Source organism: Ptychodera flava, chromosome 22 (genome assembly GCF_041260155.1).
Source record: "Ptychodera flava strain L36383 chromosome 22, AS_Pfla_20210202, whole genome shotgun sequence".
NCBI classification, from domain to species: Eukaryota; Metazoa; Hemichordata; class Enteropneusta; family Ptychoderidae; genus Ptychodera; species Ptychodera flava.
The window spans coordinates 5225903-5289187 of NC_091949.1; the positions used below are offsets into that span (position 1 = coordinate 5225903).

At 36.6% G+C, this 63285-nt stretch overlaps 1 protein-coding gene across 1 annotated transcript; it reads left to right on the forward strand.

Moving 5' to 3' along the window:
• The first annotated feature begins 19699 nt into the window (after window positions 1-19699).
• Window positions 19700-39747, forward strand: LOC139122518 (substance-P receptor-like). Its single transcript, XM_070687980.1, has 4 exons — window positions 19700-20295; window positions 33185-33598; window positions 35194-35415; window positions 38760-39747. Exons 1-4 carry the CDS (start codon window positions 19873-19875, stop codon window positions 38925-38927), a joined length of 1227 nt encoding a protein of 408 aa, XP_070544081.1. The 5' UTR covers window positions 19700-19872; the 3' UTR covers window positions 38928-39747.
• The last annotated feature ends 23538 nt before the right edge of the window (window positions 39748-63285 follow it).

The following is a 63285-nucleotide window of genomic DNA, read 5'->3' on the forward strand; positions in this document are numbered from 1 at the left end:
AAACCAACCGGCACGAAAAGCATCAGAGCGAACTATCACGACATCCCAAATTGCAGAATGGAAGACGATTCCACAGCTTCTTCAGAAACTCTGAACACTTAAAGTTGGATATCCTATTAAGCATGTCGCCAACTGTCTCGTATCACATCACTGTAGATTGTTCAACCAACATGACTGTTCAAACACCACAGTCGATAGGGGAATAATCGTACCCACCATTCATTTCCCCTGTGTTTCGCCAAAGAATTAAACATGTATTTTTAGAATTCTTTCTACTTCTCTGATTGCAAGGAGATAGATCTATTATGGAGGGGAATAAGCTTAGTCGGCTTTTCAGATGAAAGTGAATCCTCAGGTTTGTGCTCTATAATGGTAACCGCTGCATTTACGTATTGTAATCATACTTTATGTGTGTGTGTCTGGGAACATAAAATCTCTCTCTCTCTCTCTCTCTCTCTCTCTCTCTCTCTCTCTCTCTCTCTCTCTCTCTCTCTCTCTCCACGTCACAATTAAATTCCATAAACGAATAGCTGATAATTTAGAACGAAAAAAATCCATTACATTACATGCAGAAAAGAGTAAATTCATTGGAAAATATTCTTGCATAGTATGCTAATGTCCCTTCACTACTCCCACTTATTCTATATGCATCGTTTGCGCAAACTTCCATAAGCTGTATCTTTTGGCTATTGTTTCAGAACTTTTGCTTTGTGGTTTCCCTACACTTTCTGCATTGAATCCCTATACTGTAATTTAATGCCAAGTATTTAGCATACCAACACAACTTATATGAGTATAATCTCCATTGTTATTGTTGAAATTGTATTCAAGCCCGGACTAGAATTCATTTGTAAACAATAAACAATGATCACTACACACATACAAGCTGTGTTGACAAAAAGGAATACTCGAAATTTCAGCATGATAAACAGATTAGGGTCAGACACGGTAGTTGATATACAGAAGCAGAATACCAGTCTGATAAACTTGCCACAAGTTACAGCTTATGCCCCTTTAAATGCGTTGGCGCCGAGCATTCCATGTTTGTCAATTCCTGCTGTTGCTTTTTAACATTATTTTCTTGATGTCTACTGATGGAGAGAAGCAACGACAGACTTCCTTTTCTTTTTTATCAGTACACAGGCCAAGCTTCGACACCATAGAACACATAGTACCCCTATATCTTATGGATGGTGTGAACAAACCAATGTAACATGATAAATTTCCCAGTGCGCAAGTAGAGTGAAGAAAGGTCACATGTGATGTCAATGAGATTGTTTTCGTTTTGTCAGACTTCCATCTCATGGTTAGAAGACACAGGAACGAGTCTTACTACCCCTACTATTTCATGATTGGTATGAATAAGCCGGGTTCATATGATATGTCTCTCACAGTGCGAAGCAGCGTGAAGCATGCTCACACATGGCATAAATAAGATTATTTATATCATTTTGTCGGACTCCCGTCCCGTGGCATGGCACGGAGGAGTGAATCATCATTGAAAGGGCAGGAGTTTTGTCCCTCCTGTATTATGTCGATGTTCAGATGTATATAAAGAGTCGGATACATTAAAACCTGCAAATATAGTAGTCGACAGTGCATATATGCAAGACTACTTTCGGAAACATACGAAAAACTGAACGTCACGGTAACAAAGCAAAACTAATATTGTGTAACCATGCAATGATGATATACCAATCACCCATCACATAATTCATCAAGTTGATATGTTTGAGTATGCTGCATGATATTAGGGCGCACCTCCGACTTTTAAAAGTATATTGATTTATTTCGTGACGTACAAAACGAGAGAGAGAGAGAGAGAGAGAGAGAGAGAGAGAGAGAGAGAGAGAGAGAGAGAGGCGAGTAGCTATAGGATTGTGAGAACACCGATTAGAGATCGATTTGTTTTTACGCTATGCGTTACCGCGCAATGGAAATGATGTTGTCATGTTATAATGAATGCTCTAATGGTCCTCCGATACGACAAATGCGTGTGGTTATGAATGCAAAAGGTATGACGTGTAATTCACAAGTGAGGTAATACCTTCGGCAGGCGATTACATTACCAAGTGAAATGTTTGAATGAATCTCTCTGATCATCGGTAACGTTAGCGAGAAGTTCATGGAGGAAAGTTATATTCTGTCCTATTCGACAATGTCAGACCCATGAAGAACATTGAAGATGAAGATTCAATAGTAACACTAGCCTTTCCTTTGGGTGTCAAAAGTTTTTTCAAAATGTAATATATCGGTGACTTTGAACGAAACCAATATTTGGTGCATGAATGGCACAAATAATAGAAATGTTTTTGATACCACTGGTAGTCGTTTACAGTTGCAGTAAACGGTAATTCTACAAATAATGAAACTTTGTGAGAAAGATAACCCCATGTGTCAATAACCTGAGTCGGAATGTCTCATACTGATCATGAGTGGGGAACTTATTTGTTACATGTGCCGAAAGTTTAATTTCCTCAGTTCAAGCGTGGCATTAGATCTTGAGGCATTGGAGCGTCCAATTTCATTATTTTTCTCGTCTACACAAGTCTGCTCCCAATGCAAGTATGATTTTAGCATGGTCGCAGACGCAGATGATCCGTGTAATTCTACTGTTTATTGAACGTAGTTGACGCCTGTAAAATGTCTGTGTGTGAAACCCATTTCAACTGTTCTTCGGAGGGTGATTTTAAATGGCAGATTGGCAGTACCTTGGTTAGGATTGAGATGATTAAATGTACATGTAAGTCATTATCCCGTGCACCACTGATTTGTGTTCCTATAATATTGTTGCCTGAACCAACGTAAGGCTGATCACAGAACTGACGCATGGGATAGCTCATGCATAAGTAAGCAAACAAAATGCATATTTGTGTAACAAATTCTTATTTTACTATTCCGTTCTGGTCAAAGTTAATTTCTGTGAATGTGACTTCGAGTGATATAAAATCGGAATTACATCGTGGGCAGACGATTGCTTGGCAAAGTCACAGGGACTTCTCTAATTGAATTTCTATGATTAACACCTAAGGTATCTTCTGGACATAATGTATATTTACATAAAGGTAACAGTATTCGTATTTTGGAAGAATATCTGTAAATAAGCTACAATGTTTACACCTGCAATGTACAATATTTATATTGAGTCTGACGAAATAAAATTTATATATATATGATTTAATGTTGGCGGCAGGTCTACATAGTATAATCGATGTTTTGCCGTGAACAATGAAGGTGGACCGCAATAAGCTGTGGTGATAACAGTATTTATTTTAATAACACGTATTTTCCACAACATATGGTATGATTACAATTGAATGCAAACAACAAAATTTTTTACTTAACATGGTTTAAAATGCAATCAAAGAAAAGCTGGTGGTCCATTTCTATCCGTATTGAAGTACGATTTCTGCAAGTATTAAAGAAACATTAATCACACATAAACCTATGGGCTGAGATGGATTTATATCAAACTCATCCCAGAAATGACTTATGCAGCTCATGTGAGATATACGTTCTCCGAATCGTTATAGACATATAATCTCGAAGGATTTGTTCAGTTGGATTCTGTTATTTCCCGACGAAGTGTAATCAAGTCTGTTCTCCAGACAAGGATAAATTGATATGACTGTTGCAGAACACATATCACTTATCTCAGCGCTACCTGTTGGTGACGCAAGGGGAAACACTGCTTGTTTAAAAACCCTCGTCGACAGTTCTACCGTGATGATTGTAAATGTCAGTTTACGTCAATGCCCTCATAGTTGTTAAAGAGTCGGTAAAATGTCAGTCATTATTCCAAGCAACATCTATTTTTGTTTTTCATTGTAGGCAGACTTCCTGCTTGTATCGACTCTTTCTGCTTTATTTGACTCTCAAATTATTGCAACACTTTTCTAGTCTACCGCTTGTGTCGGTTCCTTTTGAAGCTCTCGGAGTAAATAAATCACAGTTTCAACGCTCCGATTTATTTTTTGTGAAAATTAAATTTCAGGGGTGACGGTGACCTTAAATTTCAGGTAAGCTGATGTAATTCGTTTTTCTGGTATCACTATTCGCTAGCCATATTGATTGAAGGAAAAGGCTGAAAGCTTCTTTAAGAAAAGTTTAATCAAACTTTGAGTATTTTTGTTTCGAGGCGTGGACTACCCTAACAATATAGAGTTTTGTTGCATCTCTGCATAGTTGCGTGCTCATATAATTTTTTTATTATTATAGACTTTATTTCGGACTCATTGTCCATATAACAACAAAAGAAAATCTGGTGACAAATATACACAGCTTGGTTAAGTTATACAAAAAGAAGCTTGTTCCATAACTTTATCATTTCGGAGTTTAAATATAATGAGTCATACACACATCGTACAATATCATTACTGCTTCTCAGAAGTCTTTGCTTTAGACCATAAATTTGCCTTCTTAGCAAGACATCAAAGTTATTGATTCTGTTAGATACAAACATAGAGCTTGCACTACTACATTTATCATAACCCAATAAAAGACGAGCAGCATTATTGTAAGCAACTTTCAATTCCTCATAATATTAACAGAATATTTCATCCAAATTGGACCGCCATACAATTGATAACAATATGTTTTGAAAAGAACAATCTTGACTTCAAAGGTACATCGAGAAAATTTTCTCATAAGCATATTAGCTGATATATAAAAGCATCTCATCTGTCGCTCGATATCGTCATCATCACGAAAGTGATCGTTGAGAACAAAACCCAAATGTGTCTTCTTTGTGACAAATACTAATTTAACTCTATTGAGTTACACAGAAGGAATGTGACGAATCATAGATGAATCGCATCTCACACACATACATTTGGTCTTTTTGTTATTAAACAAAATATCATGAGTATCACCATAGTCACTACAAATATTGACCAACTTCTGAGTTCCCTTGACAGAAGGACTAATCAGACAAATATATCATCAGCATACATTAAATGATTGACGGAAAGTCCTCCAATGTTACAACCTGTTTTGGAATTAGACAGCATAAAGCTCAAATGATCAATATAGATATTAAAAAGCTTTGGTGACAAGATCCCACCTTGCTTTACACCATTGGAGACAGTAAAACCACTGGAGGTACATGCACCCCAGCGAATAAAAGTCTCTTGAGTTCGATACCATCTCAGGAGAAATCTGACAAAATACACTGGTACTTTGCGATCAATCAACTTTTTGAAGAGAACCCAGTGGTTGACTCTGTCAAATGCCTTGGAGGCGTCCATGAAAGTGACAATGACATTACTACCATGCTTTCTATAGTAATTGATTACTTCTTTAAGTACAAAGACACACATATCGGTCGAGTGACCAGATTTGAAACCAAACTGGTAATGTGACGTTTCAAGATAACATTCAATATTTCTAAGTAAAATTAATTCCATAAGCTTAGAAGCAACTGTCGAAACTGCAATCGGACGATAGTTACTTTTGTCATTGATATTGTTGTTTTTGTCCTTTAAGATGGGAACTAAAACAGTATCGGATAGGCGACTAGGGCAAACATTATGCACAAACATCGCCGCAAAACACATACTGAGTAAAATGGAAACTTTACTGCTAGCATACATAAAATGCTCAGCTGAGAGGTAGTCAGGGCCAACAGATTTACCAGCCTGTAGTTTCCCTATGGCATCACTAATGTCACTGGGGTAAACAATGAAATCATTTTCGAGAGTACATTTTCAACAACATCTAACACAAACTTCTGGTCATGTGTCGTATTTACTGAGTTGTAAACGCCATAGTAATGGTTACGCCACATATCAGCAATATTAGCTTTGCCAGTACAGCCACCCACATTGTTTGGCCTGGACGAACACTTTTTACTATTAATGGAGTGCCAAAAGTTTTTGTGACTTCCACCAAAAATATTTTTGGCCATAGCATCTGCTTTCATTTGCTCTTCATTAGCTCGACACGCCCGTAACGCATACTTAAAGCGAGCATGAGTACAACGTTTAAAATCATACAGTGGACCATGCTTGGGTTTACCAGACTCACGCCATAATTTAAATGCGTCACGGGCAATTTCATGAATCTCTTTTAGATGGTCATTCCAACCAACAACTGCATATCCTTTACTATTTTCTGTACTTGAGCTTATTCGAGTGCCAGCAAAATGTAAACTATTAATGATATTGTCATAAAAATCAGAAAATTCTTGTCTTTACAGTGAATATCTTTACAGCATAGTGAATCAGTAGGAATATTAATAGCAGCAAGAAGTCTGTCTGAGACAGCAGTGTACAAGTCACGTTGTTTGATGCTGACCTTAGACCAGTTTTAAATTCAACCCTGGTTTGCAATAGGGAATATCTGAGCTACTAGAGTCACACGATGGCAAGATAGCAACATTGCATGTAATACTAAGTGGAAAATGATCTGATAACATCATGTCATACAAGATTTCCATAGACTTTATACATTGGTGACTGCTATAGGTAGATATACAATGATCTAACCATGACGTGGAGCCACGCATATCACTAACATATGTAAAGGAATTATCAGGCAAAAAGAGCTTGTCGGAAATACAGTAATTATAGTCTTTACAGAAATTATGTAATGACGAACCAAATAAGGAATTGTAATCTGAATTAAAATCACCAATGACCATACTACAGTAGCAATCTCTCGCTTGAACAATCGAGTGGATTTTTGATAAGCAATCAGTAAATTCATCGTAGTTTTCTCTACTACAAGTTGGTAGATATACACAAAGAATTAACATTTTACTCTTACTATAACCGATTTCAATTCCAATGATTCTACTGTCGTGAAAAGATCTTACTTTGACAGTGTGACCAATGGACTTCCGCCATAGAATAGCAACACCCCCATATGGTCGACCAATCAAAAGTTTTTCACTAGTATCTATAGGTGACTCACCGTAAAAATCAAAATCTTTGTGAATGGTAGATAAATAAGACATATTATCGCTGGTTAACCAATGCTCTTGTAACAAGCAAATATCATGAGATTCACACAGATCTCTAACAGTTTTTAGCGAGTTCTTGACTGATCGACAGTTATATGAAACAATACGAAGACCGTCCATTTAGGATTTGCGAGGTTGGTAAAACTTACGTATTAACACGCCTTCTGGCCAAACATCGGGAGACATCAATGACCCAAAAGTAGCTGAGTCAACAGAGACGCAAAAAGAAGCGTATGAGTTGTATTTTGTCGGAAGTCTCTCACAATCAGCAACATCGACATGCATGGTATCTTTAATATATCTGATGAGATTTTCAGCATTAGTGTCCGGTCTCAGTCTACTCACGAATACACGTTTCTTTTGTGGTGTAGCTGGTATATGGCCACTGTGTTTTCTCTTTCCAAGCATATACTTGCGACGGCTTGTTACCTGGGTCGTTGGTGGTGCTGGCTCTATTAAGTTTCTCCTTGTTGATAAAGAAGGTGAACTGGCAATTTTGCACAACGACTCTGAGTTGATAGTCTGACCGCTGACAACAACATCTGCATAACTGCCATATAATTCACCATATAATTCACGAGAGAGAGAGAGAGTCCATTGTTTATACGTCCCTTCCTTCTTCAAAAATCCTACAAAAGTAAAGCACTGCATTGTTGACCCGGAGTTTCACTAACATTCTGCAATATTTCAGCCAGACGTCCATCCAAAGTAACCGCTAACATCCATTTAGTTTCATAAAACTACCTTAGTCCTTAAGTTGGTCTGAATTACATATCATGACACTTTTCTTAATAATCTATATTTATATGGCATACTTTATGTTAAAGGGCTTTAAAAGACACACATGAACATCGTGTGTGGCGTTAATTACTGCACATGTTTGCATTTTACAGATAACCAACATAAAACGATGTTTTACATTAATCACCTGATACAGGTTTGTGACACGGAACCTGACGACCAGCTTTATTCAATAAAGATCAACAGAAACTGCGTTCTCATCGTTCTTTTTGAGTAGTACACGTTCGAAATAATGTTCTCAGTTTCATGAAAACCGTCGTTAGATGGAATAATTGTTGTCAAAAGGAGTGAAGGCAACGCTTCCGCTGCAAGATGCCTCAAAACCTAAGACTGTGTTTTTACCTGAGGTTGAGATAGAATGTAGATTAATCAATATGATGGCAGATACAATGTGAAATGCCAATGTCAACACATATATATGTTGTGTTCATCGGCGCTAAAAATCCAGATAACAATTTCAGTGACAATGATGTTATAAACCGCATAAGTAAAGTTACTTTGAACAAGAAAACCGTACAGTAGCCAATTCCAACATGAAAATTCGAACACTGTAAAAAATACTACATATCCGACAGTTTCTCAAAAATCTCCAAACGGGATCTATGATATCCACGAATGGACAGCTATCTCCAAGCCATCTGTGCGATTTACAATATGTGCCTATACGACACACTGTAAAGTTAAGTGTTAAAGGATAGAACACCAATTAAACGCCTTTTTGTAACACTTTTTGAACGCGTCCAGACGTTCAGAAATTTACCACTACGTGTTCAACCAATGTTCAATTTTTTAACACACGTGTGCAGATTTTGAACACTTCGTGTTCATCAGACATTATATTGAACACCATGTGTTCCATATCTGAACATACGTTGCACATGAAATGCGTTCAAAAAATTGAACGCATTTACGCGTTCAAAGGGCTGTAACACTTTTTGAACGCATGGACGCCGTTCAACGATAAGTGTGTTAAAGGTTAGAACACATGATATGCACTTGTTGAACACCTTTAATTTTGCGCGTTCATGGGGTGTTCAAGCCTGGAAATAACAAAACAGACCACTTATATTCAGTAAATTATTTTATTTAAAAATACACAAAAATTCCTTTAGTAAAATACAATTTTTAGTGTCAATTGGGCACATAAACACCGTTGGTGTTTTCCTCTGAAAAAACTTTACAAAGTGGCCATATGGCCACTTTGTAAAGTTTGTCAGAGGAAAACACCAACGCTAATAAACACCTTCCTATCAAACATAAACAAAATAAAATCCCCATAAACACTGTAGATAGTTTTCAAACAATATGAACAAAGAAGTGACAAAACAGGTTTTACTTATTGTGGATTACGTTACATGTTCATACTTGCAAAAACGTACGAAAACATCTGTTTGAAAAAGCTAAAAATTTCGCTTACTTGAATATTTTGATAATTCCTTATGTCTTAAAAATGTCTGAAATGTCTTTAATGTCTCAAAAATACAATTTTGTGTATTTCATCATAACTTGTAGATATATGATTAGGAAAATCCCAGGAAACCTGTACTCCAAATATTAAATGAATCGTACTGGCCGTTTTGAAGAAAACGCTTGGGATGTAAACATTTGAGGATGATGCCACACATTCACCTATGATATAAGGTCTACGTCCTTAACAGCAAAGCTAAAATCAGTAACAAACCGAGAACAAAAGACGTCTTGATCTAAAATATAAAATAATCAAAGATTTGGTAGCAGGCTATGATCAACTAAATGTTACTGGCATAAGCCTTCAAAGACGTGACGTCTCCTTCATCAGATGCAAGGGTGCAATGAAGATTTGAAGCAGAAAGCGACAGAAAATTCAGAGTGAAAATTTCAGAAAATTCCGAAATTTAGAGTGTACATTTTTCACTGTGAATTTTCTGTGGCTTTCTGCTTTAATTCTTCATTCCACCATTGCATCTGATAATGGCGACTACAAGTATTTGAAAGCTTATTCTCCAGTAACATTTAGTTAATCATAGCGTTCTAGACATAGCTCAGATAAATTCAGAACAAAAATACAGAAACTTATCAATTCAGTTACTAACCCTCGAAAGTTCAAATCTACATCAGAGATGAACTGAGGTTCTCAAGCTTGTTTCCAGACAGCTATCTATAATATTCTTCAATTTCTGTACCAATAGCTTCTGTAATAACTCTTCGATTTCACGTTCATCCAACTTTTTACATCCTGAAAATAATGCAACAATAGATAATATGGCGACATGAGACTTCAAATGAAAGACAATTTGGCCTTATCAGGTCAAGGAAAAGGGGTGACTTTGTATACAGTGCCTCTTTTCGTCAATGTTACAAAATATTGGCTTCTTCGTTTCATCAACTGATGAAAGTAAAAGCAAAGCCAACTCTCATATGCTAAAACAATATTCTTCGATGTTTAACTAAAGTTTTAAATTTACATGCGATTGTGGTTACTAAAAGACATGTGTTAGCTGTGATTACGCAGCGGTAATGTGGCATATCGATCGCGCTCGGGTCAAGGGTCATCGCTCCAGTGATGACCCTTGACCCGAGTGCGATCGATACCCCATGGCCCAAAACACTGCTGCGTATTCACAGCTAGTGTATGGTCCACCAGCCACTGAAAGAAATAAAGGTTTTTTCACGTAGTTAAGCTTTTTCAAAGCACAATACAATTAATTTCGAAGGATAATAATACAGATGCTTCAAAATCCAATACCTTTTAATATTTTGGAGAGAAAACTTACCCTTTCTGGTCTTGCTTTCGCACTATCACGACTTCAGCGTGCGCTTACAAGAAAAATGTCGCAACTTCCGTTTTGATGCATCATGGGATAAGAAAAGGCACCAAACTTGAACACCAAGTGTAAGAAGTAGAACGCCTCTTGCACGCCGATGTTAAAATTAAAACGTTCATGGTGGTTTTTTGATTTTGTTTTCAAAATTTCAAAATTTCAACCCGTAATAAACGTGTAAAATTATTTTTTATACTTCCTTTTTTAGAAAAAACATGCTTTCAGCAATTGTAGACCGGAAATATTTTCCACTTATTGTGAAATTCGTTACACCGAAATCTGTTTACGTATTCCGGACAGCGAGGCAGTAGTAAAGTTAATATGGCCATTGTAAAGTAAAAAACACAAAAGATTGTTAATTGTTTCACAGTATTGTAACATTTCTGTCATGCTGAGTTTTTGAACACTTGAAGGAGATAGTTGTTAACACTACGTGTTTAGGTTTAGAACATCATTGTTAATAATATGAACACTAGTGTTAACGATATGAACACTAACCGTTCAAATTTGAACACCGACATGTACATTTTGAACGCGTAAAGACGCGTCTAGCGTCCGCTATTTTTACAGTGCAGAAACACCAGCTGTTTAATGATCGTCATGGTTTTAAAGTGTGAAACTGAGAGTCACAACGGAATATATATATATATATATATATATATATATATATATATATATATATATATATATATATATATATATATATATATATATATATATATGATAAGGATCTTAATGCAAAGCTACATTAAATCACAAGCACATGAAAGAGGCCTAGGTAGACCCAATGGTAAAATTCTAACGACTTGTGTTGAACTTAGTATTTAGTCCTTATGACGCCGCTAACTGATGTAAATGCGCGTAATCTAAAGATTCGTGCATTCCACAGCAGTGGGCGCAGCACGTTAAAGCGCAAGATTAATCGTTTTGGAACCTAGAGCTCTAATCAAGGGTCTATAGTTCTAGTGAATGCTATGCTATGCTATGCTATCAAAAAGATAGCTAAAGGTAGCTTTTAGGATTGTTTGCTCAAAACTTTCTATTTAGTGTTGAAGTAGAGCGGCTGCCGATGGCGCTCCTTTGATGTGGATAACACATGTACACGTATGTTGGCTATCGGTTCAGTTGCATTGCCTATTGGGGGAAGATCATCCAGCTGCGTTAAGATCGCTAAACGTTGTGAAGTAAATTGTTAAATGGACTAACTTTGCTCTGGTTTCATTAGGATGATCTTTGATGTACTCGTTAAATGCCACGAAGACGATGGTACATCGATCGACATGCTGTGCCGACGTCGTGCTCAATGCAACTGCCTTTGCTGTCATCAGAGATTGCTCCGACAGAACTCTATCCAATGTGTTATAAGTAGGCAAGCAAGTGTTTAACATATATCTATATATATATATATATATCTGTATATATCTATATCTATATCTATATCTATCTATCTATCTATCTATCTATCTATCTATCTATCTATCTATCTATCTATCTATCTATCTATCTATCTGTCTGTCTATCTATCTATCTATCTATCTATCCACCCGTGCATGCATCAATCCATATTATATATATATATATATATATATATATATATATATATAATATATATATATATATATATATATATATATATATATATATATATATATATATATATATATATATATATATATATAGAAGAAACTTGGGTTGAAACACACTACCACACCTGGTTGTTAGGTTCCAAACGTATTTATTAATACGTTTGGAACCTAACAACCAGGTGTGGTAGTGTGTTTCAACCCAAGTTTCTTCTATCTTCACCCCTTTCCACGCTCCACTGGGGATCACCTGAATTCCTACAGTTTCTTTTATATATATATATATATATATATATATATATATATATATATATATATATATATAATATGGATTGATGCATGCATGGGTGGATGGATGGATCTATCTACCTATTTATCTACCTTCCATCGAGAAAAGAGCTGTGCAACAAATATAGCTGTGTTTTTGATAAACATTAGACATTAACATTTATATTGAAATGAATAAAAGCTCTGGTATTTTGTCAGCTAGTTGGGAAGATGTTTCGCTTTCTTCTTAGATATCCATCGAGTCATTACGAGTATTTATTATATGAATAAGTTAGTCCAAAAAACATTATTGCAACTAATATTTTTTAATTTGGTATTACTTTATAGCTCCGTTATTTGTATCTTTTCATGTCAATACAGCTTGTAAGCTTGTATTGTCCGGTATTACAGCTGCTGACCTAACTCAAGTTCGGACTAGAATTCTTTGACAAATAATAACATCGCATTTCGAACACAATGCTTAGTGTAAACAAGATTGGTTCTGTGACGTACTGTCACTTGAGTGTACTGATTTCCTGGAGGAAAACGGCTTACACAGTATGGAAAGCTATAGCTAGTCTGCTCCCCCACAAAATATAAAACTAGAAGGGCATTCTGCGTTGGATGTTTGGAAAAATGGAAACCCCATAGAAAGTTTGGCCGAGGTAGAAAAATGAAACGATTGGTTCAGCTGTAAAAGAATTATTAAAGTCAAAATGATTTTATTTAAAGAACAGTCAATTAGGAGAGCATGTAAATCGAAAAACGTCAACGAGGGGTGGGGTCACATTATCATCGAGTTGTACATTTTAGCGATTTTTTATGCAATTTGTATGTTGATTCTGACTGAACATTTTGCAGAACAAGATTTCTGTCAACCTTCAACAATATGATTGATATGTTTATCGGGCTTTTGATATTATTAATGTTGTATGTGATGTTACTGTGCTATTTCCATAGCTAAGCCCTTTGAATTACAGAGAACTTAATAGCCTTTTATGTGTTATGCTGGTACTTTAGCACTTTGGAAAACGAACACAATTACATAGCTAGTCCGCAGAGTACGTATGTAATTTATCCGGTTTCTAAAATGTCACGATATAGCTTATGCAATGACATCGAATTGACATTTATGTGTATTCTGAAGGAGACAGAATTTTCTTTGGCCGAATAACACCGCATTACATATCAAGCCATCTAGGTCCCTGTCACTACATCACAGGCACTTAGATAGTTTACGTTCAAAGGTTTTAAGCTTATTGATTGTAAACTCACCTCGTTTGAGATGCGGCGCGACTATACATTTTGCAGTCGCCCGTCTTACTTCACAAGTGATAGTTTCATCGAGATCAGTCGATGTCTGTAATATATTGGACAACTTGTTAAATTTCATAGAGTGTACCTTTAAAATATGACAATGAGCCTTGTCATATTGCATGACGTACTAATACTTATCGACTCTATTTTTACACTGATAACTTGCTTCAGCTTGTTAAAGCTCAGAACCGCATTTGACATTTACGCAGATATAAGGTGTACTGCCAACATCCCTGAACACCGTGCACCGTAGGTTTGTCTTGTAATGCTCTTTATTTCAATGGTCGTCGTTCGGCTATGTGAGTGTCTCCCGTCGGTTAATGTTATTTTCGCAACTGTAGTAAAGCATTTCGCCGACGAGAATATTCCAAATACGTTATGAATGAATAGTTCACTTTGTATTTTTTCTCTTTTAAATATTCCCATTTGCATCATCTGTCTGAGGATTGCAGGATGCATGAATCTTAAGCAACATATGTTATTACTTTGCACTGTAAGTAATTTTGTATCATAGTTTATAATGCATTGCTTTTAGCATCGAGCACTGTGAATTCCCACAAGGACATCTGTATTCTTATATATATATATATATATATATATATATATATATATATATATATATATATATATATATATATATATATATATATATATGTATGTGGTGTATGTATGTATGTATGTATGTATGTATGTATGTATGTATGTATGTATGTATGTATGTATGTATGTATGTGTGTGTCTGTTTGTGTCTGTGTGTGTCTGTGTGTGTGTTTCTTGTTATGTAAGTAATGTTGTGTAAGTAATGTACATTTCATTGCCTCAAAGAAATGAGAGAGAAAATAACCTAAAATAAATTCTAAATGCAATTGATGATTTCGCGCAGTGGGTAATTGTGGACAGATAAAAAATTACTTGCAGAAGACAGGAGACTTCTCAATTGTATTTGACTACGTTTGTAGGATGCAATGATTGCCATTCACTTTTCAATGGCCTATGAACAATTCTTAAAAATAATTACACTCAAATGTATTCGGGTTCAATGGTTTCAGGTGAAGGACGGCGCACACTTCTTCTGAAAGCTATCTCTTTGCGATCATGTACTTTTTCTGCGAACGCTTATCAAATTTACATTTGACAGTATCTGTCAGAGTGAGTCTGTTCAATAATAGCATACGGGAGCATGTTCCTTAGGCTCCGGTCAGTGAAGTAATGTCATGCTGACGTGCATCCTCGGAAAATTGTCTAGTCATTACAATACTGTTATGTTGCCTAATTATCCTTGAAATATCCTTGAAACCTATTGTAACCTTATGAACCACAAAAGGTGAACCCTAACTCAGAGCATGGACGTTTTTCAAAGTTGCAGTGGAAGATGATGCATACACTAATCATGATTTGTGATAATATTGACTCTCGTGTTGCAATTACAGCATTTCATGAATCCGTCGTCCTCGGCCTACAACGTATCTTGTTGTTCGTTTCATACACGCATTATGTCAGCAACGGGGAAGAAATTCTTCGGAGATAATTACGGACGGTGAAAATTCTCATGGTTTTTTATTATTCGTGTTACATAAAAACACTATTATCAATATCGTATAGCCAACTTCTAGTGGAAATGTAAAATTCTTTACGTGATAAAAATCAAGAACACTGTAAACAAGTGGATGTGGTTCTTTCATCGCAATAATGCAAGTATCCAAAAATAGCTCAAACAAACACGATAAACGAGAGGTAGTGTATGGATTATAAAGTAGTTTTCATGCTCAGGCGTAGCTGTTTAATTTCTATCGACTTATTTACCCTACGGATACGAGAGTAGATAACATTTTGATATAATACAACTGGTGCCCTCAAATCCCCTCATGTTGCGTATTTGAATCTTAGGCTCTGTTGAATTTTGACCAGTTATTCAAAGTGGCTTTAGAATAGTCTAGTGGGAAACTTTACGTGCGGTTGTGCGAGGCCTGGTTAATATTTGTCGCCTCGCCAACTTTTGCTGCAACGCAGAGTACATTAAATGGTTGTAAAATTATAGGAACATTTATGTTTGAAATGTTCAGTTTAAGAGATTTCAAGTATATTGTTTGAATGAGTGTATGCTATAAAAGTGGCAGGTAATAAATGGTAGTAAAGAAGTGCAATAAAAACGTTTTATGTGGCGAAAGGGACTCACAAAGCTCAAGCAACTGTTTGACTTATCAACACAATTGGACAAATTTTAAGATAATTACTTGAGTAGAGAAGTATTATATTTATGTACACTTATTGCTCAATCCATGTTGTTATCGTCACTTGTGTGCAAATGTAGTAGACTGTATGATTAAATAACAAAGAAAATTAAGTATAGCTATAAATTTCTCTTAACTCTCATCGCTTTGCGAATATCCCACTACAGTACAAATCGTGTTATGGCATGATTAAAAATTTTATATATGAACCGAGCCAATCTGCATATAAGTTTTGTAGCATTAAATATTTCTTTTAATACTAATTTTTGCGAAGATTTTGAAATTTGAAAACATATTCATTCATAAACTCTGTCACATAAAAGCAAAAACGTGTTTTATTAGAGAGGTTAAGTTTTCTTTTTTGTTTTGATTCGTTTTGCATTAATAACCATAAACTTGTTACCGCGGTTGAGAGCGCCGGGCCCTAACCAAGTGACCTAATGGCTTTTAAACACTGTTTTGCTCAATACAAGTGATAAAAGTATCAGCAAATTAAAATAATACCAAGCATAGCCCAGTCAATCTTTATCGATGTCTCACAGCCCGTGATTCCTTCTGTGAATTTCATTACAGCAGATATAACCTGTTGTTTTTTGTTACAAATTACTGACAAATTCACAAATGTTTATTTGACGTTGTGTGGGCATTTTACACCAGATAAATACAATGCGCGTTTGTCTCAGTCTAAAGCTAACATTAAATTTGCTTGTCAATTTCATGAACTCAAAGGAATATCATTTTGCAAAGCAGTAAGCGAATTACAGACAACTCTTGTCAGTCACAATTGACCGTAGCAGCAGTCAACCCGAGTAGATTACACATAATAATGCAACCAGGTATATACAATGGCAATGCTTTGGCTTGTCGACCATTCGCATAACATGGCATCTCATGCGTCTGTTCAAAAGTCAATGCGATGTAAACGGCGGAAGTGTGGGCGTATAATATTAGGTCATACTCACACGCGACCAAAATCTTAACTATGATAGTAAGCTTAGTTTGTGTGATTTTTTTATGTGTTCCAAAAAGCCCAAATGTGTATTTAAAGCAAAATGCACCTGCGAATTTTCTCGGGGACATTAGTAAACCCAAGGGCGAAAAAGGTTGTTTGTAACCCTCAGCTCAATTACAGAAATTCAGATGAAAACGAGTCCCTCTAAATGAATGTACATGAATCTGAGTTTCAAAGTATATTTGGCTTGAGGGTCTGGATACTGAAAATGGCTTTGACAAAACTGTAATCGGTTCATGCACATGTATAAGTAAACGCGTAGAGTACTCACGATAATACAGCTTTTACGCGTTTGGATCAATTTGTGTCCCGTAGCGAATAACGTGCTTATGTAGGTGTTTACCATTCAAAGAAAAGGTTACATCAGATCAAGAATTCGCTGTCGAAATTTCTCCCCGAAGAGTGGCTGACGCCTCATAGGCGAAAACTTGAAAAATGTAGTCATACTTTGTCCAGAGACACTGTAGACAATTTTCTTCAACAATCAAGAACAAAAAGCGAGAGTCACGCATAGTTATTACCAATGCAAAATATCTCCGAGTTAAACATACCAATGAGGTAAAAAAGGCAGCTCCTCCCCTTATGAACCATGTAGGAAAACGTGTTCACTTCCTTGGGAAACGGACAAGCTGAACACTTAAATTTTTCTCATCTACTTTCAAAAAGCATTCCTGATATTGCAAAGTTTAGCGCCTACGAAAACAGATCACGGATGTACATTCTGTCATAAGTGTTAAATTGTGAAAATGTAACATTACAGCACTACTAAACTCTCCGATACCTGTAATATATACATGTATAGTTGTGAAGATAACCGTGTGTTCATTTAGCATCACTATTTCATTTGGCAAGGAAGAGTATCATGTGATGTTAAAACTCAATACAACATACTCATGTTCCTCGGGGACACCGAAGCGGTAATGGCGGCACCTTTTTGTGCATTTAATCTACAAAATATCATCAACTTCATCCTTAACGTCCATCAAATGAAACCTCTTAAGCAATATACGCTACGACTTGAAGTTGAGTAGTGACTTCGCCATGTGAAGCATCCATTAGGGAAACAAATGTTGGACAACAATCACCCCTGCCAACCATAATTTTTGAGTAAAAGCGTCTAAAAACATTTTACCTTCACTTCAAAATTTGTTAGTGGATCTAGACAGTTAGTTTTTGCATATTTGTTGCTTTCGATGCACATGATATCAGATAAGTGTGATTTCTGTATGTCGCATTTTTGAAGTTGCGTCAACCATTGCATATACTTCCAAATTTCTCGATATATACTTAGATAAGTGCAATTACTGGCATAAAACAATGACTTATTTCCCGATCAGCGTAATAATGTACCGTAAGGAGAAGCGATGCCCCAGTGCAGGTTGGGTAATTTTTGAGTCATGTCTTTTGTTTCAGAAACTGTTTCTGATTATCTCTCAACATGATTGGTTCGGACTCTCAAATTTTTACAATTCTGTTTTTATCAGCCACTTATAGCGGCTCATTTTAAAGCTATTGGAATAAGACAAAATTTTACCGTCTTAGTTATTTTCGAAAATGATAAATTTCTATTTTCCTCATGGAGTAAACACAGGGATAACTGCCATTTTTAATTTCAAATATCGGTAAATATTAGATAGAATTTTGCACTGTATAACCCCTTATTTTTTTCCATATATTTTGTAAGAGAATGCTTGAAAGTTTCAGTTAGGAAATTTTGTTATCGAGGTTCATAAATAAATTTAACTAACATGGGACAAGTTCTTACACGCCGTACGCTGAAGAAAAGTATGTGTAAAGTTACTACTGTTGATGATATTAAGTTTTCACAAAGTGATAGCAATCCAAACATTTTCATCGTCTTGTGATGTCACGATTATGGCTTATGCCAATTGCCTTTCAAACCTAAAAAACGTAAGCACATGAATTTTCACCATCTTCTTGCGATTTCTCTTGTACTTGATCAGTCTGGCGAACATCTCTGTAAAGCAAATTACTGATTTAGGTCAAGTTGATGCTGTCGTATTTACTTTTTAGATATTAACTATATCTCATAAAGACAGACGTGTTTGCTTTCGGCAGGTCCACGGTTAATGGATACTGCATGCCGGCCGTATTTGCTGCACGTACTGCTTATTGCTGGCGGGTCCGTGCAGGATACTTAACAGACCTAAAGCCAAAAATATAAAAGGTTTTGTTTCTCAACCTCGCAAGCGTCGATCCATACTAGCAGCATCAGCCTCTTCAATCATATCAGCTTGAAAAAAATTCTGGCATAGAAAATGAGAGTGCACTACGCATAATAGAAAATTTAAGATCCCACACATGCACTGTACAATTACGAAAAGTGAACTTATTCAATAATCTTACTGCAATTTTCAATTATTGATATGCTTGACACAAGCATACACTCTTTCGCTTCAGAGTCTATGATGCAATGATGTCAAAGGGAGTCTGATCTTGTCCGAAAAACAAAGGAAGAGAATTGAAAAGTAGCGTCGCCGCATCATTTTTGCAAGAAACTTAGCATGATTAACGGATCTATGATTTGTTATAGCCTTACCATTTTCAAAATTAATAATATTCACACAAACATCTTTATTTCAGCTTTGATATGTTTTTGCATGGAATTCCTACTAATTTTTCAGATCGTGTATCAGAAAACACAATAAATATTGCTAAAACTGTTTAACACCGACATACAAGTCCACGCTATTTACGTCATTGTCACGTGACTCATGTCAACCTTTACATGGCTTGTTTGCTCCACTGAACGTTCACGATACTCGGGACCACCTGTAAAACAGTTTGCCAGGCGCCGTTACCCTGAACGGCTGAGTGAACACCATACAGCGGCTGAGAGCACCGTGAGCGAACGGCGCACGTCAAAGTGTATCCCGCCATGGAAAATTTCGTGCTGGGCGACGACATCAGGGCCTGGATCGAGAGTGTCACCAACAACGACAGTAACTTGACGGCTTCTCTCATTCAGGAGATATACGATTACTACGACAGCGACCCGGTGACGGAACGCCCGCTGCCGGATGCCTCAATATCGATGGATCTACCGACAAAGTATCAAATAATCTTTATCATCGCGTTCACATTGAACATGATACTATCCATCCTGGGCAACTTGGTCGTCATTTTCGTTTTGTCGTGCGGGCGGCGTCCCCACACCAACCTCACCGCCTCTTTGGTCAACTTGGCGATAAGTGATCTGGCAATGGCCATATTCTGTATGCCTTTCACCTTCCCGACGCTAATGTTTGGTCGCTGGGTGTTCGGATCTGAGATGTGTTATATCGTAATCTTCATGCAGCATGTAAGTTGAATTCATCTTATTCCATTTTTATTCCATGATCTTTGCTTTGATTACGTTCAACAGTGTGGTCGTATCCAATTACAGTGAACAGAATGGCTACTGTATGAGTTTTCATTGGAAATTCAATTCGATGTGATCATAAATTTTGAGTGCGTTATTGATAAACACACCCGTATACCATACCTGCATCCTGAATGCACTTCTGTCAGGTTAACACAGAACGTCTACACTGCAACACAGTCCGTGAAACCAGCGGCCCGCCCAGTATATTTGTGGCCCAGAATTCGCGTTAAAATTGTACCTGAATCTACACTTTGTAATTATCGTTCTTCCAGAATATAACAATATACGACGCAGACGCTTATTTTCTGATATTAATTTACAGTGCCCATTAGATTTGCAAACAAACCGATAATCCGTGTGAACCCTTTGAAGAAAATGTATAAAGAAAGAAAGGGGAGAAAAGAAAACGCCAGTGACGACGGAGATTTCAAGAAGGTACAAGCGTGCACGAAATCGATGAAATTATTTTTTTAAGAGTCTAAAATTAATCTGCTGTTGACAATAGTGTAGGCGCAGTAATATTACTCTACTCAATAGTTGTTACATTATTTTTCTGCACCGCTTGGATTAATTTGCAAAAGGTAAATATTCTGAAGTGATACAAATTGGGAAATCGACTGTTCTTAATCACAGGTACCCTGTACGAATATCTTTCTTGCTTCTATCCGAAGTTGATTCATTTATAACAGTAACTGCGTCAGCCTGGTGGCCTTAGAGTGTCAAGGATTCACGAGTTAAATTATGGGAGTGGGAATTAACTCCAAACTAATCAAAATGAAACGTTTGGTTTACACGCGTCTGTGAATATTTTTATCTGTAAGTGACTGACTGACTGACAATGTGAACCTGATTTTTGAGAGGGCTAATGCGAGCTAGGAGCAGAGCAATAACACATCTCATTACATGAATGCGATTTTCCCTGAGGACACTGAGGTTGATATTTTAAGGAACAATAGTTTTAACTTTTGATTTTTTTTTCATAATTTTGCTTTACTGCTGTACCAACTGCGGGAATACTAAACTTTAGCCGAGCAAAGACGTCGCTTTGCGTACAATCTACGATTTACTGTCAACAATTTTTTTATGAATTCTCGCCCACATTCTGTTGTGAACGAAAATAGTAGAAACCACACTCATAATGCTATATTGACAAGTTTATCACTGACCATTACTTAATGATTTGAGAGTAAAACAAACAACGCTATTTTTATCACGCCAAAAAATCTCACCAAATACTGCTAACGTTGAGTCTAATATGACTTCTATTAGCGTGCTCTGCTTACAAAAGTATCACGCGGCAGGCGGACATTTTACAAAATCCTCGATGACAACAGCGACCAGTATGGATGATTTCATGCTGTAAAGAAGAGGAAAAGCCATTTGAAAATATGTTTTCTCGGCATGGAAAGTTTTAATGATACTTTACTCAAAATAAACCACAGATCGGAGAATGACGATGTATGGAATTTCAAAATTGCTGAGGAACGCTTAACATACACTTAATTTATATAGCAACTTCGGCTATGCATGGTAGTAGGCGAATCTTAATAGAAACTGATAAGTCATCTCTGTTAACCTCCAGGCCTCTAAATTTTTGTACAAAGACTAGTAAGCATGAAATTACTGCCTCCGGGGTTAGGAAATGAGGTGCTTTTTGTTTGAAAAGGTTGGCAAGAAAAAATAAATTGTTATCTCCTTGAATATGTAAAGCCTTACCTATAGCTACATTAGTATTGCAGTGGTATCACTCTGCCCTTATTGATTTTTTGTAAGTCCGCCTGCATAAAGAGACAAAGCATGTGATACAACGGACGTCATCAAGTAAACGGTATCTAGAGTATTCTAGTGTAATTATTTATCAACATCACCTTAATCATGAGTCTGGGTAATTAAAGAAATCCTGCCTTTATCTCCCCGACAGCTGGGTCTCAAATAACTCTAAACGTCACGGCTGCGCACACAATTGAAAATTAAAGTATATAGCCATTTCCCAAGAATGATTCATATTACGCAAATACGACATATCTCGAATAACAAACATAACCAATTGATCAACTAAAAGAATTTGAATTGGATATTATCTTCCCGTACTGTTAGACGCCCGATATAGGGTTATGCTCCATTATCCAGCTTTAAAATTTTGCAACGACGCACAGCGTAGATATAATAGTGCATTATAGATAGCCATAAGTAGCATTCCTTACATGGTATTTATTTCGTCCTATGCTACTAGTGAAATGAACAGAACTCCGTATATTATGAACTAAAAAGATGTGTCAACATATTCTGTAGCACCTGTTTCATAGTTTCATACGACGAAACAAACTTGCAGAGACAACTTTAATTATTCAGCGAAGTTAAGAAAGGCTTCTCGCGTTTGATGCGTTTTGATCGTGAGCTCAGGTGTTCCTGTATGAGTCTTCCAATGCAACCGAGAGTTCGGAAACCATACGATAACCGAATGATAGTATGCTCCTTCTGCGGTAAACTTTTGACCTCGTTTACAACTCATGCACGAGAATGTTGTATAGGATATCTTAAAAGCCGGCATTTTTCGCATTTTAAATATTTAACTCGCTGATACGTGTCGAAGACATGGCCAATTATTTGTTCTGGGAGTACTGAGTCCCGTTCTAATGATTGGTTAATACGGTCGCTAATATGCAAATACATTCATCTGTCCTTGAAAGAAAACCCTTCAATCACAAGACATTTATAACTACGAAAAAAACCTCATACACCAGAATCTGAGGAGTTTTGGTCATCACTAGCACTTTGACGAATCTGTGTACCAGATTCTAAATAAATCAGCCTTAAATAAGCCTTAATGAATAGACAGACAACGACAGGACGGACAATAAGAAAGACGTCGACACAAGCATGGGTACAGCAATTACTTCTTTGTATGAACGCAAATAACAAAAATCTGCATACACTTTTCCTACAGTAACATAAACGGTATTTGCATTGACGTACACTATTATTCGCTCTCTGATCATCGAAGTCATGGTACTACTGTCGCATCCGCCCAAAAAATATCGAAACAGACAAACAAAACCCACAAAAATAAATAAAAAATATTGTCAAGTCAAAGGGTGTTTTCCTAATTCAAATATTTCGAAGCAACAGGTGAGCTCGGAGATAAATTTGCTACGAAAAATGAACAGATCGTATCTCCATCTCCCTGCCCTATAAAGGAGTACATAAACGTTTCGAAGCCGGGCCCTATGGGGCATCTCTATATCTTCGTAATATATCATATGTTGACGTATCATATGCTATCCGGGTATGGACAACTTGATAATCTGTATAGTGGATTAGCCACTGATTATGCCTCAGAGAACTACCCCTAAAGATGTTTGGTTATTGTTCAGCACACGAGGTGAGAATACTGGAGAATATATTATTCACATAATACAGATACACTTTTACCTTATTCTACCATCTTGCATAGGTTACATTTGAACGGCCCCTCTTAACTGTTTCGGTGTCGATCCACAAGTATCGTTTCTTCATGCATAATTAATTACTTCATTACTCTAAGAGATTTAACGTTCTTATGACAATGATCCGGGGATGCTGAGATGATATAAGATAGTAATCCGCTTTTATTACAGCTTAATTGATAAATGACATACAAGTTTTCGTTGATATATATATACACTATTCGTTATATGAATTTTCTGTCGTTGTGTCTCATATACACACTCGCTACATACGCAAGGGGAACCTAAGCCGTAAATATGACTCATGTCAACTTAAATTCAATATTCCGAATTCTGTATACAGTCCTTTTCGAGACAATCTGCACATCGTCTGAATCCTGGCAACTTTATTGCAAAATGAAATGCCAGTGATTTGTATAAAGTATCGGACAGAGGAAATAAAGCATAGCCGCTTGCGAGAATGAGTTTTCATGGAGTAAAATGTGCGGAGAGTTGGATATCGAATTCATGAAAGTACTGACAGAGGTCACTTTTACATTACAATAATACACATTGTCTTTTACATACAGACACCATGAGAAATTAATCAAATGGAATCATGAATGATATAAATTGTTCAAATGAAGTAAAACCATGAAAAAGGCATTTTCTGTATCTTCATTGTTTATGTATACAATTCAAACACTATACAGTCAAAATGTGTTAATTGTCTTCACTAAATTGACACCTTTATTTGTCGATGATGAGGATGAATATTAATAATTAAATAAAACTTAGCAATGACTTCACAAAAGCCTTTTAATAAATTTGGCACTATATCCTTTATACACAATTTGGTTATCATGTCCATGCATTTGTCCTCATTTGTCTGGAAAACATTGGCAGTCTGAGTGGAGCAAAACGTTATTAAATGTTGCAGTGCTAATTGCTTTTTTCCGCTTTGTTATTTATCAATTCGGGACATCAAATTTCAAAAAAAACAAAGTGCTTTCCCCAGACAGCTTCTGTAGACGTGAGGTCATGGAAATAATTATCAGCTATCATTGTAATTGTCAAATATTTCCACAGTTGAGCGAAAAGGTTGATTAAAGTATTTCTTAGCTTGATATTGGGTGTACCTTGTGACACATGACCACCGAATAATGCAGAGACCATTGAATAATAAGAAATGGCCGCCAAGCGTGAAGTTTGTTGATTGGAATATCGTTAGTCATTTTTAGGGTTTTCCAGTCACGTAATTAAACTGTTCCGGCCATTCGTCTGTTACTTAAATACGACAGGCAGCTTGATTTTAAGAGGAAATGGTCATTCACAGGATGGAGCACTCCAATATATTCGATTTACATGCACTGAGTGACCCCTCTGAACTCTCGTAGTTGTTAAACGAATGTTGACATGTCAAATTTCATTTATATATGCGATGTCTCGTTAAGGTAGTATTCACCTCGAAAGTGAAAAACTTAGACTTTTGTACACACTTTCCTTAATGAAACTTTCAGCCATTCTCTTACTAAATAAAGAATAAAAATCAGGGGGTACGATGAAATTTTGCTACAAATAACCTAAAATTTACCGATATTTAAAATTCAAAATAGCCGCTATCCATGTGTTAACTCTATGGAGAAAAAATAAAATTTTCGATTTTCGGAAAACTAAGGCGGTGAAAAGTTTCTTACACCGAGAGCTTTATGAATGAACCCTCACAAATAGTATATCACAAAAGACTTGTAAAAGTTTAAGAGTCCGAATATCTGTCCTCAAGGTGTGATCTTCAAGGCTAATGAAGTTTAATGGCACAGAAGGTAGACAGGGAGGTAGTCGGTTTGCCGACACGTTTTTGTTTGTGAACACATAGAGTTTCACGAAGTAAAAATATCGTCCATAACTCTTTGTCAGATTACTTCACAACATCTTAACGTCACCTGTTCAAGCCAACGACGGTGTCAGAAATTTCGATGATAAAAATTTAAAAGCGCAATAACGGAAACCCTTGCATTTTTTAAAGATTTTTCAAACAATGTCATGGTCTCCTCCCAATAGTAGGCCCTTATGGGCGATACCATCTATCCAGTTTATTACTAGTAATACAGTTTCTATACCAAGAGACTGCATTGTTAATGTTGACGGCTGAATTCCAATGTTCGAAATCGCTTTTCACACAGATATGCTCCAAGTTGCAACCAAAATATTGATGCCGAACATGAATAAAGTATTACACTAAGTCGGTAATGTGAGCGGGGATTATAATAACTTCGGAGGCCTTTGGGAAAATTTCCTTGACACTATGCCAACGAATTGTTTAAGAATTGAGTACTTGAATACTGATGTTATGCAAAATGTTAACGAAAGACATTTCATTTGCGCCGTAACAAGCAGACATCAAAACTAATAAGAATAAACTTTACATACGTCACGATAAGCTCACAGAGGTTAGTTATCAGAAATATCATAGATTGGAAGGCGGAGAATGGAGAACATACATACACCACGGTTATTCAAAGGCCTTGTAATTATTGACTTATGAAACACATTCGTGCATTTCCATGAATCTCGCCTATCTTTCTTCAAACCAATCAAGCATATTGTTACCACTCTGAACAACTCCGACAAAATTTTATCAAGGTTAAAATTGATATCACGCAAACACTACGTGTTACTTTCAGTTTTGCGAATTATTTCCGGTAGCTAGTGATAACTGCAATCATCTTCCTCATCAACTGTCACTCATAAACAAACCCAGGATAAATCCTGAAAGAATGAAAATATCTTACCCGGCCAACTATTTCTGATAAGCATAACACAGGAAACATGATCCGTTTTTGCAGTTTTGCTGATTCACCAGTCTGAGAACGGATAATTAAATACCCCGTCAGTGCATGATTTGCACAATCGGAGAACTCCCCGGACTTTCAAGTAAAATTCATGCACTGACATTCCTGTTTAGGTCATTTAATGAAAGTTCTTTGTTTTGCCGTTCTTGGATTTTTGAAAAACCTACTAGCCAGCAAGGGAGAAGAACAAACACAGACAAAAAACACAAGTTTATTTACAAACATATACATACACAAGTGTATTAACATAAGCTCATTTTATATTTGGTTTACTTTAGAAAAATAATATTTTCCTTTGTAATAGTGTTAACATTGTGTTTGTTTTCTAAATTTTCTCTGAAAACCTACTAGCAAGCGGTCGGCAAACAAAAATTTTTATTTAAAGCGCCTTACATCGAATAATGTAGAACAAAAAAGCGCTCAACACTAACACCTCCATTGACCTTCCGTGTTCAAGCACAGAGTAACATAGACAGAGTCGCAACGCTTGCATGCCTTTTGTTCCATGGTCGTCTCGGTAGACTATTGGCGTTTCATATTAAAATGAGCTCCAAAGGTGTTAAACTTTTTGGAGGCTTTGTTTGTGGTTGATAATTACACGAGATTATGCGAAAAATACGACGAGATGGCATCATACTGCCAGTCGCGTAGCAACCATAGTTACTTTGTGAGCTCTCAGGCCAGAAACACTGCTTCACGCCAATAGAAACATAACACGCCAGCAGTTTCATAAACATGTCCTTCCTTGACGCACGTGTAAAAGAGGGTATGACTGACCGTAAACCATTGAGTAAAACCAGACAGTATCGATAAAAGACTTTCAAATTTGGATCAAACACACTCATTATATATTCATAAAAATATGAGAGGAATTTTTAAAACGGTAAAACTCATTTTCCTGAAGCTCAAAACACTCCTGTTTTCGCCAGCACGTCAATTCTGCTCAACACCACACGACAACAATAACACAAACTGTGCCGAACATACTTTCGGTTAACAATTGGCGAAAATCCGAAAATTACCGAAGGATTCATGGTCGGCACTCTTCGGAAAAGAGAGGCGAGAGCAACCTGAGGCGAGGCGAACATGGATGGGTCACGTAACCGCTTCACGCCTTAAACAATACCCGTTGCCACTCTATCGTTGTTTCTCTATGGTTCAAGTGAGGTCATTGAAAATGCTTCGTGTCTAGCTCTGTGTAGAGCGCCAAGACCAAAACCTTTAACAGAAAACCTCAGCGCCTTGAGATGAAGTGCAAATTAAGATGACTCACTAATCCGAAAGTGAAGGACTTACAGCATGTCCTATGCTTACGATTTATTACAATAGAGCTACCGAGCGCACGGGCCTTAATTGATATATGAGCTATCATTTCCTTCACAGTCATAAACTAGCAAAGGCGTGACTGTACAATCAGCCGCAAGACAGGGGCTATTACCGCAACAACTTTTACGTGTCTACTGCGATCTCTTTAAACTTGTCTTTCAACTTCTTTAATAGGAGACGTTGCGGAAATCGCCGTTGTCTTAATGCGATTATACCCGGCACTTTAGATATCTAATGAAAACTTATCATTTCCGAATGATGCGCCTTTCTAGAATTTAGTTTGGGAAATTAAGCAGTAGGTAGTGTTTGCATCGCATATGTGCCAATGACTGCGAGTTTTATGCACGTTAGTGGATCTGTAACACATATATCGAGTAAACCTATTCTAGCATTAAATAGAAAATTAATTGGACACAGTCAGTAACTTCGAAATATTGATGCGTTATGAGTTGCAATTTCTATTGCATTTTGTGTTCTTCCTGTAGCATGCAATTTATTGTTTTGCTCCCCAAATAATGTTAAAATGTCCTGTGCTCGAAATGTCATCACAACCTGTATGTTTATAATGTCCACCGTTACTTGATAGTTTTAAAAATTCTAGCTATCTTTATGAGAATTGTTCACCTCGATCGTTAAAGTAGTTTTGATACAGATTTTACGCTTCGAGCTAGATTATATAGTTCAAATATCAGTGAAATATGAAACCGTCAAACTTCAAATTGCTATGGGACTGAACGACTGAGGATCAAAGTAAGTTGACGGTCTTTGGAGCCTTTTTACAATGGGTTACATTTTTACTTATCTGCCCTGAGAAGTAAAAGTATACTTCTGAGGCATATGCCTCGAACATGAATTTATAGACTTTCGTTACTTGATATCCATTGAAAATTTAATACCACAAGGCTACAGTCATGTGAATACTAGAGTATTTACTTGGGGGAATTCTTAGCACGAGGTTAAGGTCATCTTAAATAGTTTTCTTGAGGTACGTATAATTATAACAAAATGTAAGGACAATCGCATAATATGTGTATGCAGTGTTGAGAGAGATAAAAAGAGAGAAAGAGATGATTGGATAGGAAGACAGAGAGACAGACAGGGATAGAGACAGACAGACATACAGACGGACCGGGAGACAAAGAGAGATACAGAAGTCGATGTGTTGGTTAATCATTCATATGAAGGCACTTATGTTCGTGTGTAGAGTTGTACAACCAATGTTGCAATCAAATTTTAGGCTTACTTGCATTTATAATTTCAGTGTAACAAGTATAGCCTGATATACGAAATATACTGTGCCTAGGAACAGTAATTCACAAAAATTTAACATTCCTCAATAATGGTATATATGAATTAAACTATCCGTAAGCACCCCTAGCTAATCCACTAGAAATATAGAACTACTCTCCTTTACGATGACACTTGCTCTGCAATGTGCATGGGTAATTTAAAATGTTTAATGTTGACGGTTACCGCACAGCGTAGGTATTTTAAAACTTGCATGAATGATTTTTCGTCCAATCATGTACATTTGCACTTTATTCTTGAATACTTTATTCAAGTCATAAGCTATACTGATCACGGTTTGTGGACAAGAAAAAAGTTTGATTTGTCTGATTTCATAAACCAAACGCCTGTAAAAACGTGACTACAATCTTATTAATTTTATGCCTGCTGGAACATGGCAGTTTGGCAGATTAAGTATAAATGACGAAATAAATCGTTTACTTGAGACGTTCAATAAACATTGAAAATAATTTTGAAAACCCTAGACGCTCACTGAAATCCAAAATCAAATGGCCGATATTACATACTCACTAAAGTACATCCCGACACATCATACATCTTAACTCATGCAACCAGTGCTTGTTATACCTATCTACCTCCTATCCTATGATACATACGATTATACTACACACACATATGGATAGATAGATAGGTAGATAGATAGATAGATAGATAGATAGATAGATAGATAGATTAATAGATAGATAAATACATACATACACACATAAATACATACATACATGTATACATACATACATACATACATACGTACGTACGTACGTACGTACACACACACACATACATACATACATACATACATACATACATACATACATACATACATACATACATACATACATACATACATACATACATACATACATACATACATACATATAGTAGTCTGCTTCTAACCTAGCGAGGTGTCGAGAAATTCAGCATGATCATAGCGCTCAGTGAACCCGATATTTGAAGTAAAGTTGGAAGGTCATAGCAATCAAGTTTCAAGCACGAAGAAATCCTACATATTAAATTCTGAGCGCGTTCAAATCATCGGTACCCGATAGAAAGATTGTATTTCCTTTCTTTACCTGCCCGTATTTAGAACGACTCTTCGGTTTCTTTATTCGGACATATGATACGTATTCATGTTAGACCTGGTAATCGTACCTCTTCTAATGTGATTCGCTACTAGTGACAAAGTAATCTTTTATCGCCAAAGTTCTAGCAAGCGGACATTGTTCCATCAAAGTTAAGAAATTTCACTGAAAACAACCAGCATTATTATACTTCACAGGAACTTCACCGTGGAAACGTGTAACCTGATGCAGCTGGTTTAGATTGCAAACTAAACAATCAATCTTTTTCCTCTGCAAAGTTTTTTCCTGATTTATTGTCACAGGGGTTATTTAATATGTAATATCAATGGCGATGCGCGGAAGTAGAGATAAACAATACATAAGTGTCAAGTACGAGATAATAAATTTAAGGACTTTATGTGGTTTTGACGTTCAAATTTACGTACTTTATGTCAACTGTCAGTTCACGATAACATCGGCAAACCTCTGGGGAATTATGATCTAATCTTTTATTTCATCTGATAAGAGAGTGTGACCTTTTCACATATCTACAAATCACGAGTGATACACTATACATTAATTAAATGAAAACGACAGAATGAGATAGTATATAAGGCAACAGCTGGCTTCAACCATGAAAATAATCTAGATGAAACATTCAAGATGGTGTCCCCAATCAGGGATTTTATGACCCTATCCTATACGTGTAACTTGGGATGAAGGATCACAATTGTTAGGGGCAACTCTGATAAATAGGTTTTCAATTCTGACCTTACATGTTATCAGGCAAATTAATGAGTGTAAGGGAGTCATTTCAGCGATTTGGCGCTGGATTCCCCATATTTTGCCGGGTGAAAATTATCTTTGTGCTTCAGAAAACCCCTTGGTTCGAACCGAGCTTGTTACAGTGTATATCTACGATATTGAAGAAATTTTTTAATTTATGGACTCCGAGGATATTTTTAATTACGGGTCACGGAACAGCATAACAGAACAGCGGTGGTGATTATCAAGACCCGTGAGTTAGTGCGATTGAATAATGTCTAAGAATGCTAGGTGAATACTGAATAGTGTTTAAATAATCTATTGTCCTTGAAGGCGAAACCTTTTTAAGGAAAGCCTGATAATGTATTTCCCAATATTCGATAATATACTGACGAGTAAGGTAAAATGAAATCGTTATGAAACTCTACGAAGAGACATTAAGAATTATGTCAAACTTATGGAGAAACACAGCAACTTTAGTCATGTCATCCGTCACATTCCTTATCGGACGTGTCCACGGGTATACGGTGACACCTCATCCTACCTCTGGTTTGCGATTTGAGACAATTTATGATGTTCTTAGGGCGTCGTTATGGTCATCTTTGATTGTCAGTTTGTTGACTGCAGACCAACTGATGGCTTTCTAAATATTGTAATTATTTATAACATTAAAGTTCACTTTCTGTATTTGTAAACTTGTGAAGAATATCTGCGATTGAAATTATTTTAGAATTACAGACACCATGAATGTTCAGAAACAGATTTTTGAGCGTGAACTCTTGCTGTAATCCTGCTCGTATAACCGCCATCAATAATAATAGCGCAAGAAGGTATCTAAGTCCTTATCAATTTGCCTTGCAGCATTCCCCTTTCCTGTGAAAATAACCATGAACTTTGATAAGAACGTTAATGGGAATTTATAAGAAGATCTACCATCTGTTCTTTAAATGCAATATACCGAGGTCTCTTATCGTGTAGAGATTACCGTTACCATGACGTTATTTCAAGGAATGTTGGAAGGGCTCTGATATTTGCCAATGGCAAAGAACATTTCATGATAGAGTGTGCATTATAAATTTGTTTGTATTTTGTATTTTCTCACTCGCACTATCAATAATGTATTTTAATAAAAACACTTTTTTAGAGTGGCCTACTGGTCGATTGGCATTTGAGAGTAACTCTGCTCGTGTATATGCGATTGTTACTGTGGGTTTTAAATTCACCCGGACCATTAGTGTCACAGAGACTGATGCAGTTTATTCTTCAATTTATTCATTATGACAATATAGCGCCAACAGACTTGGGAAAAGTTTATTCTTATGCATTTTTATATCGAATCTGGAAGTCAGCTGTTACACTTTTCCTTATTAACTCAACTAAACAGTTATAACTTGATCGCTCCATACAAATGTTCCTAATTTTATCACATAACCATGTTTTAAATGACATCGTTAGGGCCTAAGTTTGTTAGCTCTGAAATTTTGTGTTGCATTTCGTATGAACTTTGCATGATGAGGACGGAGAAGACAAAATTTTGAGTCCGTGCTGCGCAGACCACGGAACTTTTACCAAAGCTACTTCAATGGAGCTACCATATAGTAAAAGTATCAGATGCAACTTATTTATCCTGCACTTAACTGCCCAAAATATCCCTGCTCCTCAAATCCCTCAAATTCTTCTGTCGGCCACATCACATCGTACTTGGAGAGTAACAGTCATGTGGTTTGTTTACTTTGTTTACTTGCAAGGTGCAAATGCAGTTCGAGAACCCTCCAAAACTGATGACGTTTGAACTGCATATGTCGACGTAATGTAAAATATCGACCGTGATATTTTACATTCAACGTCAAAAGGACGCAGCATTATGATCATGGGTATACAGTAATAGATAAAGGTAATACCAAATCCACAAATTTCATAAACTTTGAATAATGCAAAATGTTGACACATAGTTAGGTTGTCACTATTAGATATCATGGTTTGGTAGGGAAAGAAAATCGACTCTTTGATAGACTGCGAAAGTCATTCACACATCATAGGAAATAAATGTACTTTATGATTCATTACAATAACTTCTTTATTTCTGTTGCAGGCTTCTGTAATAGTCAGCATTGGTACTCTTACTGCAGTGGGAATAGATAGGTACTCGGCTGTCATGAACCCGATGAAGGCCCGTTTCACCAAAGGTGGCCGCAAAATATTCATCACCTTCGTCATTATATGGTTCTCGGCCATTGCTGTCTCTTCGGTGCAGGTTGTCTTCACGCGGGTGAGGACGAGCTCTAGGTCTCTCAACGGCCAACCGATTTTCTTTTGCTCGGAGTGGTATCCAAGCAAGACATTTTCCAAGTACTGGGAGATATCTGTGCTGGTGGCTACATACTTCGTACCCCTCTCTGTACTGTCATACACGTACACGCGAGTCGGGGTGCGCCTCTGGGGAAGGCACTGCCCTGGAAATGCAAATCAGCAAAGGGACGTCAATCAAAGGAGATCGAAACAAAAGGTAATGAAACTGCGCATGCACACGGTACTTAATATCTATGACGAACAATGTCCACAATATCTTCTTTGTCGATCCAGTTTTCGTTGTGTTTTATATCAAGTATTGAGCAGTAAACCAATTACTGTTTGACTATACCGTAGCAAACCTTTGTTTCGTCACCATCTCTGTATCACAAAGAGTCACAAGAATTACGACTGCCTTGAGTAAAAGATACTCGACCTTGTCAGCTTTTATACATTACCCGAGTGCACGGCGTTGTGAAAAAACATGCAGTGACGGATAAGACATAAAGCACCTTTTTTCGGGCACTCTCTTGTAATGTTAAGCCGTGACAGTTCATTGCACGCGTTTAGCTGACATCAAATGATATAAATCGAAACAAAGTTTTACGTAAACGTAAGAAAGGCAGCCATGTTCTACGATCACTACTTTTAAATTGCGTATAGCTGAGCTGAGAAAATGGTTCCTGCTGAAAACGTTTCTACACAAATTATCACCAGCATCTAGCAATCAGCTTATTAATTGCAATACATTAAATGAACTACTGAAATTGAACCCAGGCTGCTGGTCTATAAAGCTCCATCACTAACGGTCAATATAATATTTGAATCGATGAACAAGGGAATGTTTTTTTATTCAGTGCTAGTATTCCTAATTTTGTAATCTTTGGCATTTATAATTCTATGAGCTGTTTCCGTTTAAGTAATGAGTTAAGCCAGGACTGTACAGGCACGACGTTTGGACTTTTCCAATATAGACTATCTATGATAAATGAAATTACTGGAATCATCGACACTTTACCTTGTCAACAGGACTGCCTATTACTTGTCCTGTTTACCTATTTACTAACATACAAAGACGCTTTTTGCAAGTATAAGTTTAAAGCCGCATTCGCTGTAACTTTTGCACATTTTCAGCAAGATGGTTTGAAATCAAGTATTAAATATGACCTTAGTACGCTTTTCAATCAACACCGGCATATCGTAGATTTTAACAATCAGACAATTTTCGTGTTGCAATTCATACGTTGCCGCCAGATATACCCGTGTTAAGTGCTTGGATTTAATCCAATTCGACCGAATCCATATGCAAAGATTGAAATAATCACGTTTTCAAGGCAATATGGCTTAATTATTGGAATTCTCAGCATGATGAAGATTGGTAATATTTTTGGTAAGCAAAATGTAAAAAGGTACACCGTACCTAACAGGACTTTCATGAGAAAGTAAGCAATTATGTACATTTGATTTTGAATTCGTTATCGAAAAGGCCGATACGAAATTGCCATTACAATGTTGTATTTTCATCGTGTAAAGAAGTACAATAGACTTAATGGTACTAATTATTTCAATTTTTAAAAATGTGAAATTCTAGTCGTTATTTGAGGTTTTCGAAATCATAACGATTACAATTAAGCAGGCATTACATTTTGGAATTCCTCTACGGAAGAGGGATCTGTCGTTTTTATGTCTTTTTGATAAATCACCCTTTTTAGTTTTTTTCGCTTGTTGTTACTGACTTTTGTTGATGAATGACATCAATGCTTTAAACACTATCGTTGTAAGCATTGTGTTTGTTTGTCTGTTACATTGTAGGTCATCAAAATGCTGGTTATAATAGTAGTGATGTTCGCCCTCTGTTGGCTACCGTTACATGTTTTCAAACTGATCGGCCTGTACAATCCGTACCTTTATGATTCCATTGACACCGACAGCCAGGACAGGATGAGGATCATCAACGCATGCGTGCTTTGGTTGGCCATGTCAAACAGCTTTGTAAATCCCATAATATATGGGATTTATAACGACAATTTTAAGGTGAGAAAGTATACTGATGCTCGTGCGTCACCGCTGTCGCGTCGACGTTTTGGCAGCTCAAGATTATTCAATTGGTTCCACTCCACTGAAGTGTGAACAGTGATATGAAATTAGACCGACATATTACTGACAATAAATATGAACTTAATCTCTCATGCACGATTTGAGAAAATACAATATTTTGGCTTGTTTAGTCGCTTGTATCTTTGATATTGAACAAAACAGATCAAATTAGGTACATGGTGATTCTAAATAATACTGCCCTAGATCGAGGTTGGCGCCACGTCGGCATTGAACTGTGTAAGTTAAACTTCTGTAACAGTTAGATTACAGGAACAAATACTTCCAAAGAAACTTTGCATTGTGACTGAGTATCTCGCAAGACAGTTTCTATTGCATAGCAGTGGCAATTAGTGCTAATTCAGGCATGACACTCCAAAAGGGATAAACCTGTGCCCCTCCTTTGCTAAAGGCGCGCATGTTATGACAATCCATTTGCTTTTAGAATAAGGGATGTAAAGTTCCAAAGTTGACGTTACCAACACCCAGTGCTTCAGATTCAATATGATACATACATACATACATACATACATACATACATACATACATACATACATACATACATACATACATACATGCGTGAGTGCATGCGTGCCTGCGTGCGTGCATGAGTACCTATGTACCTACCTACCTACGTATACATACATACATACATGCATGCATGCATGCATGCATGCATGCATGCATACATACATACATACATACATACATACATACATACATACATACATACATACATACATACATACATACATACATACATATATACATACGGTGCGGTAGTATATTTAAATGTAAAGCGCCTCTGGTCAAAACTTACAGAAAACGACTGGTTGGCTGCCCTAGCTTACCTTTCTACAGCAAAATCAATAAGGCAAGCTTTTCGCAGTTTATTGCTTTGACGCACATCCAGGACAGGAAAACCGCACCGGTTGATTTCATTCAAATACTACTAACAGTTACATGTCAAGACAAAGGACGTATGATTGGATATTATACACATAATAAGTTACACATGGGTTAGTTTTTCACAGGCCTTTAATTTGAAAAGATACCGATCAAAATTGCGCTTTTGTTGATGTTATGCAATAGATGAACTACGAGATTTCAATCGTAAATTGGTATACACAGTACATACAATTATGCATATGTATTATTGTACAACGCTCGAAGGTATGTTTGTTAGACACATGTTGATTGGTTACAGTGGAAAAATATTGTTACTTACTGTAGTGACATGTGCGAATTAACAAGAATCTCGTCGAGATCTCATCGCATGTGAAGTTATGAACCTTTGTGAGATTAGATTGAAGAATCCCAAACATTGGTAAAATATGATTTGTTTATTTATTTGTTTATTTGTTTCTCAATGGCTAAACCTACATACGCGAAACGGCAATACGTACACAAATACTTAACAAATCTTACCTTAGAACAGTTTAGATAAAAAACGAATGAAGAACAATATTTACAAATTCAAAAATGAAGATAATGTGCTACCTAAAAGTCAAGTGATTGTCTGAGGCACGAATCTGCCCAGGAAATATATGAAGTGTCTTCATGTACGCTCAATATAAGCCACTTTGGTAAAGTTTGCTCAAAAGCACGGTACATGTACAAGATGTTTAAACTGTTGCTCTATTACAAAGCACTTTTTCCATTTGAAAGGTCAAATTCGATGAGCGTATTTTTACCACAGTTGACATATTGCTGGGAAATGCCTATACTGGTGGAAAAGTTGAGTTTTAGAAACAAAACTTTAAAACGGGGGGAAGTGGTGAGGGTACCTATGGACTTGTTGATAAAAGAAATGTGATGTCAGCGAAGTGTCATCATTTTAAATTTGACAGTAAGCTGATAAAGCTATTTCCATTACTTTAACTTGGGAGGTAGACTATTAGTTTAACAGCCTAAAACAACATTTATAAAGACAATCTAGGAAACCCGAATCCCTGCCAAATTTATATATCAGATTGCATAAAATTTGATTTTTTGGTGACAACTTTCCGCCGATTCCTAGCCCAAGCCTACTTTGATAATCTTAAAAAGGATTTGCGACTTTGTAACCACCTGAAATGCAGTGCTGTCATGTAAGAAATTCATAGTGAACAGTGAATTCAACAAATTAAATTACTTTTATTGCACGTCACAGAAGACACTGCCACTTAGACGTAATGTTATAATCCGATCCTCAAAACCATTCGCCGTAAGATGTATTCTCTACTGCGTAATGTCAAAAGAGTGCAAACCGTACAAAGGAAAACTTACGACTGATTAAATCTTTAAGTCCATAAGTTCATCCATGAGAAGTTGAAATGTGAAGAAAACAATCCCTATATTTTTTTTCACTTGCAGGAATCCCTGTAGAGTGGTTTAATGTGTAACCTGTATAAGGTTTTATAATCAATCATTTGTGATTAAGGCTGATATCAATTATATAACAATAAGGGGAGAACATGTCTCGGCGCAAGACATATTGTGCCTCAATAAAACTAGCTGGAATGCCTTTAACAGATGAATTGTATCCAAGTTTCAAAGATGACAAGGAGACCTATCACATGTTGGTAATTTGACTGTGGTTCGTCCAAAAAAAATCCTGAAATATTGTTACTTTTTTAAAGTTTCATTTTTAAGTGCTCAAAACACGATTAGGCCTAATTTGGGATAAGTGAATTAACATATTTTTAAAATTTCTCAAAAGTGTTAGATGCCATATAGCTAAATATTGTAATATTACAAATTCTCATAAAGCAAGTGTGTAACTTATTAAAAAGAAAAGCAGATGAGCTTACATTTGCAGGTTAAAACGACCTCACTTCACCATCCAATTATCCCAAATTAGTTCCAATCGCGTTTCAAGTCTTTTACTGTATGGGAATCCCACTGCAATAAATACGAGTACTGTACAGGAAAGCTAATTGATAACAGTAAAATGCTTTTGATAAAAGCCTTATTGCTAGAATATCTGAAACTTCTGATGTATTTTTCAGTATTTTTTTCTGCCACATGTTCCTTTTTTACGGAAAATACAAAGTACAAGACAGCCGTATGATTATAATGTACGATGTTAATAAATTTTTGACAACTGAATTTCTGTCAATTATAACAATACATTTATAAACAATGTATTGCGTTGATAGGGTTAATGCTATAGATAGGGAGATAATGGGAATTAAATACCTTATCAGAAATTACAGCCATCGTCTCTTTAAATTTACGGAAGGAACTTCTAACTATGATATATAAGTATTTCATAAATCCACACAACTTTGTTTTCTTTCCAGACTGACTTCAAAAGGTTCTTCAAATCCTGTGCACAAACAAATCGCAGCCTATCTGTCAGGTCGACGACATCCAGGATTAGTGGACGTTCGTTGTATTCTACAAGTTCAAGGAGCACTCCCTCCAAGCTATCGCTTCAGAGAGACAAACTCAACGTACAGAGTGTCTGAATTTGATAAAATTATCATTGCAGGCGCGATACCTATCAGCTGTTTGTTCATGTATTTTCAGTGTAGAATACACGATTTAACCATATTTCATTCATTCCAGTTTATTCTAAAAAGAAATAACAGATAGGCTCGACATTGTAGCCATTCACAGGGTAAATATATATGCTTATAAGTTTTAAATTGAGCCACACTTTACTCTCATATTTTTTTATATGTTATATTTTTATTGCGAGATACGACGATAGAAACAGCCTCGTTTTGGATTATGGACGATAGCTTACGCATAGGCGTATACATCTTAGCCTCGTATAGACATTAGCAACGAGACCCATTACTGTGTGTTACAGATATTTGTGTCCTTTAAAGTAAAGTGTAAAAAGTTTACTTTCTTAAAAGTTCCAAATATTTTACTAGCTGACTCTGATCAAGAATATTATGCTTGCTGCTTAGTATCTCTTTGCACTGGAAAGAGGTTTTCAAATCATTCTCAAAACTAGAAACGACCGACTTTGCCCTTGTAAATTATATCTGTTTTGACGATGAAGGTACAGCGTATTCAGGCCATAGCTAAAGATGAATTATTACCTGCTATGCCTTCAATTTTTTTGTTGAGAAAATGTGATGTCTACGTAGCGCATTAATCTGGTGAACGTGTACTATCTTAAGTGCGAAGTAGCTTGCATATACTACAGTAGTAACATTCGAAATTTATAATCGTAATTTTGAGTCTCGATTTCATTGTTTTTCATGGTGTTGTGACTATCATCTTAATAGTAGTTTGTAAAGAATTAAATGGAAATCTTGGTTGTACAACATTCTAGATCTGTGTATTGCCTCTCGATAAATCTGATATGTAAAGCCACGATGTTTTCTTCTTTTCTCCTGTACGACAACTTCGCTCTGCATTCGCCATGACCTGACACCTTTTCGACAATGCAAACCTGTCGGCGTATTGAACGAAAATTGGTCTTGCGCTTCAACGAACGAACTCAAGGCGTATATACTAGAAGACAGGAAACAAGTGAACGGTCGCATCTTCATGAAACTTGACCCTTACTGACGTCAGCGCATGCTACGTGACAAATATCTAAGGATTTGTATGTGAAACGTGCATCTGGCAACACGATAGCATAATTTGCGCTACCTTGTCGATTGAATAATTTTTTTTCAGGGGGCGAATTGTAATGTAAGGGCGTTCCGCCTACACAGTGCCGTAACACATTATCGTAAAACTAGACTGATTTTGCAACGACATTCACTCTTATAAGAAAAAAATGCAAAATGCCTCTGAGTCCGTGATAAGATGGTGGAAGATCATCAATAATGAGCTCGGTTTGCTTTCCAAGTTCCAAGAATCCAAACCGAAGCTACAAGAAGCCATCTTAAATTAGTGTTCCTGGTGTTCTTGCCGAAGGCTTAACGGAAATGTACTAATAGTGTAATGTTTGAGCATAACATTGTATCCGTCAAAATGGTTACTTTGCTCAAAGATCTGGTGAAAAAATATTTGCCTTGTCACATGCATCCAGTCCAAACCAATCTGTTAGGGTTAATGTAAAATCATAAGGTCAAGAGTGGCAGGTTAATAAACCCATTCAAGCGATGGCCGTAAAGTAGCTGTCAAAACCTTTTCCTTTACATAGTATCAAGCGTTAGTTCCTGATCAAAAGTGCCCAGCCTTTTCAAAGTTAAGACTATATGCTACTCACTTTTGTCCATAGGTATACACACAATGTTCTCTGTTATCTCAGATCATTTTGTGGACTGTATGAGAGATAAACTACACTAAGTGAGTGACGCCGATTCTGTTGGCCATTACTTCAATAAATCATTGTGGGTTTGTGTGTGTGTGTGTGTGTGTGTGTGTGTGTATGTAGGTGTGTGTGTGTGCTCGAGGGTTTAGTATAGATATTAACAATTACCGAGAAACGAAGATGAAGACTCGCGTTTTCTAGTAAAATAATTGTTTGCTCATGGTTTCATCCTTTCTTTGGCGTAACAATCAACTCATACAGACTTACATTAACCTGACTGTAAAACATTCATGTGACATCTTATAAGGCTATGCACTATAGGTAACGCTGACACATCTCTCAACACAAAGTGTTGTTGCAATAGCAAGGATTTACTTTAAAACACTCAAGGCTTCTGTGATGAAGATTGAAGTGGCCTTGTCATTTATCATGACGATTGCATTCCATTTGTGAAAAATGTCAATGTATGTCTTCATACGTTTTCAGTGATATCTGATTACAATAAATTCCAGCTTTCATAATTGAAAATGGCCTTAATGTCATACACTGTACCAGATGAAAGGTGTGTCATATTATCAATCCCCGAAGCTGTAATCAAAAGAATCTAGCGTTTAAGTGTGCAAGATTAGGAAAGATATGGTGACGTTAATTTTAGGTTAAACTTTATATTCTGGCAAATACACAAAAACCAAAATGAAAATAAAATCAATCAAGTAGTAATTAGTAACTTTAGGTCCAACAACAGATATGAAGATCTAACAATATCTGTGGAATCAAAATGATTTGAAGTGAAATATGTAAGGCAGCTAACGAATCGGATTTCACGGTTCGGCGCGCCCTAGGCTAATCCCAAAGATGCATGTTTAAGTCACGTTTAAAATGTTGCAACAAGGCCTATTTACATGGCGGGTGCGGATATTCTTCCGATTGAGTATTCGTTGCCTAGGATTTAGCACGCTGCTTGCATGCATGTAAAAAGAGTTTTCCGTTGAGATTAATGAAAGAATGGTTTTCCAAGCGTAAAAAAACGTGCACGTTAAGGTTGCAGACCTAGAATAGCATATGCAATTGTATGCAACGAACGATAGACGACGACTGCGAAAGATAATTAGTGAAAAAGGGAAAGAAACATTCTGCCTTTTTGCATTATCCTTCTCAGTATTTATTCTTTATTCCCGACGGAATGGCAGATGCTCCCTTGGGATGCGGCATCCTGGCTAATATCCTGCCTTGGGAATTAGAGACTTCACAATGGTTTAGGCTAATTCAGAGAAATGTATAAAGCTAAATGATAGCTGTTAATGCGACAGCGTACAGGCATATATTTGCTACTCTTGTTGCATTTATCTTTCCCCCAAAAGTGTGCTATTCAACTGCGCATGTCTCTGTACGGAGAGTTAAAGTTTCGTTACAAATAAAATAGATTACAGTAAGGATGTAACTCAATGATATAGTTAATGTCTGAGAAACCCAAAACATTAAAGCGGAAGATATGGCAAGTCACTTTTTTCAATTTTGCACAATATTAATTACTTGGGCACGAGAGAAAAATAATACGTCTCATTCCAAAATGATAAATCCAACATTTTCATGGCTCAATAGTTAGGACATCAATTTGATCAAAATCCGACGTAGAGATGGGTCTGTCTTTTACGCTATCGAACTATATACGATCTGTATTTTTCTGCTGTCCTCCCCTCAGTACATCTGAACCTGAACCATTGAAAATCCTGTGTAAATCTCGCGAAGTTCTCTAACCAATCATGCGCGTTACTGTAACAGAAAGCGTAGACGACAGGATAACAAAGAAACGCGAACAACAAGGCGACATACAGTGCGCTGTGAAATGAGCTGAGGAAGCCGTTTTCTGATTGGTTGAGTTCTTTACTTTGAAAAAACCCGCGATCTTCTATGGCTCAATTTTAGATGTAGTGAGAGGAGGACTACAGACAACATAGACCGTAGTACGATAGCCTAAACGATCGACCCATCTCCACTTCGCGTTTTAATCAGAATGGTTTGGACACAAGCGTGGTTTCTTACGACCCTGTCTTCCCATTCCTACGAAAAGGTAATGATCATCACAGCAGTAAACGGCCAATAGCCGTAACGTTTTCAATATATTTTTTCCATTATTTTAGTTCTATATAACTCTTCCTTTCTAAACTTTAACCTGCCATATATATCGCAAGTTTAGTACTTTGACATATGCATGTGTACTTTCAAAAATACATTTTGTGGTATTGTCAAGTTCTCAATGCAAAATTATTTGAACAATACACTGGATAGCTGTAGGTTAATAGCAGTGCAGTGGTGTTCACAGCAGGATTCCTGCCTTTTACGGGCTGGTATTGACTTTTACGATACACTGCAACCACAGCTATGGGAAGTTTCATAAAATAGCGTCTAAATCCGCCCGCGAGCACCCTTTGCGCAAATTTCCCAGAGTGTGGTGTCGGGGTTATAAGTCGCAAAAGTCAAACCAGCCCGTAAAAGGCAGGAATCCCGCCTGTAAACACCAACGATATGGACCCACAGCTATACCCCAGAGAGAGAGAGAGAGAGAGAGAGAGAGAGAGAGAGAGAGAGAGAGAGAGAGAGAGAGAGAGAGACAAGAGAGAGAGAGAGAGAGAGAGAGAGAGAGAGAGAGAGAGAGAGAGAGAGAGAGAGAGAGAGAGAGACAGACAGACAGACAGACAGACAGACAATGACAGAGAGAGTGGAGGGAGGGAGGAAAGGAGACATGGTAGAGACAGGGGTGCAATCACAAAGATAGGGGGAGTTAGATCAAGCGAAAAACGACATGCAACATGCGGAGGACATTTCTGGTTCTGTGAGATAAAACCACTAAATATAAATTTGGATCAACGGGTTACGTCAGATTTTATACGGTGACAAATACTGCTAATCACCAGACGCTTTACCATGATAGATAAAATTAGGTTGCGGTGGATGTCATATCCTGCAGTTCGACTTCCACTGCCTTTAATGCATCACCATGGCATAAGCCCTCAACCATCGGTGTAAGATCACTTGGCAAACGTTGTTTTCTTTACAATTGTTTCATTGTCTATTGCAGTATTCCATCATTTGCTCCATAAAATGAAATGGCAGGAATGAAATCCTAATGAAGGACTTATTGTATTGTCTATGAAATATCTTCTTTTTCATTTGTACCTACTGGGAGTTCAGTACAGGACTACATCAATCAACCATTCGACTTCCTGGCTGCAGTTAAATGTATTTTCTGAATGCAATCAGTAAACCCAATATTAACGTAATGATAGCTAATTCCTTTATGTAACTACATATATCATTAAGACCTAAATAGCAAGCATTTCTGTCTTGAGGGAAAAGAGCACACGACATGATACAATACTGAACCTACGTGAGGTCACACTTATGAGCATAAAAGAGTCCGCGATCAAATATTATATCCGACAGCAGTATCAAGTTTGATCGAGTAACTATGCAAGTCACTGTTTAACATAGCTTCGATTGTTAAGGAAATCGATTTTAGTAATTCCATATCCTAGGAAATTAGTTTCAAGTCATTCCGTTACAGCCTGAAAACCTACAACTTGTGAACCAAAGCAATAAATTTTAATCGCTCATGCGGACATGCAAACATTCCTTTAAGCAAACAAAATATATTAAATTACCTCGGAATTGTTTGACTTAATTTTGATAACACGCCGTGACTTATATCTTATAAAATAAGGTCACAGGTGTGTCAAAATTTACTTAATACAAGTTCCTCTTGAAATAACATTTTGCTGCATTTGCTGTCAGCTGTCAGATTTAACTACCTTCTGTAAAACTAACTCCTGATTTGGCGAAACCTGACTTGAAGTCTCTAGATGCCGGGGCTCTTCAGAATGAATGAGAGAAAGAAGCTTGAAAACACTATATAATGTGTAAGGGTGCTAGACAAATATAAGACCCCTTTAAGCAATGATTTCTCTCCAAAAAGCTGAGCTTGTTACCTCATTACATTATATACTTTCTGAAAGCCTAGATGTTGGCAAATGTTATGATTTGTGTTTTGTGATAATTGTTATCTGCGGATCATGTGACAATCAATTTGAATAACCTCTAAAATAGTTGAGGTCTTCCTTGTAGAAATTAGCACCAATGACGGCAACATAAATGTACCTGAAAAAAACATGCATGTCTCAGATTTCGTTTTATTTCCCTTAGTGTTTTTGCTATGGACTCTTAAGAGAATCTATCAATAGTCAGCCGGGAAACCCGTCGTCTCATTGAATATCATCTAATGCCTCAAATAAAACTCATAGACACCAGCTTTTATCGAGCAAACTTCGAACAGTGTACAGGGAAAGAAAATTTTGAGATGTTATTCAAATTAACTGTCATGTAACCGTCAAGAATCAGAAATTAAATCATTCATTGTTTTGCGGCGCCTAACAGTCTTGGAACTAACATTGATCTGTCAACGCTGTTGTATGTTCAAAATATATCTCATACCGTTTTCTTAATTTAAAAAAAGAAATAACCATTACCTCAAATGAGCAAGCGCAGTACATGCTTTTCTCAAAATAATGACATAAACAAAAACATAAACAAGCGGGGTTTTACAAGATATTTAAATTACAGACTATCAAACTAGGCTCATTCATATGCTACACTGTAAAAATAGCGGACGCTAGACGCGTCTTTACGCGTTCAAAATGTACGTGTCGGTGTTCAAATTTGAACGGCCAGTGTTCATATTGTTAACACTAGCGTTCATAATATTAACAATGATGTTCTAAACCTGAACACTATGTGCTAACAACGATCTCCTTCAAGTGTTCAAAAACTCAGCATCACAGAAATTTTACAATACTTTGAAACAATTAACAGTCTTTTGTGTTTTTTACTTTACAATGGCTATAATAAATTTACTATTAATTCACTGTCCGGTAAACGTACACGGATTTTGGTGTAACGAATTTCACACTAAGTGAAAAATATTTCCGGCCTACAATTGCTGAAAGCATGTTTTTTCTAAAAAAGGAAGTATACAAAATAATTTTACACGTTTATTAAGGGTTGAACGTTTAAAAATTAGAAAAGAAAATCAGAAAACCACCATGAACGTTTTAATTTTAACATCGGCGTGCAAGAGGCGTTCTACTTCTTAACACTTGGTGTTCAAGTTTGGTGTCTTTTCCTACCCCATGATGCATCAAAACGGAAGTTGCGACATTTTTCTTGTAAGCGCACCCTGAAGTCGTGATCGTGCGGAAGCAAGACCAGAAAGGGTAAGTTTCCTCTCCAAAATAGTAAAAGATATTAGATTTTTGAAGCATCTATATTATCGTCCTTTGAAATTAATTGTATTGTACCTTGAAATAGCTTAACTACGTGAAGAAACCTTTTTTCTTTCAGTGGCTAGCGCTGTTATACCAACAACTAGCTGTGACTACGCAGTGGTACTTTTGGCCATAGCTTATCGATCGATCTCACTCGGGTCAAGGGTCATCGCAACGCAACTGTAGCGATAACCCTTGACCTGAGCGCGATCGATACGCCTTGCATAGTACCGCTGCGTAATCACAGCTAACACATGTCTTTTAGTAGACACAATCGCATGTAAAACATCAGTTAAACATCGTAGAGTACACAATGTATTGTTTCAGCATATGAGAGTTTGGCTTTTTTATTTTAATCAGTTGATGACAAGAAGCAGCAAATATTTTGTAACAGTATTGAAGAGAGGCACTGTAAGCTTATATGAAAGTCTCCCCTTTTCCTAAACCCTAATCAGCCCCATTTAAAGTTTCATCTCGCCATATTACCTATTGTTGCAATTTTTTCAGGATGTAAAAAGTTGGATTTAACTGAAAATCGAAGAGTTGTTATAGAAGCTGGTGGTACAGATAACGAAGAAGATGGGTGTACAGGTAGCTGTCTGGAAACAAGCTTGAGAACCTCAGTTCATCTCTAATGTAGATTTAAACTTCCAAGGGTCAGTAACTGAATTTTGATAAATTTCTGAATTTTTGTTCTGAATTAATCTAAGCTTTGGTAGCATGCTATGATCAACCAAATGTTGCCGGAGAATAAGCTTTCGCAGACGTGTAGTCTCCCTTATTTAAATTAAAGCTGAAAGCGACAGACCATTCAGAGTAAAAATGTTCACTCTGAATAACTGATTTTTCTGAAATTTTCACTCTGAATTTTCTGTCACTTTCTGCTTCAATTTTTCATCCCCCCTTGCATCTGATGAAGGAGACTTCACGTCTTTGAAAGCTTATGCCCTTGTAACATTTAGTTGATCATAGCCTGCTACCAAACCGTAGATTATTTTGTATTGTAGCTCAACACGTCTCTTGTACTTAGCAACTGGTTTTTAGCTTTGCTGTCAGCTAAATAGGTGGATGTGTAGCAACCAAAGGTTTTTCTTCAAAACAGCCTGTACGAATCCTTTAATATTTGGATTACAGGTCCTAAGGGATTACCCTAATCAGATATGTTCAAATTATGATGAAATATGCAAATTTATATTTTTGAGGCTAATTTTGCTATTTTTTGGCAAAAATCTTCTTCTCTTTTACTGACGTCTTCAATATTTGGTAAACATGTCCCCAAAAATGACCTTAGTCAAATTTGTGCTAGTTGTGATGAAATATTCAAATTTTTATATTTCATGGCAATTTTTGTCATTTTTGGTCAAAAAATCTTTAAAAACTCTTTTTCAAAACTGCTAATCGAACAGCTTTGATATTTAGGACATAGATCTCTACTGATAGTCTTTTTCAGATTGTTCAAATTATGCAGAAATTTGCAACTTTGTATTTTTAGGACATTAAAGACATTTCAGACATTTTTAAGACATTAGGGATTACCAGAATGTGACATATTCAAGTTATGATGAAATGTACATGTTTTTCATATTAAGGGTGATTTTTACCATTTTTGGTAAAAAGATTTGTATAAATATTAATAGCAAGGTATACCAGAATTTGAAAGGTCTTTACGAAATTCAATACGTTTTAAATTTCTGAGAAGTATATTTTTGAAATGTCACCCATTTAAGTCAGGGTTTATTTAAAGATATTACAATCAAACATACCTTTTTGTTTATGAAGGACTTTGTTGGACAAAGAAATAGGTTTTACCCTGCCAAGGACCCACTTTCCACACTTTCTGCATGTTGTGCCTTACTGTGTCACTTTGACAACTTGACATGTTGTGTTTACTTTAGTGTTGACAACTATATACCCATGTGCAGTAGAGAAGCCTTGATTAACTTTTTTCCTTCAAAATTTACAATTGTCTATACAAGAGGAAATGTCTTTAAGAAACCATCTTACAAAAATGGATTATGCATTTCATACATGTACGTCTTTTCAACACAATAAGTATGCCAAATTTTGAGCTTTTTCAGATGATTTTTGTACATTTTAAACAAGTATGAACATAAAACGTAATCCACAATATGGTGATTTTTATTGCTTATGTTTTTGATAGGAAGGTGTTAACACTTTTGGTTTTTTCCTCTGACAAACTTTACGTACAAAGTTGCATGTTTATTTGCCCATTTTACAGTAAATTATTGTATTTTAAATGTTTCGTGTATTTTTAGAATAAAATAATTTTACTGGATATCAATGGTCTGTAATGTTATTTCAAGGCTTGAACGCCCAAAATTAAAGGTGTTCAACAAGCGCGCATCATGTGTTCTAGCCTTTAACACGCTTATCGTTGAACGGCGTCCATGCGTTCAAAAAGTGTTACAGCCCTTTGAACGCGTAAAAGCGTTCAATTTTTTGAACACATTTCCTGTGCAACGTGTGTTCAGATATGGAACACCATGGTGTTCAATATAATGTCTGATGAACACATAGCGTTCAAAATCTGCACACGTGTGTTCAAAAATTGAACGTTGGTTGAACACGTAGTGTTAAATTTCTGAACGTCTGGACGCGTTCAAAAAGTGTTACAAAAAGGCGTTTAATCGGTGTTCTATCCTTTAACACTTAACTTTACAGTGTAGTTAGCGTTTTACTAGCATTGAAAGAATAATGACGGATATGGGGCTTATAAAGGTGTGTATGTTGCAGTATATACTGCAGTCATCAAAGCTCCGTTAGCGATAATTGTCAGTGTATTCCGGTGTATTTGTTCTGTTAGTAAAATACAATTGATGACAATGCTAGAAAGTCATGAACACTGCTTGCACATGTGTTATATGGTTAATATTATGACTGAAAACTGTATTTTAAGTTTTACTTTAAAAGCCCGATAGCTGTATATTTTTTTGCATTTTCTTTTGTGATTTTGCTTCCAAACTAAAATAAGTTAATGGGAATGTACTCATTGAGGGGTGTTTATACAGGTTGAATAAACTGTCCACTGGGACTACATGTGAAATTTTGAGCAATATAAATAATAAATGTTTGCCCAAACATAAAATGGCGCCCTAATGCAAATAAATTAAAATCAAAGACACAGTACGCAGTGCATATATGCATTGGAATCTTCACAAAAACAACAGAGTAGTCAAATATAATGCATAGTGCTGAATGTTTTCCACTGGGACACCATATGCTATGTTTTCTTTGTAATATTACCAATTTTTAAAATTGGCGGGAAATCAAACGGAAGAACGGTTAAAATTTAAATTTACTTGTCCAATTTTTCAGTGGTAAAAGACTATATGCTTTAAATCTGTAGAATTTAAAGAAAACCAGAGAAAATAGAAAGCCTTTTTCAGGTCGACAAATTTCAAGAGCTACAGTTACAGGGGCTTTAATTTATTTGTCAACAGTATCACGATGCGTTTTCATAGAATGGCCTATTTCCGTTTCACCGTCATGTAGGGAAAAATGAAGTGTAGGGAATGCAGAGAAAAATAATGAAAATATTAAGGAAAAAATTGGGGATATTATCTTGTAGGTCAATGACAGCGGATCACTGGAAACATGATCCGGAAACATGGAACATGGAATCATTGAACAGAAAAAAAAAGCTTGCCATGTTGTTTAAAAATAACTTCTTTGCTAATCTCGATGCCGCTCAAAATGTGCAGTTGTGTCATTTTGGCCTCGATAACATGTTTTTTGACGAGCGTTTTAGCCTAAGGGATCGGGAGAAATTTGTTTTGAGTATGACGCTACAGCGTCAGCTTCATCGTCGGCAGATCCGACCATTCCAAACTGTGTCCGATGAAGTGAGAAGTATAAAAGTGAATGTACAAATGTACGCCACGTCGCCAAGTGAGAAACTCCGAAAGTTAGAGAACACCTTCTTAGCCAACCATGATGAATTTGAATACCCGTACTTGGTGACACATAAAGTTATTCACAAAAAATTATTCAGATTTACAGTGAAATGACTTCAGAGAATGAAATCATCCAGAGAATCATTTTTATTTCCCAGAATATTTTTGAACACTAAAACTGCTATTTGGCGGGACGGGTACTTATGAAAAACAAGTGTGCTGTTCGAAAATTACATGAATCCCCCCAAATTTGCAGTTTTCAAATTTGCGGTGACCACCCCCTCCTGATTTTGCCGGTCCACCCCTACCATAATATCTGAACGCTCCCTAAGTAATCTGACGAGATACACAGATTGGCATGCCATTAATATAATATAACAAAAATAAAAGACGGACCAAAATTAGATCCCCGAGGAACTCCTAAAGGAACAGGCAAGCAATCTGAGTGTTCTCCCTCGACCATTACTCTTTGTTTTCTATGTTGAGTAATCTTATATCCAATTTAAAAGCATGCCATTGAAACCAAACTTTGTCGAAAGCATTGGAGAATTCGAAGCCAAGATAGAACATATCTACCTGATCCCCCCTCCCCGCCTAACACTTAGCCAATATCATGAACAACCTGCACAAGCTGTGTACTACATGACCTTCCTTTACAGAATCCATGTTGTACGTTGTAAATAGAATCTGACAATACAGGATAAGCCACATTGAAGATACATCTTTCCATCACTCTGCTGACTGGACATATCTTCCCTCAGTCCCTTTTCAAAGAATGGAATAACATTAGCTTGTCTCCATTCAGAGGGCAATTTCCCAATTGCAAGTTTAAGGACATATTTAAAAAGGTCACACAACGAAGAGGCCAATTCCCTTGCACACTCCCTTAAAAGGCAAGTTAAAGAACAGTACACGGTAAGTATTGGTCCCATGTTCACTTATATATTGAAAAAAACTACTTGTCAGCAAGTTTAATATATATCCATTTACATCTTGCTGCTCGAAACATTAAAAAGTAATAAACATAACTGTAATCTGTTATCGCCGCTCAACAAAAGTGCAAACTTTGGCGGCTAGTCTAATAAGGTTTGTGTACCGTTTCAAGGACAGCTACCAGTCCCTGGACGTTTCACTGGAGCTGGCAGAGGCGTACCCTGACCTGATCCCAAACTGGTCGCACTTATAGAATTCGATGTAAAATACTCATTTTGTAAATGTACAGGGGTAGTCGCTGTATTTCATATGATCGCCGTGAGACAATTTGGCTTATTTGACTCCGATAAATTAAAAGTTATTTCATTTCATTTTTCGTGAAGGAAAATTCCCATGAAACTGAAAAGCAGTCTCAAGGTGACGGATATCAATGTGCAAAGCAGCGTTAGTCTATTTCACTGACTTGAATATTTTGGAGAATGCAAACAACGCTGTTGTAACGTACATAACTTGTCATGTTCCTATGAAACTTTCCCGGAGAATGTTTCTATATAATCAATATCGATAAAAGGATTCCAAAAAGGTGTCAACATCATTCTTCATGTCGAGATAAACTTGCCAGTTCCTTCTTTGTTTCAAAGTCCTTACCTCGTGACCTCCGGGGCGCAAGAACTGCTCAGGGCTTTACAGGAATATTTTGTGATTTTGTATGCCTCGAAAATGAAATATACTAGTCTGTCGAGTCCCGGTTCTTTAATAGCGAACACCAATGTCCATTCGACAGATTGGAATGATAACTTCTGTATTTTGGAAATATTACTTCTGTATTTTCTGACAGGGACCTGGCCATACTGACCTCGCCACAGCGTATGAAGTATTTGCTGTCGTCTGATATTTTACAACCGTCACCAATAAATGAATAAAATGACTCTTATTCGCCCACTGTGATTTACTATTTCATACGTACACTGTTAAGCCATCCATTTTCAGGTACGACCATGACGAAAGCCTTTATGTCATAAATTATACCAGTTTACGATGTTTTTTTTTTTTTTTTTTTTTTTTTTTTTTAGGGGCATGAATTCCCTAAGTTACATGACAACCAGAGATCTCGTAAAGGTCTAAGCGTTTATCTTGTAAATCATATCTGCTTGTCATATTTTTATTTAGTTTTCTATGTAAATGCCTCCATGCGAACGAATTTCTCACTGAAATCGAGATGTATACGCATGCGTATTACAACCTTAGCTGGAGGACAATCAGTATCTTGTAAATAATTGACTCCAGGAAGCTCACAATTATTAAATGGATATACAGTCTTTTATGTCCACTGCAAAACAGTGTTCTTAAGGTGAGATAATACATGTGAAATTCTACCTTTATAGGATATAAACCTGACCGTTATCTCTATTTTTGACGCAATTCGATGAATCCCAATATCAGCTTGTCTGAAATAGGTCATGCGCAGCCGCTATCAGAAGCCATGCACGTCATGTTATTCATAGTATAAAAGTTCAACAAATTCGCAGGCTGTGTGAAAACTCTGGAAAATCATGTTAAAGCTCCATAAGCTGTATCTTTTGGCTAATTTTTCCGAACTTTTGTTTTGTGGTTTCCCTACACTTTCTGCATTGAATCCATAAACTGTATTTAGCCTTTCAACACAACCTATAAGAGTATAATCTCCATTGTTATTGTTGAAAATTGTATTTAAGTCCGGACTAGAATTAGTTTGTAAACAACAACAATGATCACTACACACATGCAAGCTGTGTTGACAAAAAGAATACTCGAAATTTCAGCATGTCAAACGGATTAGGGTGAGACACGGTAGTTGATATACAGAAGCAGAATACTGGAAAACTGGCCACAAGTTACAGCTTATGTCCCTTTCATTCTATTATAAAATATCGTGAAATTAAGACACCGTCACTGGTACCGGTGATTAGCCACTATAGTCAGCCTTACATATATGTACGTTGGTTGTTTGATTTGAACATGACATTTACTTATTATGAATATAGTTATCAGCTGTACTATGCCTGTCAAAGAACTTCAGTGTATGTAAGACAAACTTAAGGTACAGACCACAAATCAAATTCGTTATTTTGAAAGTTCGTTAACGGATGTATAGCCTTGTGTCCTTTAATATCAAACTCATTCACGACAAAGTTCATAGAACGAGTATGGTTAAATCTTTCAACAGAGACAAAAGAATGGAACCAAGTAAATGGTCGTTTAAAAGACGACCAATAAGCAATCTTTATCTACGTAAGTCTTACGATGACATGTATGTATGTATGTATGTATGTATGTATGTATGTATGTATGTATGTATGTATGTATGTATGTATGTATTTGTGTGTGTGGGTGTGTGTGTTTGTATGTATGTATGTATGCGTGCATCGCCAAAATGCATCAAGTGGTGAATGTAAACACTAGATGTTAGGGCTCGATAATTGTAAATAATCCCATGGTATTTTTCTCTGTTGTACGTCATTGTATACTAGTGTTTTTCGCGGAGCCGTACGACTTCGAGCCGAAATTGTACGGCTCCGCAAAAAAAACACGAGTATGCGATGACGTCAAACAGAGAAAAATACCATGGGATTATATATTTATCATACGAATAGTTTTCTTATTATTCTTTTGACGTAGAGGGATCAAAATTATTGTAACAAATTGCATGAATTTCGTCGCGATTTGTGTTTTACTTACGCGGATTACTTTCATTTAACGAGTAAAGCGGTCCGTCACCCAGGAGACACCTTTATTCATAAATCCCATCAAGCTGCAATTTTGATACATCGAATGGTATCTCCACCAACCAGATGTACGGATTCGATCACTTGAACGTGTTAATTATTGTCTCGCGCTGCACCGATACCAAGGCAAGTCGGCCATCGACCGACATAGCTTTCACCGTGCTAGCGACGGATAGCCATAGTATTCAAAGTTATTTAGAATATTTACAAATAGATTTATGAAGTAAATTCAACGACACGATCATTTTCAGAGAAGCCGTGGCTTTTGAAAATATCACACAAGTTTACGACCTTGGCGAGCGCGAAAGATTCCGTTCGATGACACACAGAGTACCTCGTTGCATGTTTGTGCCCACCGCTGCCGTCACCGGTCTCAACAGGTGTCAACTCGTCAATCCCGAGCTCGGTCGTCAATGTTTTCGTCTTACGGACTTTTATGTTTGCAGTGACACATATCTCGCCCGTGGATACATCATAATTTTGTTAATTGACGGAAACTCTGTTTTGAGTTTTGTCTGAACAAACTTTCTAAGTACATGTGATTCCACAGCGCTGCACTGCAGTGCAGAGTTAAGACTATACAGCTTGACAGCTTATGTCTTCGCTACAGTGAGCCTTTCGCCGCGCTGCAGGTTTGATTCCGAGAGATAATTTACGGAATTTTTCGTGTGATGAAGGAAATTTATCGTTGTTAGTCGAATGAATTTATGCTTGCGCCTCCTATGTCGCTTTCCCGAAGATTATACTGTACTAATTTATTCAGTCGAACTTACCCATGGGCCTTACGACTCGACTGGAGCCGCGACGTAACTGAGCCGAAATAAAACGATTGACGGTCTCCCAATTTTTATTCTCGGGAAAAGCTAAAGTTTTAGTGTCTCGAAATTTCGTTGGACAAATGTGCCAACTATGTTTCCATGCCTAAATTTATTCGGTCACCTATTTGTAAAAAATGTCATGAGAGCTAGCACGGCATCGATCACAACAAATCAGTCTTTGCCGCACTGTAAAGTTAAGTGTTCAAGGATAGAACACCAATAAAACGCCTTTTTGTAACACTTTTTGAACGCGTCTAGACGTTCAGAAATTTTACACTACGTGCTCAACCAACGTTCATTTCAATTTTTGAACATACATGTGCAGATTTTGAACGCTACGTGTCCATTAGACATTATATTGAACATATGGTGTTCCATATCTGAACACACGTTGCAATGAAATGTGTTCAAAAAATTGAACGCATTTACGCGTTCAAATGGCTGTAACACTTTTTGAACGCATGGACGCCGTTCAACGAAAAGTGTGTTAAAGGCTAGAACACACGATGCGCGCTTGTTGAACACCTTTAATTTTGGGCGTTCAGGGGGTGTTCAAGCCTTGAAATAACATTGCAGACCACTGATATTCAGTAAAATTATTTTATTTTAAAAATACACAAAACATTTCAAGAGTAAAATACAATAATTTACTGTAAAATGGGCAAATAAAAATTTTCACTGTATATGTAAAATGTGTCAGAGGAAAATACCAACGGTGTTAACACCCTCCTATCAAAAACATAAGCAATAAAAAATTCCCATGAACTCTGCAGATCGTTTTAAAAATATGAACAAAGTAATGACAAAACAGGTTTTACTTAAATATTGTGGATTACGTTTTATGTTCATATTGTTTGAAACGTACAAAAAATCATCTGAAAAAGCTCAAAATTTGGCTGAATTATTGTGTTGAAAACACGTATATGTATGAAATGCATACTCCATTTTTGTAAGATGGTTTCTAAAAGACATTTCCTCTTGTATAGACAATTGTAAATTTTGAAGAAAAAAGAGTTAGTCACGACTTCTCTACTGCACATGGTACATAGTTGTCCACACTAAAGTAAACACAACATGTCAAGTTGTCAAAGTGTCACGGTAAGGCACAACATGCAGAAAGTGGGGAAAGTGGGTCCTTGGCAGGGTAAAACCTATTTTCTTGTCCAACAAAGTCCTTCATAAACAAAAAGGTTTGTTTGTAATATCTTTAAATAAACCCTAAAATAAATCGATGACATTTCAAAAATATACTTCTCAGAAATTCAAAACATATTCGTAAAGACCTTTCAAATTCTGGTGTACCCTACTATTAATTTTTATACAATTATTTTACCAAAAATGGTAAAAATCACCCTTAAAATAAAAAATGTAGATTTCATCATAACTTCAATATATCACATTCTGGTAATCCCCAATGTCTCAAAAATACAAAGTTGTAAATTTCTGCAGAATTTGAACAATCTGAAAAAGGCTATAAGTAGAGATCTATGTCCTAAATATCGAAGCTGTTCAAGAAGCAGTTTTGAATAAGTTAATTTAAAGATTTTTTGATCAAAAAATGACAAAAATTGCCATGAAATATAAAACTTTGAATATTTCATCACAACTAGCAAAAATTTGACTTAGGTCATTCTCAGGGACATGTTTACCAAGCATTGAAGAAGTAAAAGAGAAGAAGATTTTTGCCAAAAAAAACCACAAAATTAGCCTCAAAAACATAAATTTGTATACTTCATCATAATTTGAACATATCTGATTAGGGTAATCCCTGGGGACCTGTAATGCAAATACTATAGGATTCGTACAGGCTCTTTTGAAGAAAAACATTGGGATGTACAAATTTGAGGATAATGCTACACATCCATCTATTTAGCTAACAGCAAAGCTATAAACCAGTTGCTAAGAACAAGAGACGTGTTGAGCGACAATACAAAGTAATCTAAGGTTTGGTTGCAGGCTATGATCAACTAAATGTAACAGGGGTATAAGCTTTCAAAGATGTGAGGTCTCCTTCATCAGGTGCAAGGGGGAATGAAAAATTAAAGCAGAAAGTGACAAAAAAATTTAGAGTGAAAATTGCAGAAAATTCGGTAATTAAGAGTGGACATTTTTACTCTGAATTTTCTGTCGGTTTCGGCTTACGTCTGTGAAAGCTTATTCTCCGGCAACATTTAGTTGATCATAGCATGCTACCAAAGCTTAGATTAATTCAGAACAAAAATACAGAAACTTATCAAAATTCAGTTACTGACCCTTGGAAGTTTAAATCTACATTAGAGATGAACTAAGATTCTCAAGCTTGTCTCCAGGCAGCTACCTGTACACTCATCTTCTTCATTATCTGTACCACCAGCTTCTTTAACAACTCTTCGATTTTCAGTTAAATCCAACTTTTTACATCCTGAAAATAATGCAAAAATAAGTAATATGGCGAGATGAGACTTTAAATAAAAGACAGGGGCTGATTAGGTTAAGGAAATGGGGAGACTTTCATATACAGTGCCTCTATTCAATACTGTTACAAAATATTTGCTTCAGCTTGTCATCAACTGATTAAAATAAAAAAGCAAAACTCCCATATGCTGAAACAACACATTGTATACTCTTCGATGATTAATTGATGTTTTATATGCGATTGTGTCTACTAAAAGACATGAGTTAGCTGTGAATACGCAGCGGTACTATGCAAGGCGTATCGATCGTGCTGCAGGTCAAGGGTTATCGCTACAGCAGTTGTGTTGCGATGACCCTTGACCCGAGTGAAATCGATCGATAGGCCATGGCCAAAAGTACCACTGCGTATTCACAGCTATTTGTTGGCATACCAGCCACTGAAAGAAAACAGGTTTCTTCACGTAGTTAAGCTATTTCAAAGTAAAATACAATAAATTTCGGCATCATTTTACAAGTGGTATAGCCACAAACTGATGACGTCAAAGATGTGCGCACTTATGAAAAGGAGGTCAAAGGTTACGTTCTAAAAGGGGTGATAAATTATTTTGGGGGTAAGAGTTAGGAATGGGGACTTGGAAACTTAAGGGGAAATGATTTAAAAGAAGGGTCCCGATTTTTTACTGTCTTCACTCCTTTCCCTCATTTTGTAGTATCCTATTACTCTGTCCATGTCTTCTTCAGCCAGCCTGATACCTATATGGAAGCAACGGTTGATTAATGACAAGGGAGAGAGAAACGTTATTTTTTAGTTACTTTTTTTTTACACAACAACATTTACCGCTGCCGGGGGTGGAACCCAGAACCTCCAGCATGTGAAGCACTACCTACAACCTGTACTCCACGAGAACGAGTTGCGAGAAAGGGATGCAATGTTTCATATTAACGTTAGGATGATAATCCTAAGCAGGAGCTGATTAATTTATAATGTTCACTTATAATGATTTGAAAGTCTTTTACGCATTTTCCTTCTTTTATTGAATTTATGCCTCTGCATTGATTGCTTTATTGCCTGTCTTTATTTTTTTTTCTCTGCATTGTCGTGTTTGTTGTGCAGATTTGTTATTGTTTGAATATTTTTCATATTATTTGTTGTATTTGCACAGTTAAAGTATAAAATTGTCACTTGTTTAGGATGTTTTATATGTTGAAAACTTTGTGTTTGACATTTATTATTGAATTTGTCATTTGCTGTCTTTTTTACAATACGAAAGGTGTGTGTTCCGTTTTTGACAGGATACACTTTTATATAAAAGTGGTTCATCACTCAACATGTATGAAATGCAATATTTCATTGCTATTGTAGATAAACACGTGAACAACAATTCGTTGGATATTCCACGGAAATAACATAAAAATTGCACCCATCGACGAAGTGAATTAAGCACAGAAGCAAACGAAATTCGCTGCCAATATAATGATTTAGGGTGCATATATTGTCACTAGCACGAATTTCGTCTGGTTTGCGCATTCCCAGTGTCACACATCAGCGGCAGTGGCCTCCTGAGTTGTAAACTTAGGCGTGATCTTAGTTTTTAGACCGTCTCAAAACATTCGGCATAATATGGTGTTATGTGCAGAGTTGCAATGAATCGATAAAGGGGACTTTAAACTTGAAGGACAGAGAATTGAAATATGTTTAACGAGAAAAATCCACGCCTTAGCTTTATCGCCGAAACGCCTCCGCTACATGAACTCACAATAGTCTATAAAGACAAGTTGGAAATATGTGAAGCCAATCCAAGTTCGCCTGGCATGCATCTACATGCCTTCAAAGGTGTTGGTGTGGGCGAAGGTTTGAGGATCCACAAAATGAAGACAATGATTAGCGGTGAAATGAGAGAACTAAGGAGACTTGGACAACGAAGAATAAGCCTCCTACCATTCATAGGAATAATATTGAAACCTGTAGGAACAAATCGATAAAGCATTGGCATTACGTACGCCGGTCAACAGAAATTAAAAAACAAGCACAAATATCCCGACCAATGACTCCAATCACTAAATGTCTGTCACTGTGTCGACTAAAGCTGTATTTGGACTTCCGGAACTTGAATTCATTATAGATGTTTTTTTGTTTACATCCGTGTATTCATAAATTTCCATAATACAGCCTGGCTAAAAATCTATTGGGAGGCATATCGCAAAGATAAAGGAAACAAATTTGTGGACAAAAAATTAAACCAATCAATAACAGAGTCTAATGTACAGGTGTGATTTTCGGTCTTTCAAATGAAAACATACAAAGACTTTTTGGCCGTCATATTGATTATTATTTGCGTTTGAATGAACTCTGAATTCTGTTATGTAACTATGTGCCGTCTTTGGCAACGGCTATATTGAAAAGGCGTCAATATGGCCATTGCCGTCGGGGTCAGTTTGTACATGACAACAAATTTGATGAATAAAACGTGAGAGCGGACATATTGTACCCGGAATGAGATGGAATTATTGCCGCGATCACATGAACTAACTAACCCTAACCCTAAAGAGTCTGTGATGGTCTTCATTTGCTTGATTTTGTGTTGGGTGAAGCACAGTGGGAGCCAGAAATTGGGATTAGCTCACCAAATTGTCGGAACTCCGTTCCCTTCGCTCGCTCCGTTCCGACAATTTGGTCAGCTAACCCCAATTCCTGGCCCCCACTGTACTTCACCCAATACAAAAACTAAGCAGTCGGAGATTGTGACAGTGATTTGAAGAAAGCGTAAATTTATATTATTTTAACCTTATTAATTAGTCGGTGCCGCAATTATGGGGCGTCTGTGTTTTGTGTACGGCGATTTTGACGTCATCAGTTTGTGGCTATACCACTTGTGAAATGATGCCTAAATTTCAAAGGATAATAATATAGATGTTTCAAAATCTAATACCTTTCACTATTTTGGAGCGAAAACTTACCCTGTCTAGTCTTGCTTCCGCACGATCACGACTTCAGGGTGCGCTTACAAGAAAAATGTTGCACCTTCCGTTTTGATGCATCATGGGATAGGAAAAGGCACCAAACTTGAACACCAAGTGTTTAGAAGTAGAACGCCTCTTGCACGCCGGTGTTAAAATTAAACGTTCATGGTGGTTTTCTGATTTTCTTTTCAAATTTTCAAAATTTAAAGCCGTAATAAACGTGTAAAATCATTTTGTATACTTCCACTTCCTTTTTTAGAAAAAAACATGCTTTCAGCAATTGTAGACCGGAAATATTTTTCACTTCGTGTCAAATTCGTAACACCACAATACGTTTGCCGGTGAGCGAGACAGTAGTAAATTTAATATAGCCATTGTAAAGTATATATATATGCATTTATTGCATTTCGAGGCCTCCGGCCCAAATACAAATCAGGAAACATGTACAAAGAATAGAGCCATGCAAAAGATACATATCTGAACATGCACTTAAAGAACTGCTTTTCTCCTACACAAAGCTTTGAATACAAATTTACAGAGATTAAGCAACAGATCAGACTGATTTGTTTTCATAAGTCTTGTAAATTTAAGGAAATTTGCGTCTTTCTGAAATTCTTCTGGTAAGTATTCCTCTCTGAGATCTCTGTACAATGGACAGACTAGAACAAAATGATATTCGTCTTCTATTTCAGTAGATTTACAAAAAGTACAGATTCTATCTTTTGTATCAACATTTTGTCGTCTCCCCTCTTCAATAGCTAGTGCCACAGATGAGCATCTGAGACGAGCAAGCGCAAAAATATATTTCACATTACAGGATAATGATAAATATTTTTCTGGTTCAAGTAAGCTTTTAAAAGTAGCATAAGTACAAAGTTTGTGTTTCTGCGTAATTCCCATCATCCATTGTTGCTTACACACATCAGAAACACGTGTTGTGAATTGTTGCAAAAATTGCTCTTTGTTCCCAATCTCCTGGAAGAGCCAAGCATACCCAAAACCATAGGAAAAGAGAATATCTTTCAATGAAGTTGCCCAGGTGTGCCGCCCCATATTATCTAATCTATGAAGCATCAAATATGCCTGCTTTGGCAATCTATCAATTGGCATTTCCAGTAATTTTAGCCAATAATTAATACCTTTTCAAAGTTACAACGTAAATAGGCAAACGCCCACATTCACCCAGAACCGCTTCTTTGGTTGTAGTGGACGACACACCTAAAAGCCTAGTACACCACTTTCTCTGTACTTTTTCTATTATATCGTAATATTGGTAACCCCATACCTCTGCACCATAGCATAAGATTGGAAGAATTACAGAGTCGAAAAGTTTAAAATGACAAATTACAGGGAAGTTACCTATTTTGTAAGATGCAATTGAAATGACACTCATGGCTTTACTTGCTTGATCTGCTAGATTTGAAACAGCCTTAGACCATGTGTTTCTGGACGACAACAATAGACCCAAATACTTATAATACGATACTACATCCAGTTGAGCTTCTCCAAAAAACCATCGCTCGTAATGAGCTTTGTGGCCTCCCTTACGGAAAATGACAATTTTAGTTTTGTCAAGATTGACTTTCATGTGCCACTTGGTACAGAATTTGAAGAGTACATTTATAAGACATTGGAGATTTATGACTGAGTCAGCAAAAATTACAATGTCATTAGCATAAAGAAGACAAAAGAGGTCATATAATTCTTGTGTAAGTTGAATTCCAAGTTGGCCTGAGTTCGACAACATCGTATTCAATTCCTCTATAAAAAAAGAAAAAAGCAACGGACTCAAAATACATCCTTGACGTACACCGTTCGGGCATTCAAAAGAATCTGACATATGATTTCCTGATCGAACACATGCTTTGACATTGCTGTACATGGAGTATAAAATGTTGTACATTTTTCCTTTTACACCAAGAGACAGTAATTTATACAATAATAATGTATGATTGACCCGGTCGAACGCTTTAGAAAAATCAATGAATAAGCAATAAAATTTTCCACGTCTGACACTTAAGTATTTCTGGATGATCGCATGTAGCACAAAAATATTATCGATGGTGCTGTGACCTTTGCGGAAACCTGCTTGACAATCTGATAAAACATTTGTAGAATCTGACCATTTCGTAAGTCTTGCGTTCAGGATTGATGTGAAGATTTTACCAAGTACATTCAGTAAGGAAATACCTCTGTAATTATTTACATCCTCTCTAGACCCCTTTTTAAATAATGGAATTACAATAGCGGTAGCCCATTCTCTAGGAAAACTTCCAGAGTCAAAGATATAATTGAATAACTCAACAAAAAGCGGAAGGATTACATGTGCAGAAAACTTATAAAATTCGCCTGGAATCCCGTCTGGACCAGGTGATTTTCCATTTTTCAACCTTCGAAGACATTGTACAATTTCGTTTTCAGTAATAGGTGTGTTGATAAAAATATCAAACTCTACATTTGAAAGCTCTTCAGAAACTTGGGAATCGACTATTTCTTCAATGGACTTCAAAAATTCACCATCATAGTCATTCGAAGTACCATTGTAACATTCTTTGTAAAGGTTACTAAAGTGCTCATACCACACATCAATATCAATATCGCTTCGAGATGACCCTTTTCTGCTGAGAACAGATTTCAAAACATGCCAGAAATCTTTAGAGCCTTTCATAGAGGCATCAAGCAGCTGTGTTCTAATAGACATTTGGTACATTCTCTTGTTATCCCTGCAGATAGACTTGAAGCTTTTTTGGCTTGTTTATAATCATTGATATTTGCAATCGTGCTGTCATGTCTGAAAATATTTAACTTCTCATACAAAATTCTCTTCGCCGTTTCGCAGTCCTTCCCAAACCACGGAGGTTGTTTCTTTGTGTAATGAGAATTATTTTTACTGACGGCACAGAATGCGCCACTACCAGCCAACTTAAGTGCGTCATTTAAGTGCGTGATGACCAACCTCGTATTTGGCAGTGAATCTCTGGCTAAATTCAACAGGCTCTGAACTTCATTTGACACAAGGTTTTGTTGGAAATTGCAATTGCAAGTTCCATCCCACCGGTACCGGCCAGCACTTTGTCGGTTGGCATTTCTAACATTTCTAGTGCTTTGAACAGTGCCACCTGTAGAGACTATATCCAAATGACAGATCAATGGAAAATGATTGATTCACTCCTAGCTAACACATTAAAATATTTACAGCGGCAAACAATTCAGAGGAAACAAAACAATAGTCTACTACGCTTGCACCATTTGCAGTAACACAAGTCATGTTCCCTTCCACGTCATCTGCAAGTCTTCCATTGACAATATGCAAATCAAAGTTTTTACACATACGAAGAAGTGCTCTGCCAGCCTCATTTATGATTGTGTCCTTTGAACTACGTGACAGAGAAAAACAATCTGACACATAATTATAATCTTCTATCGGAATATGTTTAGTTGAATCATCAACGATATAATCTATATCCCTGCCCGTTCTAGCATTAAAATCCCCAGTAATAA

Excerpts from the sequence above, each read along its gene's own strand:
- LOC139122518 (XM_070687980.1), top strand. The coding sequence starts at position 19,873 with ATGGAAAATTTCGTGCTGGGCGACGACATCAGGGCCTGGATCGAGAGT. Across the intron at positions 20,296-33,184 it reads TCGTAATCTTCATGCAGCAT|GCTTCTGTAATAGTCAGCAT; the intron begins GTAAGTTGAATT and ends TTTCTGTTGCAG. Across the intron at positions 35,416-38,759 it reads TTTATAACGACAATTTTAAG|ACTGACTTCAAAAGGTTCTT; the intron begins GTGAGAAAGTAT and ends TTTTCTTTCCAG.